This window comes from Schistocerca cancellata, chromosome 8 (assembly GCF_023864275.1).
Source record: "Schistocerca cancellata isolate TAMUIC-IGC-003103 chromosome 8, iqSchCanc2.1, whole genome shotgun sequence".
Taxonomy (NCBI): domain Eukaryota; kingdom Metazoa; phylum Arthropoda; class Insecta; order Orthoptera; family Acrididae; genus Schistocerca; species Schistocerca cancellata.
Window position 1 is genome coordinate 96,192,092 of NC_064633.1, and position 69,032 is coordinate 96,261,123.

The 69,032-nt window shown below is 43.3% G+C and overlaps 1 protein-coding gene across 1 annotated transcript; it reads left to right on the forward strand.

Annotated features, from left to right (window-relative positions):
* Positions 1–20,186: 20,186 nt before the first annotated feature.
* On the forward strand, positions 20,187–60,745 carry LOC126095394 (myogenesis-regulating glycosidase-like). The gene is made up of 5 exons (XM_049910196.1): positions 20,187–20,334; positions 36,773–37,761; positions 51,241–51,675; positions 53,783–53,939; positions 60,546–60,745. The coding sequence occupies exons 1-5, from the start codon at positions 20,187–20,189 to the stop codon at positions 60,743–60,745; spliced, it is 1,929 nt and encodes a 642-aa protein (XP_049766153.1).
* The last annotated feature ends 8,287 nt before the right edge of the window (positions 60,746–69,032 follow it).

Sequence of the window (69,032 nt, forward strand, 5' to 3'; positions counted from 1 at the left end):
CAAGGCCTCATAACAGTGTCGTTCTGACTCACCTCGGAAGATGTTCTCCGTAGTTGAGAACGAAACGTCAGGGAGAAGAAGCTCTACAGATCGACCACGGCAACTTAGCCCGGAAGAGTTTACTGATAAATCCATTGTAGTTCGGAAACATGAAGTCCATGAATGATTGAAAATGGTCACCGAGTAGCCGAACATAACCATGAACCAGTCCATTGCGAGTAAATACAGCACAGCACACACCATTATGAAGCCACCACTGGCTTGCACAGTACATCGTTGACAACTTCGGTCTATGGCTCGGTGAGGTGTGCGCCACACCCGAATCCTACCATCAGCTCTTACCAAACGAGAGTGGGACTCACCTGACCAGGTCACAGTTTCGCAGCCGTCTACGGTCCAACCGCTATTGCCACACTGTTCGTGTGGATGAATTGGGAAGCACACAGGACACTGTCACATTCTGCTCTTTACTGTCAGAGTACCAGTCTTTTCTCAAGATGGGGCTGTCGTACTCAGTATTACTACAACACGTACGAAGAGAGAAAGTAAATCCATTAGTCCACACCACTCTCAGTTGGAAGAGGAGGAATTTACGAAAACACCGAATGCGGCATGGGTCTTTGTTTTGAATTTCATATTATCAGCAACATAGATCATAAACGATACAATTTCTTAGTATTATTACATTATTTTTGGCGCACTGAAGGCATAATAATATTTACACCTGGCAGGAATTTCAGCATTCTGACAAACTCAGACAGTCTCGCAGATTTCCACCACTCAAATAGCTACGTAATAGTGATATATTTAACTTCATAATCGAAAAAAAGCCTTTCATATACACATGTGGTTCGAAGCACTGGTATCACCTTTGCAGTCTTATTATGAAGATATGAAGACTCTTTCCGATCAAAGCACAGTAGAACTCGTCGACAGCTTTAATTTGCCTTTTAGACAGGAATTACACTACAGAACGAGTTCCCTCCGCAGGTGCACAGAGCCAGTTTCAACTGCAATGGGAAAGAGTCTCGAGAACAGCTCAGGACCTGATGTAAGATTGGCAGGGCCCTCATACGTTTAAAGAACTATTCCTGTAATTCTTTCAGCTCCAGAGTGGACTGTTCAAAATTCGCTTCCACAAACGGTTTTCTTCTTTAAGTGCAACCACTTTCGTATTACTACGTCTTGCCGGTGACAGCCTGGAGTCAACTCTATTTACAATGCAAGGGTTGCAGTGCATTCCGTATTCTCTAACCTTCGTTCTTGCTTTCATTTTGCTTCATAAATTCAACAATTGTCGGGCTTAAATCGAAAACTCGCTCCAGGTAAGTTTGTCTTAACCAACATACTTAGCAATAATGTATAATTCCTCTAATCTCTTCATTCAATTTCGTCAGAAAATGTGCTGTTTTCACCACCAGATTCCATCACGTCTTCTGTACCTGCACGATTAACACAAATTACTTCTTGATGTTCAGAGCAATGAATGCCGACAAACAGTTTGTCGCATAAAAAGTTCTCGGTTTATTGACGCGTCAAATTTGGATAACATCCCAAGCTTTCGATGACTACCTCCGTCATCTTCGTCGAAGATGACGGAGGTAGTCATCGAAAGCTTGGGATGTTATCCAAATTTGACGCGGCAAGTAAACCGAGAACTTTTTATGCAAGGACTCCGTCGCGAAAGACTTCGTACTCAAACAGTTTGTCGATCGTTATAATTTTTAGCTCTTTCACCGTCAACTAAATCTTTAAATTCACTCTGTATGATGCTGTAATGCCGTTTCTTAGCATAATTATGATACCCGTCGATTATGAGACTACATAATAGATACTGACAGTTGTCATATTTTTCCTCTGTCATTCCCATTAATGTTCGAAGATTTTTTTTCGACGATAGGTTGCTAGACTGCCTCTATTGTTTCAACAGCCACTGTACCTGTGAGCCACCTTTATACTACTGACATATAGCGAATAAGAAAAAGCGCACGATTCTGTTGAACTGAAGGAAGTCGTGTCCATCAAAATGAGCCGCACCAAATGCTAAGAAAAATTGTCGCTTCGTACTTCTAAATGAAATGACCAAGCGAAGCCGAGACGTACCGATTGGTGCCGAGGCAGTCCGAGCCTCGGACCACACGAGACAGCACGTTGTGCACGTGGGAAGTTTATCACGCCATGCCAACCCCGCATTAAATAGGCCCAGCACAAAGAGAACATCTGTATGCAATTATCTTAAAAAGAGTCTTTTATAAATTTTCCAACCATCACATAATCGAGATGAGTTATCAAGAGAGAAATCGTAGTGAAGTTGGATCGATTTCGGGCTTTATATAGATTATCGCTTGATTACTTGCTGGCAATCATATCGTAAACGATGGGAAGTACTTTTTCACTTACTGGCGCAGCTGATGAGACGATAAGAACTCGTTATATAAAGGTTTGTCCAGGGCGGCCTGTAGAGACCTAGCAGTCACAAGGGAATCGTATTGCACAGCGTCCTCCAGAATGCTTAAAGGTGAGCAATTGTTTTAGATAAAGTGACTCCGGAATTTGCATCATTGCTTCTTCGATGTACAGATTGAACAGTAGGGGCGAATGACTACATTCCTGTCTTACACCCTTTTTCATCCGAGCACTTTGTTCTTGGTCATCCACTCTTATTGTTCCCTCTCGGATCTTGTACATATTGTATATTACCCAGCTCTCCCTATAGCTTACCACTACTTTTCTCAGAATTTCGAACATCTTGTACCGTTTTACACTGTCGAACGTTTTTTCCTGGTCGACAAATGTTTTGATTTTTCTTTATTGTTGCTTCCATTTTCATCCGCGAAGTCAGAATCGGCCTCTCTGGGGCCTTTACCTTTCCTAAAGCAAAACTGATCTTCATTTAATACCTACTCAATTATCTTTTCCATTCTTCTGTATAATATTCTTGTCAGCAACTTGGATATATGAGCTGTTAAGCTGATTGCGCGATAATTTTCGCACTATTCAGCTCTTGCAGGAAAAGTGTGGATGATAATTTTCCAAAAGTCAGATGTATAGTGCGAGACTCATACATTCTACACATTAACGTGAATAGTCGTTTTCTTGCCACTTAACCCAATGATTTTACAAATTCTGATGGAATGCTATTTATCCCTTCTGCCTTATTTGATCTTATGCCCTCCAAACCTCTGTAAAACGACACATTCCGCAGTCCGATTATAATTTCAGATTATTCTGAACAAGAGATGATTTAAAGCCATTAAATACTTTTCAAAAATCAGTATTTGACACATGTTGCCTTAATACATAACGATTCTTTATTATTTGTTCGAAACACGTGTTTCATTAAAGAAGTGGAATAGAGCTACTGCACAAAAGCATGAGTTTTCAAATTACAGTTTCAGCTGATTCCTTAGAGGCGAGCACCGGAGCCTTGAAGAATTCAAAGAAAATCAAAGGCTTTTAGTCGTAATAACTATTTTTCCTTCATTTAGCAACAGCAATCAGTTTAGTCATTGTCACTTACAACATAACAGCCAACTCAAATAGGATACAGAATACGAGTATATTCATCCAATCTAGCCGTAGCTTCGTAACAGGTAATCATAGACAGATGACCATTGAAAATTGCTTTCACGGATAAAAACATGTTTTTCTATTACAAATAAGTAATCTTGTCTGATGGCGTTAGTATTTCATAACTACGCAGTAGTTTGAAAGGATACGTGCTGTTCTGGTGTTATATCAGTTACCTTTCCATACTGTCCACTAGCAATTTGCAAGACTGAAATACAGGTTAAGCTAGTATACTGCGTACTGATGGATGCATGTTTTGGTGTATATAACATCTGAGGCAAATAAAAAGCCTTACACCTTCATATTCAGAGGCAGGCCTTAAGGAACCCTAATTATGTTCGTCGGTGTAGATCTCGACAATTATAAGTTAACAGAATTTTACAAGGTCAAACGTCTAATCGAATATAATTGATATGACATTGGACCATCACAAATCCTTCCTACAATGGCTATCCTATTCAAAATAGAAAGAAGCAATGGCAGAGTGTTAATGGTTTATTTTGTGATAACTATTCGAGTTGACAATCCAATTTTTACATACATAAAATGCACTGTGATCCCACGAACAGACCACGTATAGAATATGTTCTTCGTGTTCAAAGATTCTCGGATGCACGTAGTGGTGTGAATTACAGGACTAACGAGTTGAAAACCATTATCCACAATAATGTGCTAGTCAGCACGGTAGAAGCTAACAATTTCAGAATATACCTGACTGTAATTCATCCATGGAAAGCAACAAGAGAAAGGAATAGAACACAGTGGAATTATCGTCTACTGCCTCACCGAGCCATCTCGCCGTATACACCAGACTGTTATAGGGAACAAGGTATACGATGAATGCCGACAGTCTGTTATCGACTCTGTGAACCCATTTAAATCTTTCGACACAAAAGGGGCAACACAACATTGGAAATACTGTGCAGTTTTGCTTCACCTGTTGTCACGTTATAGCAGTAACACTTGTCACTAGTACATTCATCTACTACTTCTAGGTCCTGCACACTTTCCTTTCGACGTAAATTCCACAAGATTTTGTCTGTCGGCCAACCAAGAGCAATTTACAAATTCCCAACTGACTAATACCTTTTATTATTGGAACAAGTGTTGTCAAATGCATCTTCGCTTTATAAATTACTTTTAGCAGACATTCCCTGCTATGTCCCATATTTGCATTCTTGAGCACTCTGACTATAAAGCGAGTGCCAATAATTTGTTCATTCACAGTTCCTCCAGTGTATGCCAGTCACTATGGTATTTTACTGGAATTTTACACTGACCTCACGCACAATGTCATCAGAAAAATTCAGTATCGAGTGGAACGACGGCGACGGTAGAACAAGCCCTAGACATTTCGAAATAACATAAAATTATTAAAGTATATTTCTAGTCTGACAAAACAAAAACTACATCTGTTTATCAGAGTGGCACGTATTTCTAACTTTGTCCTCATTAACATAAGCAATAAAATAAAAATTAGTGACGTATGTTCTATGTGATATGCTATCAAGATATTTGTAATCGAACAGTCCCATATGGTTAATCAAAATTTGGTTGTTTCTCAAAATCAAGTGCACAGGGTAAATAAAACTTTTATTACTTAACAATATTCCCCAGCTGAACTAAGTAATCATTTGTTGCACTTCTCACTTTCATCACGAGACGTCAAAGAAGCGTACTGTAGATATTAACGCTTCGGTCATTTTCAGCCAAAGGCAGTGACAGACGGAATTCCATTTACGAATGAAGATATTTAGTCCATCGTTGTTATCAAATAACTCACTCAAACAATATCAACTGCAAGAATCATTGTTATTTTGAAAGGAATTGTAATACAACATGTTTCAGCGTTCAAACAGTCTTTATGTGTTTTTATACAGCAAATAATATTCGCAATTTATGTTAATATTTACTGCAGTCCTTCACTAAGCCTCTGAATCGTTATTGCCAACTCAGATTTTCACTTCTGCGTCTCGGTTCTTTGTGCTGACACAACTTTTACTTTTCAACTATCGGTTTCAAGTCCCTTATATGTGTTGGTTTTTTTCAGTTTGTGTAGACGAAAAACCAGGGCTCTTACCTTTTCTCATGACCGGTGTCCGGATTTCTCGCTGTACTGCTATCTGACAGCAATCATCTTTGGACTTCGATACGCTGTCAGCAGTAAGCTGAAAGTACCACGTTGTGTTTCAGTTTATCTGCTTTCCACAAAATTCCAGACCTTAAATTTCAGTGTTCCGAGATCTGTAAAATAGTTTGACGAAGTTACAATTTGGAATGCCAGCGAAAATTCTTCTTTATCTAAAAGAAAAACTGACGTATTGCATTTTTTGGGAGACTAGCACACACAGAAATTTTATAAATGTTATCTGCAAATTTATTTTGGAAAACTTAGTTCCACAACAATTAATACTTACACCAATTCTCCCTCATGGTCAAAATAAATAATATTTTATTGGTTTTGCAAAGAGTTTTAACAGGTACTGAGCTCCACTGAAGAAACTCACTAACGCGTATGGTGCTTTTCTCAATCAGTGGTCGAGATTCATGGGGCCTTTCAGTTTCAACTGTTCTATCATTCAGGTAAAGGCGCCAAATTTCGTACCGCAGTCTTTTTTGGCCTCTGAATACCATATCTTTAAATGATTTTTAGCTGTGGACAGCCCGTGTTCATGCCATTTATTCTTTGTCATCTTCTATTACGGTACTGTCGCCTGGCTTTCTTATTCCATTTACTGTCCTCACTAACTTCCTGCCTTACCTGCCTGTGAGTGGCAACAGCAGCGGTTATCGATAAATGCACTGTCGTACCATATCTGGAGCGACCGATAGTATTTCCGGGTCGTCGTGTGTCTGGAGTTCCGTTGGCAGCTCTGTCGGGACACAGCAGCAGTGAAGTCGGGGACGGAGCGCCGGTGAGGCGCGGACAGTCAGTACTCGCCCGACCACTGGCGATACACATGCATTGTCCAATGGAAGGAGATTTGAGCGGGGACGACCGTTGGTAGGTCGTTCGGCCGGTTGTCTCATCGGGTGACGTTTAACTGGTTCTCTGACCGCTTCTGGGTCACCTCGACAGATATGGGTCGGTTCCTTGCCTGTGCAGAGATGTCGCAGTGTTCCCACTGCATGGTTGGGTCCGAGCCAGTGTCTCCACTTCGTCGTGTGTCCGAGTTGCGAATGGACCTCAAGGAAGTCGGGCACGAAGCAGTCGGGGAAGGACCAGCAGGGCAGTCGGAGGCAGTCTGTCAGTCGGAGACGGACCAGCAGTCGGTCGATTGGGGCAGAGAAGCGAGGAAGTCTCCATGGCGCATAGTCGGGCCAGACCCACTTGCGGCGTACACACATCGTTGGAGTTGTGAGGCGCTTCTTGTGAGGGTTACGAAGTTCGTCGCCCACCGATCCTGGACACTAAAGTTGAGTGTTCACTTAACGTGCTATCAACCTTCAACCTCTATCACGTCTCTTCGTTTGATACTGGTTGTCGCTTTCTGGGAGATTCCCGTGAGCAACAACATGTGTGCATTGAAGTCGGCTAGAATTGCATCCGTCTTCCTGTGTCGTGTTTAATTTAATTCATTCCTTCATTAATGAAGTGTACCAGCGGTATCGTCTGCCTTGTGGCCGTTGACGTTCCGGTGACCCTCCCTGGTCGTTGACGTAGTTTTCGGCAGTGTATTTTCCTCGTCATGTGGATGCTGTCCAGCACGGCGTGTAGTTCGACAGCTGAGCTGTTGCTGGTAGTTCTGGGCCCTTATTCTGAGTTGGCTGGATTGGGCACCAGTATCGAGAACGTTGTGCTATTGACATCTTGTTGTCATTTTGCTGGTAGGGTGGAGCAGAACTGATCTTGTTGGTTGGTTCGTCGGCTGGTTTTCCTTTGGGTTGCCTTGCGATTAAGAGGTTGTCAGTCTGGTTCCCTGTCTCACCCAAACGTGCGTTAGTATTACTTTCCCAGGCCGATCCTTGGAACCTTCTGAGCGCCGCTCCTTGTGTTTACATAGCGATTTCCTTATAGCCTTAAGTACTCCATGTGGCCTTCAACCGAGTTTTCAGCCCTTTCAAATCAAAAGTTGAAAAATTTTGTCCAGGCCTTAAGCCGTAAGAAATATTTTCTAATTTCTATGTGGCCTTAAGCCGAGTTTTATGTGAAGCATTTTAGGATAAAGCCTTTAACCTATTTTAGTTAAAATTTAGAATCTCTTCCCTTTAGGCCTTAAGACATAAAACTGTTTTCTGCATGGTGTGTGGCCTTCAGATGAGTTTCAATCTCTCTTAAATTAAAAATTCAAAATCCTTGTCTTGGCCGTAAGTCATAAGATTGTTATTCTTTAGTATGAGGCCTTCAGTCAAGTTTTACACTAAATATTTTAATATAAGGCCTTCAGCCGTTTCAAATTGAAAGCTCTTCTTCTTAGGCCTTAAGCTGTTAAATTGTTTGTTGATATGCGGCCTTGAGCCTAGTTTTCAGCCTATTTAGATTAATCATTGAAAATCTTTGTCTCGGCCTTAAGTAGTAACACTCTTCTTCATTAATGTGAGGCCTTCAAGGGAGTTCTATGGGAAAAATTGAAGGTAAGGCTTTCAGCCTATTTATATTGAAGATAATTTTTTTTCTAAAGATGTGAAACCTCCAGAAGAACTTCTGTACCTCAATTCCTTGCTTAGACCTTGTGCCTTCGATTTTAGATGTAGCCTTCAGCCGATCTAAATTAAATCAAAGGATGTCTTTCGTTAAAACCTGGAGAGTTTTAATTCTTACTTGTGTGATTGTGTGTTTTGAGAAATAAGGTCTATATATTGAGTTCAACTGACAATAACTTATTTAAGCCGCTTTCCAAAACTATAACCGCATCCGCTCAATCCTGCTAGCCCACGGATTTCAGAATTATTACCAAAAAGTTTACATAACACCACCAGCTAAGCCTACACATTGTATTTAACTCACAATATATCAGAAACGATTTGTTATCTTTACAGAAAAAAAGTTTAAAAGCAATGTACTCTTACCAAACTTGGAAAAGCGGTCCTATTTTCGTCTCCTACTAATACTTCCCGTAGAAGAGGTATCAACAATTCAAAAAGAAGGTAATAATAATAATGAAGACATGTTACAATATTTATTTATATTAGGTACAGGTTTGCTCCTGAGCGCATTTCCTATTGCCGCACGGAGCATTGAGTGCAACGCACCCATTTTTACCCATGATTGTCCTGAGAAAAACGTTTTCAGCAAATGAGGCACCTCGCGTCGTCTTCATTATCCTCGCTTCCGCTTGAATCTTGGTATGGGACATCACAGTCGTCATCAGAGTCACTGGATATTTCTAGTGTTGTTTTCTATTTTAACGGTTTCTTTACCTTTCTTGGAAATGTTTTCGGAATTAGATCTAACAGTTTTCTCACATTACGATTGGTTTTCTCTTGGAATTTTTGTCATTTCATCTTGTAAGGTGAGCCTTTAATAAGAGAAGCCCTGCCTCGTCGCTTAGATGAAGATGAACGGATAACAGGCATTCTTACGATATCTCTCAGGCTAACTGCTTTTAACTGTGGCATCTGCGTGCTGCTTGAAGATTGAGCGACTGGAAAGTCCTGCTGTATAGAAGTGCTTGTTGAATGATTTTTTGCATATGGGGCAGGAGCTGAGGAGGCGTCGTCAATCACTGAAAAGTCTTTTGGGCCAAACACATTCGGGTTGTAAGGCAGAATCCCAGTTTTCTTAAAACCAATCACGGCTGTTTCCACAGCCTTGCTGTGCCATCTGAAGGTGACCAATAATCCTGCCAGGATGGATAGACAGCCAATTTTCTAATGCCTGTGCATAAAATGTTTTAAAAGGAAACATAAGCGACACATCGAGAGGCTGCAGTTTTTAAAGTGGAGGGAGGAGGCAAGCAGACTACGGCAACACCATTATCACGAGGAATGTTAATAATATTCACATTGCGAGAATGTGAATAGTGTCCGTCCAATATCAACACAATAGTACCTTCCTTTGACGGCTTTCCAACTGAAATGAGATGACGAAACCATTTTTCAAAGAGACCATTTGTGATCCAACCACACTCATTCGCTTCTCCTATTGGCCCAAGTGAAACTCTAGCCATGAGTTCGTTCTTCATCAGCTTTCTGGGAAAAATCACTGGAGGAGGCACAAATGTACCTGATGCCGACATGCACAAAACAACCGTCACTAACGCACCTCTCTCTGCAGACGACAGTTTGCGCACCCTTTCATAGCAACAATCTTTCTTACTTTGTGTTGTGTCACTGTGATGCCGGTTTCATCTACGTTGCACACTTTAAGTGGATTAAATCGTATTTTCTCCAACTCGGGCTTCAAAATAGAGACAATGAGCTTAACACTTTCTTCGTTGAAACCTTGTACCCTAGCTGCTGACAAGAACTGCGGCGTTCGTGTAGAAAGTGCCAGATGCCTCTGAAGAAACAGACGCAACCACTTCCGTCCAGCTGCTTTTTGCCCGACTGAAAATGGGTGAGCAAAATTATTGCCTATAGCAAGCTGGAAGGCCATCCGCCTAAGATCATTCAGAGTAAGGCCATAGATATTTTTCTCCATGTCCTTGCAATAAGACTCTAACTAAGCCTCTAACTCACATGAAAAAAATTGGTTTTCTAGGGACACTAAATGTCTTATTCGCAGCTTTATATCCAATTTCCTTGTTTCTCACCGCAGTTATTGCCGATTTCATCGCCTCCCTGTCCTACTTCTTCCTAGGTGGCATCTGAAACAAAATAAAAAAGTATGTTCTAAATTTCGTCCCCTGAATGTGGGAACAGATGGGAGGAAGATAATAGGAACATTCTACTGGCCAATATGGTGGCTTCCTACACTACGTGAAGTAAACCAACACAGCAAAACGCTCAGATCACACAGTTTATGGCTTACCCTAAATAGATATGTCAAATAACACATTATAATAATTCGGAAAGGGCATTTACAAAGTATTTCGACAACCTTTTGCCAAATTAGAATACGTCTTCTCAAACGGCAACGCAGAGGTCTGGACGTATGAATATTCACAACTAACTTATCGCCATGAGCACAACTAACTAAAAATATCACCGATGGAACCCCTACCAGCAGAACAGAGAACCGTCGGGAGACGAAATTAGGCTCGGAGACGAAATTTGGCGCCTTTACCTTACTGATCCCACACATAAAAAAAAAATCCTTCTTTTAGCTCATCAGTTTCTGACTTCAACTGTCTCTCCCTCACTTCGGAGTCTCAGATAATAGACGTAATAAACTGGTTTCTTTGGGCATGTCTCATTCATATCTATAAAGAGAAATTGTACATTTCGTATGAAACAATTGAGCTGTAAATGTAATTACTTGAAAATTAGACGAATTTCACCACAATGTGTGACGATATCGCCTGCCTTGTATGGAAAACAGCCATGTACACGCCACCTGATCTTGCGAAACTATACATCACAAACACAGGTTAATTACGTTCTGTTTATTGTGAACATATTCATTTGAAAATCTTTTTTTAATTACAATAATGAGCAAGCAACGTTGGTAACGGTACATGAGATACCATAGCCATGTGGCAATTATTCTGCTCGTTAATTTTCAAAATTTTGCCTACATGATGATCTGGATTCAGGATGGACTACAATTTTTTTCGTCCCCTGAACATGACTACCCATTACGATATGTCGGTGCGCAATACAGATGACGTTCTCATGTCCTCAGCAAGTTCCCGGCGGAAGATGTGAGGAGATCAGACTTTTAGCATACAATTTTAGTAATGAATCTTAAAATACTCTGAATTTTAGTGGACAGAATATGTCCACATTCTTAAGAATGCAGATGGTTATGTTATATTTTCAGTGTTATGGTCGCTACGACCACACATTTCACAAATTGATTAAATAATAGTCCATATTTACTAGTCTATAAACAAGGAGAAAGCATTATTTGGCATCAGAATATGGATGAGATAGCAGTTTATGCATCCATGCATATCTTCTCTGGGACGATGAAATGCCACGAAAAGCAAAAGCGACCATGTCAGACGCCTACTTCGTACGAACACTATGGTTTATAAATATGTACGCTGCTAAACAAAGACTTCAGCAGAATTCAAGCAACAGAATTGAGATTCATTAGAACTACGAGCCAAACAACTAGAAAGGACATAATCGGAAAACAGGTTCCTGACATGGGCACATAATGAGAATGAACAGAGAAAGACCTGCCAAAACGTATTTCAGCCTGTACCTCATAGGAAGAACATCACGAGGAAGACGAAGAAAACGCTGGATACAGACTGCAGATGTGGAGGAGGACGGGTACAAATGGGAAGTTGTCCTGAAATAGAAGATGTATGAAGACAGAGGGAAAAGACGAGTGTTTGTACACCGCACCCGTGACACTGAAGATGGAGGAGGATGATGATGATGATGAATCCCAATCGCTCAAGATCCGTTTTCACTCACAATTACTCTTCACTTGCCGCGATTGCGGTTTGCCGTCAGCGCCTATGGAGCGATTCACATCACAGCCTGGCTGTCCTCGACGCAGTCCTTCAGCGAAAAATAGCCTATTGAGGTAACACTGTGGCTACGCACTATATTAGAGTTCGTATCGTGTGGCATTCTGAACCCTGTCCCATGTACATTTTAGCTTTTCACTGTTTCTCCAATCTTCAGTTATTTGCAGATGCTGTCTTTTATCGTCTTGTTAAGTCATAAGATGATCAAAACCAATTGCAACATGATATAGACAGTACATCAGTGTGGTGCGGAAAGTGGCAATTCACTCCAAATAATGAAAAGTGTGAAGTCATCCAAATAATTAATAAAAGCAATTCGTGAAATTTTGTCATGCTATAAATCACACATATGTAAAGGCTGTCAATTCAACTAGATACTTATGGATTGCAATTACGAATAAAAGAGATCTATTACATATATAATGTTGTGGGGGAAGCTAACCAAAGGCTCCACTTTATCGGCAGAACACTCAGAAAATGCAAGAGGTTACATTATGCTTGTTCACTCTGTTTTGGAGGGTGTGCGGCGTGGAATCAGCTTCAGATAGGATTGGTAATCCTTAAAACAAAGGCGTTTTTCGCTGCGGTAGTATCTTCTCACGAAATTTAAATCATCTGCTTTCTCATCAGAGTGTGAAAATACTTTGTTGGAGCCCACCTACATAGGGAAAAAATCTGAAATGCCTGCGCTAGCAGGGCCAGAGTGGATTAGGTTGTGGAAAGGGGCCAAAATGAGTTCCTGTCAGCTGCACTTAACATACAAACTTTATTTATCAACACACAGTATTACAACAAGGTTGCAAAACACTCAAAACTTTAATCGACCTCCCTTGATTAACTTTAGATCGGCTGAAGGCCACATTCAAAATCCAAGACATAAGGCTTAATCAAAAGTGAAATACAAGGTTCTTCTGGAGGTTTCACCTAAGAATATTTTCTAAATCTTCATTCTAATCCGCTGAAGGTCTTAGCAATTTAACTTTAATGGAACTAGGCTGAAGGTTGCATATTAAGCAATAAGAGGAGTTTCAATCTAAAGGGCAGAAGGCCTTATCTTAAAACCTCTCCAGTAAAATTCGGCTGACGACCCCATATAAAAATATAACAATCTCATGCCTTAAGGACAAGACAAGAACATTAATTTAAGAGATATTGATACTCGGCTGAAAGCCATACAACAACCAAATAACTAAAATCCAAACAGGGAAATTACTACATAACACACAAGGAAGGGCACTCAGAAGTTTCCTAGTGTCGCCCTGGCATTGTAACACTAACGCCCGTCCAACGACTTCTTAATCTGGAGGCAACCCAACCAACAGACAGCCGACCGACCAGTCAACCAAATCAGTTCCGCTCCACGCAACCAGCAAAACGACCACAAGATTTCAATACACTACACACAGAATATTGGCGCCCACAACGACCAACAACACTTCAGCTGTCGAACTACACGCTCCACTGGACAGCAACTACACGACGAGGAAAATACACTACATAAAATTACGTCAACCGACCAGGGAAGGTAACCGGACCGTCTACGGCCACAAGGTAGAAGATACCGCTGGGAAATTCCATAACAGGGAATAAATTAATTTCACAGGAAGACGGCTGGAATCTTAGCCTTCTTAAATACACACACGTTGTTACTCGCGGGAATGTCCGAAAAGCAACAACCAGGATGAAAGGAAGTAATGTAAACAGTTGAGAATCGATAGTAAGTTAAGTGAGAACTCAGCTTTCATGTCCAAGATCGGTGGGCGACGAACTTCGCAGCACTCGCAAGCAGCGCCTCACACTCCAGCAACCGCGCGCGTACGCCGCCGGCGGCTCCAGCCCGACTCCGCGCGATGGGGGCTTGCTTGCTTCTCCACACCAACCGACCGACTGGACTGCTGGTCCGTCCGCGACTGCTGCTCCGTCGCGACTGCACGGCTGGTGCGTCTCTTTCTTCATACGGACGACGTCCCGGAGACACCGGCTCGAACCCAACCATGCGGAGGGAACACAACCGACATCTCTGCACAGCAAGGAACCTACCCAAATACACGATGTCGATGAGACGACCCACAGAACGACCAACCGACGGTCGTCCCCGCTGGTACTGGCTGCGCGGACCTCACTGGTGCTCCGTCCCCGACTGCACTTTTGCCGCGTTCCAACCCCAACTACCTTCCATACACACGACGACCCAGAAATACTGTCGGTTGCCCAGAGATATTACAACAGTGCACTTATCGATACAGACTGCTGCTGCCGCTCACGGGTAGACAAGACATCAATTCAGTGACACCAGTAATGAAATTAAAATGACGAGGTGGCCGTACGGTAAAAACAAGATGTTAAATAAGGATGGCACGAATATGAGCCACGCACGTCTCTAAGTCCCTCATAACAAAATAAAAGAAATCAGAGCTTACTCGGAAAGATGTAAGACTTCGTTTCTTTCCGCGCGCTGTTCGAAAGTGGAAAGGTGAAGAAATGGCTTGAAGGTGCTTAGTTGAGCCTTCTGCCAGGCACCTAATAATTGCGAGTTGAAGAGTAAACATGTGTCCTCTTCTTCTGTCCTACAACGTGCCGCACAAGAACCTTCTGCTAATTGCTCAATCTAAGGCTCATTTAATGATAAGAAAACTATGGTGATCTATTTTTAAGCTTTGTCGTGCATGAAACTCCATGCAGTTTTTATTCGAGTGTACTGCAAATGTTTGTCAAAAAAGTGCTCTCATTGCCAAAACTTACTTGTTCCTGGAAAGTTTACGTTACTCACTTGGTATTTATGTAGAACATAAAGACTGAAGTTCTTAATGTATGTACTGCAGACGTGAGCCACAGAATCGTCGTTAAGAAATCGTTAAATACAAATCTTCAGTTTATGATTATTGCTGGAAGTAAATATCTCCTTGAAGGGAGTTACTTCACGATCTGTATATGTAACTTCAACGACCCACTGGTCACACTGGCGGCCGGAGTGGCCGAGCGGTTCTAGGCGCTACAGTTGGACCCCCGCGACCTCTACAGACGCAGGTTCGAATCCTTCCTCGGGCATGGATGTGTGTGATGTCCTTAGTTTAGTTAGGTTTAAGTAGTTCTAAGTTCCAGGGGATTGATGACCTCCGCTGTTAAGTCCCATAGTGCTCAGAGCCATTTGAACCATTTTTGAACTTGTCACACTACGAAGTGTAACGGATGGGACGAAGTGATATACTATAATAATTTACCCCGTTCTGTTGCAGTCGTTTATGGCTCCCAGGGAGACAAATTGTTGATACCTCCCCGCGTGCATCCGAACTTTACTAATGTTAGCCAAGTTTTACGTGGCAGGCGAACAGATAAAAGGACATGGGTTATGGTGGGAAATGAATGGTGTGAGAGATATCGCGTCGCATTCATTTGGATCAAGCAATGCCAGTATAATAACGACGTGAACGGTGACGCAGTTACGATGAATGATGAAGGCATTTACATCTTCAAGGTGATGTATCAAGAATAAGTGTGGAAGCACACAGTGGTATGTACAAGGTGATCACTGCATTACACCACATATACCAAGTCAACTACTTGTAACAACGATCATTATGCTTACACAAATTACCTTCCTACGAGCACTGTGAAAATTTGTATGACTCGTCCGACGATTTGAGACGGAGCTCACCTTTACCTTGTAATGTGGACGCTATTAAGTACGCTTTAGTATGCAATTTTCAATAATGTTCCTGTTTTCTACATTATTATAAAACAAAATTATTATAAAACAAAATTTACTTAGCATCTGTTTCCATGTCACTGTGTGAACAACTGCCTGACACATTCAAGAATGTTACATATATTGCTGCGTCAAGTGATATTACATGAAAGCGACTAGTACCAAGAAAACTTCGCGTAGGGCATGGACACCTCGTCAAAACAAGGACAGTCTTTTACGGCGACTTTTGGTAGCATCAGTTGCGACCAGTGACGTTAAGCGCATTAAGACAAAGCGACCCCTAAATTGTCAATAATATTGGCCAATAGCATGGTGAAACATACACTCCTGGAAATGGAAAAAAGAACACATTGACACCGGTGTGTCAGACCCACCATACTTGCTCCGGACACTGCGAGAGGGCTGTACAAGCAATGATCACACGCACGGCACAGCGAACACACCAGGAACCACAGTGTTGGCCGTCGAATGGCGCTAGCTGCGCAGCATTTGTGCACCGCCGCCGTCAGTGTCAGCCAGTTTGCCGTGGCATACGGAGCTCCATCGCAGTCTTTAACACTGGTAGCATGCCGCGACAGCGTGGACGTGAACCGTATGTGCAGTTGACGGACTTTGAGCGAGGGCGTATAGTGGGCATGCGGGAGGCCGGGTGGACGTACCGCCGAATTGCTCAACACGTGGGGCGTGAGGTCTCCACAGTACATCGATGTTGTCGCCAGTGGTCGGCGGAAGGTGCACGTGCCCGTCGACCTGGGACCGGACCGCAGCGACGCACGGATGCACGCCAAGACCGTAGGATCCTACGCAGTGCCGTAGGGGACCGCACCGCCACTTCCCAGCAAATTAGGGACACTGTTGCTCCTGGGGTATCGGCGAGGACCATTCGCAACCGTCTCCATGAAGCTGGGCTACGGTCCCGCACACCGTTAGGCCGTCTTCCGCTCACGCCCCAACATCGTGCAGCCCGCCTCCAGTGGTGTCGCGACAGGCGTGAATGGAGGGACGAATGGAGACGTGTCGTCTTCAGCGATGAGAGTCGCTTCTGCCTTGGTGCCAATGATGGTCGTATGCGTGTTTGGCGCCGTGCAGGTGAGCGCCACAATCAGGACTGCATACGACCGAGGCACACAGGGCCAACACCCGGCATCATGGTGTGGGGAGCGATCTCCTACACTGGCCGTACACCACTGGTGATCGTCGAGGGGACACTGAATAGTGCACGGTACATCCAAACCGTCATCGAACCCATCGTTCTACCATTCCTAGACCGGCAAGGGAACTTGCTGTTCCAACAGGACAATGCACGTCCGCATGTATCCCGTGCCACCCATCGTGCTCTAGAAGGTGTAAGTCAACTACCCTGGCCAGCAAGATCACCGGATCTGTCCCCATTGAGCATGTTTGGGACTGGATGAAGCGTCGTCTCACGCGGTCTGCACGTCCAGCACGAACGCTGGTCCAACTGAGGCGCCAGGTGGAAATGGCATGGCAAGCCGTTCCACAGGACTACATCCAGCATCTCTACGATCGTCTCCATGGGAGAATAGCAGCCTGCATTGCTGCGAAACGTGGATATACACTGTACTAGTGTCGACATTGTGCATGCTCTGTTGCCTGTGTCTATGTGCCTGTGGTTCTGTCAGTGTGATCATGTGATGTATCTGACCCCAGGAATGTGTCAATAAAGTTTCCCCTTCCTGGGACAATGAATTCACGGTGTTCTTATTTCAATTTCCAGGAGTGTATCTTTGGGATCCCTACTTGTTGGGAAATTGATGACTTCTTTTTCAGAATATCAAAACGCGCAATACAGCGCGATCCTATGAATGATTGTTGTTGGCTGCTTGCACGGACGTAACGTCTTATTTGACTATTGCCAATATAAAATGACACAGAGCCGCAGCAATAACTTACATAGTTCCTATTTTACTTATGTTATTTAACTTCAGAGTCATTTTAATTTATTTGCAAAGGTTATTTATAGTTCTCATTACATTCTTGTGGTTGCCGCGTAACGGTTATCTTTAATCTCAGCTACGAAAATTCTCAGAAATTATTTTACTCCGAAATGATCAGTGATAAACATGCCATATAATAATATTTCTCTACGCGAACGAAGTACAAACTTCGATGAAATTGCAATGCAAAAAAAAAAAAAAAAAAAAACTGAGATGTTTTATGAACAGACGATCTAGTACGGTGTTTCACACGGCTCTTTACGTGTTTCATATTGCGGGCGTTAAACGTTCAAATAATATTTCCATAAAATAAAACTGTGTAATTTGGCCGTGATAAGTTGTGTTGACACTTTCATGTGAGTTGCATCATTTGATGTGTAACTATACGTATATGTGCCTACAAATCATACAGTTTAATGAACTGCATATCTACACAATTAAACCTTACTACTTGACGTGCAGAACGGAATACAACATAAATATTAAAAACAACATAAGTTCCACCACATTACGAGGATGCTGCTGTAGGCGTTCCAACATGTTCTAAAATGTCCCACAGATTTCCGATGGGTTTCAAATCAGGTAACTTTGCAGACCAGTCGATATGTAGCTAGGTAGAGGAGTTTTCAAGAAACCACTCAAATATTCTTCCAGCCAGATGAACTTTGCCGTTGTCGTCCTTGCTTGCCTCTGTAAGCAATGGCCTCTTGCGAGGTGTCAAACTCACAATGTTCACTGCACGCAGTTCCCAACGGAATGTTCTCTCCCCGAAAGGTTGGATGGACCTTATACCTTCATTCACCGCCGACGGCAATTACGGTCGGGTTTGAAAGCGGTTTTGATTTACAAGCCTTAAAACGGTCCTCCAGTCCTTCTCAGTACCTTTTTCCGACCACAGTTCTGCCGTTGCATTTCGTGGCCAAATGTGTCACACCACTGCTTGTACACTAGTCAAAAAGTTTGCAGCGAAATGCCAACAAATCCAGCAACTGCACACACCATATGGCAACAGTTACGGTCAAATGTGATTGGCCCTTCTTGCCATTCTGTCACGACCTTGCATTTAACCACGTTCAAGTACGATGACAGCTTGAAATATAAATGTCTCACCGATCGCTACCGCCTTATGCTGCCGAAGAGGCATTGCGCTCGCTGTTGATCACGTGACTCGATCTGTGCTACGTTTACAAAGTGCGCGTGCGCGCTGGAGTAACTGTTTTTTAGGCCGGCTGAGCCTATATTCGTTTCATTTGACACACCACAAAGCTAGGAAATCACTAACTGCTTTCGGTAACTCTCAAATTAACGTCCGTTCCGCTGATTTCGAAGCCCTTTCCACATCACAACACAACAAATGCAGACCAAACGGAGATGACAAACATACACAATACTAGCCGGACACTATACGATCCAATCAGTTAGAAAATGGTTCAAATGACTCTGAGCACTATGGGACTTAACATCTAAGGTCATCAGTCCCCTAGAACTTAGAACTACGTAAACCTAACTAACGTAAGGACAACACACACATCCATGCCCGAGGCAGAATTCGAACCTGCGACCGTAGCAGTCGCGCGGTTCCGGACTGAAGCACCTAGAACCGCAAAGCTACCGCCGCCGGCCAAGCAGTTAGGCAATAAACTCTAAATTTAAATCCCTCAACATATCGCACAACCTTCAACCTCATCAACAGAAAGTCAATAATGAGATTTTGACTCATCAGCGTTGATAAGAAACTCCCTGGCAGATTAAAATTGTATGCCGTACCGAGACTCAAACTCGTGACCTATTGCCTTTCGCCGGCAAGTGCTCTACCAGCTGAGCTACCCAAGCACGACTCACGTCCCCTCCTCACAGCTTTACTTCTGCCAGTACCTCGTCTCCTATCTGCCAGGAATTTTCATATCAGCGCACACTCCACTGCAGAGTGAAAATCTCATTCTGGAAACATCCCCCAGGCTGTGGCTAAGTCATGTCTCCGCAATATCCTTTGTTTCAGGAGTGCTAGTTCTGCAAGGTTCGCAGGAGAGCTTCTGAAACGTTTGGAAGGTAGGAGACGAGGTACTGGCAGAAGTAAAGCTGTAAGGACGGCACCTGAGTCGTGCTTGGGTGGCTCTGTTGGTAGTGCGCTTGCCCGCGAAAGGCAAAGGTCCCGAGTTCGAGTATCGGTCCGACATACAGTTTTAATCTGCCAGGAAGTTTCAGAAAGTCAATAATATTGCGCAATGTGAAATATTGCGCAAATCATTATTGCACAATGTTACATATTGTGCAATACCGTGAACGGCGTCGGGACCACTTTATCTAGCTGCGAAAAGAAACGTGGATGCCTTCTACTCTTCTACGGGAACTGCAACACTTTTGTCGCCACCAGCTGGAACTGGTGACTTTAAGCACACTACGTAGCTCCAAAGTGAAACGAGGATGACCTGTGTTCTGTCTGCTTCTGTCGTAGCTGCACAAGAGGCGCTGCTGCTACTGCTGCTGCTGGTGCTGACCGCGAGCGCCGCGGCCCAGCTGAAGACGCGCTACGACCAGCACAGTGGGCGAGTCTCCATCTCCACCAGCAGAGGTGAGCGTCCCACCCCACGCCCTCACCCGTCCACAAGTCACTGCCACAAGTGTGCCGACTCTTCCATGTTGACAACTACAACGTTCGGAAAGTATGCTCACACAAGCGAACCATGTACCGCATTTTACGGACTGCACGACACTATGGACTATAGGAGGCACCTTCTTTTTAAGCAAATTTGTTTACAAACTCTTGTACCAGTTTTATTATTAGATTACAAAGCCAGACTAAAAATAATTCTTAGTCTATAAAGCCTAACTGGCTTAAAATCCTTGAAAATCGTCATCCTCTAATTTTGGCCATTTTGCATTCAGTCCCCTATTTGCACAATGAGTGTCCCACATCTTTTTCAGTTCTTCTTCACTAGCCTGCCAATCTCCAATGGTTTTTTCTGTTGGTGGAGGGCACAAATGCAGCTCAGCCGCTCTGTTTCCTTGTTCTTCTTCACTTGCTATTACTTTCAATTTATACACCGAATTACATGAATATCTATTTTTTTCATTACGAAAATAGCTACTAACAAAAAATATTGTATTGTTAGTGATAACACAAGTCACTTTCAATTCAAGTTCACTGGCACCATAGACTACAGCGACGTATCATAGGTTAAAAGTGTTCTGGTTTTGCAACAGCGGGGCGGAAGGGACACAGTGTTAGCAAACTTGTGAATTCCCACAACTTATGTTCGTCGTATCGGTGCACTGTTGCTTCCAGTGGAATCCAGTGTTGCAAGTTTCCCGCGGCATCGAATACATGACCATTTTTAAGACTCGCGGGAATTTTAGTTCAGGCACTGGATATTCCTGTACTAGTTTCTAGTATAAGACGCACCTGAACTTTGGAGGCAATTAATCGAGGAAAAATTTTCGTCTTATAATCCGTAAAATATTGTAATGCAATAAGAGTCCAAACGCAGCAGAAGCTCCTAGTTCCCTTCAAGAGTTCTGAAAATGGTTAAACTCAATGCAGGACAATTGTTAGATAAAAATACAGGCGGATTTCCCCTTAACCATATTGCGCTGATATTGGAATATAGTCACTTGTGAAGCCACTATGGGGTGTTGACGTCTGGCTTACTGTGGCCTCGGCTATGTAAGCTCCCTTTATTTGTGGCGCAACCCATTCCCACTAGTAGCCATAAATTCGACTCTGAAGTAACATTCTAAGGTAATATTTCTCGCCGGCCGGTGTGGCCCAGCGGTTCGAGGCGCCTCAGTCTAGAACCGCGCGACCGCTACGGTCGCAGGTTCGAATCCTACCTCGGGCATGGATGTCTGTGATGTCCTTAGGCTACTTAGGTTTAAGTAGTTCTAAGTTCTAAGGGACTGATGACCTCAGATGTTAGGTCCCATAGTGCTCAAAGCCATATTTTTGTAATATTTCTCCTCCCCTTCTCCCACGTTCACGTGTTCTCACAAAGAGGGGAAATACGAGCGCATCTGTGTCGGTAGGCAAACACTTTTTAACCTGGTTCACAAAAGTGGAGGTGTTTCAGTCCACATACTGATGTTCAGCCTCGGTGACTCTGGCCGAGTTCTGGTGGTGGCTGGCACACAGTAGAGAGTTAAGGCCTTGGTATAATGGGATTTGTTGCCAATATATAGGCAGAATGGTTTTAAATTGCTTATAATATAATTTATTCATTAATGGCATTCAATAATATACGAGGGTTGTCAAATAACTAATGCTCCATGGAAGTCCGAAGGTGCCATGTCTGATTTGTAGGCTGGACGAGGCAATGATGTCCAACCCAGTTTGGCGATGTGTTGCCATGTTCTCAGACCTGTGTGTGTGCGTGTATTATCGTGTTGGAGTGTGGTGTCACCGCCAGACACCACACTTGCTAGGTGGTAGCTTTTAAATCGGCCGCGGTCCGCTAGTATACGACGGACCCGCGTGTCGCCACTGTCAGTGATTGCAGACCGAGCGCCGCCACACGACAGGTCTAGAGACACGTCCTAGCACTCGCCCCAGTTGTACAGCCGACTTAGCCAGAGCTGGATCACTGACAACTATGCTCTCATTTGCCGAGACGATAGTTAGCATAGCCTTCAGCTACGTCATTTGCTACGACCTAGCAAGGCGCCATAGCATTTGATATTGAGATTATAACATGTACCGTCAAGAGCGATGTACACCAATTGTGGATTAAAGTTAAGTATTATAATAACTACGTACTTTATTTGCTACTAGTAATTCCCTTAACTGTTCCAGACCTCACACCAGTCGGCGTGTAATTAAACGCGTGCATTTCGGCCTCCTCTAGCAACACAGTTTTGGCTCTTCTGCCAACACTTCATGGAGCAAGATCTATGCTGGATTACTGTCCAATCGAACACGTCGTAAAAGTTATTGAGTTTATTCAGAGTCTTTACGTATGCCTCTGAATTTGTGGTTGACCCTCTTGGCATCACATCCATAAGAATGATACAATCACAGTCCTAGAAGAGTATGACCATGACTTTTCCGGCAGACGGGATTGTCTTGAATTTCTTCTTTTGTGGTGAATGAGGATGATGCCATTCCATGGAATGCGTTTTTGTTTCTGGCACAGAATTGTGCACGCAACTTTCATCCCCCATGATGATCCATGACAGAAGTGCCTCTCAGTCGGTCTCAAAACGCTCCAACAATTCAGATGAAATGGCCTCTCTCTGAATATTGTGTGCTCTTGTGAGCATACATGACTGAGCACACATGGAACCCATCGTCTACGCCACTTAGAATATTCGAGATTCTCTGTCATTACAGACGCACTTCCAAAGCTGACCGTCAACTGCAGAGCCAATTGTCGAGTTGTGATGCAGGAACTAATTGAATCCGATGCGCAACTCACAGATGTATCTGATGAAAATGTATCGAAGAAACTGTACTAGTAATCAGGTGATTATCAAATGCAAGTCTGAATCTGGACTTTAAAGTGGAATAAGTGAAACACATTGTGTATTCCCCACAGGCTAATTGGTGCTGGCTCGGTCACACCATGTTTTCTGCTGAGATCCCGAAGCATGAGATGGTTGCAAGCTATGAAGTACGAGTGTGGTTTGAAAAGTTCTCGGAACGGAATAGGAGAAAAGGACTTACATCACTGAAACTTCTTTTATTTTTCAAAAAATGCTTCAAATGGCTCTGAGCACAATGGGACTTAATTTCTGAGGTCATCAGTCCCCTAAAACTTAGAACTACTTAAACCTAACTAACCTAAGGACATCACACACATTCGTGCCCGAGGCAGGATTCGAACCTGCGACCGTAGCGGTCGCGCGGTTCCGGGCTGTAGTGCCTAGAACCGCTTGCCACTCCAGCAGGCTTATATTTTTCAATTTAGTCTCCTTGTAGATCAGTGCATTTGGTAGAACGATGTTCCAGTGCCTTGATCGCATCTCGAAAATGAGTTTCCTCTGGGCTTTGCAAAATAGTTGTCAACTCCGGCTATCAATTCTACGTTTGAAGTTAATCTTTTTCCACTAAGAAAAATTTTCAGGTTTGGGAAGAGATGGAAGTCTGACGGAGCCATATCAGGTGAATAAGGCGGATGTGGCAACAATTCTCACCTTTGTTGGTGTAATTTTGCCATGGCGACAGCACATGTGTGCGGTCGAGCGTTAAGTGTCGCGGCACCCATCTTGCAGATAATTTTTTCATTCCTAATTCTTCAGTTAAAATGACATCTGGCAAGCGTGAGCAATTTCAATCACTTTCAATCGGCGACCCTCCATGACCATTTTGTGCACTTTTGCAATGATTTCTGGAGTAGTGACACAACTTGGCCGACCACTCCGTGGATCATCATCTAAGCACTCAAGACAAAATTTAAATTCATTTGTCCACTTGACAGCAGTTGAATACGGAGGAGCAGAGTCCCCCAGTGCATTCTGGAAATCGACATGAATGTCCGTTGCTTTCATACTTTTCTTTACGAAGTACTTAATCACTACTCGACTCTCGATTCTTTTCCATCTTCGTAAATCACTACAGGGAACAACAACAGAGCAACGTCACCGCCACAGCTCTCTTCCAAGAGCACTGACGTGGCACGTGTTTACAGGCAACAGTCCAATGAATATCACGTGGAGAACTCGTTGCGCTAGTGCTGACCTCTCGTGGTGATTCTGAGAACTCTTCAAACCACCCTCGTATTACGTCACATGGAGTGAACTTATTATCTTTAGAGGACTATACTGGATCACGGCAGTTTGCTGCTACGGCAGGTGTCGCAGAGTGGCGTATCCCTAACGAGACAGACGCAACGGTTTTAGTCGATGTCAGCAACAACAGTGTTTTCTGAAGTTATGAGATTTACCTTTTCGGTTCAGTTTATGGGTCCGAGCAGCCTCTCAGGTGGGGCGGACTTCAGCGCATCGGAATTGTTGTTACTTTTATAAGCTTCTCCTTCCTATACCTTAGTTTATGGTGGTTAACCACTAGTTTTTCAGGGACCAGAAATTCTCCACTTCCATCTCGCCGTCTCAAGCCGGCGGTGGGGTTCGTTTGAGGTTATAACGTTTACTTTCCTCTCTACCACCAGCCCTCTTCGTTAAAACTATTTCCTGCCTCCCTTCGATTATAACTATTGCTTTCTGCTCGATAGTTTGTTGCGGTTAACGAATGGGAAGCTTCCATTCCAAGCAGAAATGATAGCATGTATGTACGAACTTTAATAGTGGCAACTATTTATTTACAGCTCGTACAAAATGGATACGTGTTTCAAAGTTTTACCGACCTTCAGAGTAGTCACGAGCATTGTGTAGAACCCGCTGCCAGCGATGTGGAAGGCATAGTACACCGTTAGCAGAGCCTGCTCTGTTGATGGTGCGAATGGATCGGTCTACTGCCTGTCGAATGTCTGGAACAGTTCTGAAGCGAATGCCACGATATGGTTCCTTTATCTTCGGAATCAAATCTAAATCACAAGGATTTAAGTCCGGGGAGTATGGTGGATGGTACAGTACTTCCCAGTCCCATCGACCGAGCAGAGCAGCCACAGCTTGCGCTGTATGCGCCCGCGCATTGTCGTGCAAAATGATGGGTGGATTGAGCAGAAAGTGTCGCCGCTTCTTTCGCAAAGCTGGCCGCAGGCGGTGCTCCAAAAACGAACAGTAATACCGTGCATTAACGGTGGCATTGGCTTCAAAACTGTTCCAGAGATTCGACAGGCAGTAGACCGCTCCATTCGCACCATCAACAAAACAGGCTCTGCTAACGGTGTACTACGCCTTCCACATCGCTGGCAACGGGTTCTACACAACGCTGGTGACTTCTTTGAAGGGCAGTAACAGATGCAAACATGTAACTCTTTTGTATCGGTTGTTAATAAATAGTTGCCATTGATTAAGTTCTAACCCTCGTAGTAGCCACTATTAAAGTTCCAACCCTCATATTGCCGCTGCCGGTGGCCATTTTGAATACAAACTGTGATGGTCAGCTTGTCAGAATCCACATATGTAGTGTATTCACTTGTGTTGTTCTTTAGTGTGTGTTACCACAGATATTGTACAAGTGTCGGTGTGGGAACTTGTCAAAATACGATATCTCATAAACGACTTGCACTAGACCCGTGCAACAAACACCAGAAACATTCTAGTTCATCCTACTCTTAGTTTGTTAATGTCAATAGGCATTGTTTCAGTTAAAAAAGAGTACGTTGGCACAGAATATACACTTTCTAAGTATTATTACCATCTGTTTATTGGCTAACAATACGAATTCCTTACTGCCAATCCATGCTGTGAAAACTGCACGGCAATGCGAATTACTAGACGTTAAATATGAAAAGGATAAGGCAGATATCCTCGTCTAACTGAAATCAGTGCTCCATGTACAAGAACTTGTCGCCGATGGGTCGTTAAGCCCCAAGCTCCTCCCTTATGCTTTCATTTCTGACCTTCCTACTCTCCTGATAAAGTTCAGATGATGCTCTTATCTTAAACCATAATCATCCTTATGTTTCACTTCTGAACTTCCTACTAACTCAAGCCAAATTGGTAGTAAAATTGGAAATTTGTGGTAAATTGTACGGGACCAAACCGCTGAGGTCATCGGTCCCTAGGCTTACACACTACTTAATCTAAGTTAAACTAACGTACGCTAAGAACAACACACACACACACACACACACACACACACACACACACACCCGTACCCGAGGGAGGACTCGAACCTCCGAGGGTGAGGGAGGGGGAAGGGGGGTGGGAGATCTGCGCAAGCCATGGCAAGGCGCCTTTGAGCTCACGGCTACCACGTGCAGCAAATTGGTAATATAACAGTACAGGAAAGTATACAATGCCTTGCTTCTCACTGGTTGTTAGTTAACATTTTCATCAAATCAAATCAAGTGTTTCTCTCAAAATCTTTCTCTCTCAGGCAATTTGGTAATTAATTGCCATTTCTATATTTTGTATTTTCGTTCCCTAGCTGGGCGCTCGCCATAGTGCTATACCCATTTTCAAACCATGCTCGTTCGTTAGTTTTATTAACATCCAATTTTATTTACATTTTGTCATATGTTGTACAGCAAAGGAAGACAAGTCACCAGTTATTTGTTTTCTGTGTCTCATGTGTCTCCTTTCTTGTGAAGCACATTAATTACGGAATTGTTCTTGTTCTGGGCATTATCTTCCTCCGTAAATATTCAGTACTTTGCTGCAGCAGTAGTCATTGCTATTAGAGGACCATTACATGTCAGTGCCTTCGCTTTATCGTGCATCCGATATACGCCTAATGTGGTATTATTTGAAAACGTCATTTGAAAATGTCAATTAGAACACCTGAACAGTATACACGGCCACATCAAGTTTACGATGAAAGTCGAGACAGATGTTGCATTGGCCCTTCCTTGAGCTCTTTGTTCGACGAAAAACCAATGGGCACCTCAGCCACAGTGTCTACAGGAAAGCGAAACACACAGATCGGTATCTGCACGCTCTCAGCCACCACCATCCGGCACAAAAACGTGGCGTTCTGAATACCCTCCTCCATCGTGCTAAGGTCGTCTCAGACGCTGAAAGTCTTCCACTAGAAATGAGCGACCTCCGAAAAGTCTTCCGGTAAAACGGGTACAGCGACGGACAGGTGTCACAGGCTGTATCTGGTGTGACACGCAAGAAACACACCTACAGAGAACAGAACATCACCGAGGAAGAAAGCAAGAAACTTGTGCTTTTGCCTTTCTGTGGTACAGCATCGGGAAAGATTAGCCGGCCCCTGAGGAGATACAACACCTCATTGGTGTTCAGGCCCCCAGCAAAAATTCGTCAGCTCATGACGCCTGTGAAGGACGATCTAGGGCTTAACGCCTGGAGTGTACAAGATACCATGTCAGTGTGGCAGTTACTACGTTGTCTAAACAGTACGCGCTGTGGAGCAACGCCGGACGGAACACGAGAGGTACTTACAACCTACGCTATCCAGACAAATTAGCCGTGGCAGAACACACCTTAGAAAATGGACACCGAATTGTATTCCACGAAACATCTGTCGTTATGAGGACAAAGGGATTTTGGGATAGCGTTATTAAAGAAGCTATTGAAATAAAAGCCTCTGGAAACACCATCAACAAGGACGGTGGTTTGCAGCTCAGCACAGCCTGGGACCCGGCCATCGCGAGGTTAAAACGGGCGCGACGGATGCGGGATAAAAACTTTTACCATATATGGCGAGGAAGAGAGTACTAGTGACGTCACAGTCAGCAGTGCGGCTACGTAACGACGCGGCCACGGCGTCACAGCAGTCAGTCTTACCACATGGCAAGCTCGTGGGATTTTAACCGCCTGAATTCATATCGCCACGCATTCATACACGTCATTTTTTTCATTATCTCTCTGAATGTACAATACGTTCCTTGAACTGTTTTTATTTAACTAACTTGATCACCAAGCCTTGAGATAGTGTTTTATACTGGAGCAGAGTAATGCACATGCAAAGCGTTTTGTTCTACATTTTGCCTAAATGATTATAATACAGACAATAATTGTGATACAAACACCAACAATAACGGTAGTAATAGAAGTGGTGAAGTAATTTGAAGAAAGGACAGCATATGTCTCATGCCATTTACAATAATAGAACTGTCTCGAAACTAATAGTAACAATGATGCCAACACTACTATTACTACTACTACTACTACTACTGCTAATACCATCACTACAACTAATAATAATAATAATAATAGTGATAGTGAATAGCGAATAGTGATGGTGGAAAACGGAGTCCATGCACGGGTCAACAGATGTTAGATATTATTACATAATGCGTTCTAGCAGCGAAACTTACATAAGACTTTTAGAAATGAGAAAAGTCTGATAGGAAAGTATACAAATCTTTAAACATGTAAAGTTTGTTAAGGACTCTTTCCTTCTTAAAAAAGATCGGACTATTGCCCGGTCAAAACACACAAACAGAGTCACTCCAGTCTTCCAACACCTCTTTCCTCACTCGATATGTAGTTCAGGATCATCTGGGGAATTTTATGACCAGACTTTCTCGTGTCTTCTATTTCCACGATACACTTGAACTTTTTCCTCCATGTTCAAAATATTTAATTCTAATACGAGTATCTTCATATTTCTAATCATGTTTCTTCTTGTGCAGTTCTTCTTCCTCCTGGTGAACCTAATTTCTGCTGTTTGTTCATAATGGCTCAATGTCTGTTAATCGTACGACAGACACCTTGTGTATGTTTTATTTTCAGTAACGAAACTTATCGAAACTTACATAACAGCCTAAATAAGAAATTCAGGAGATCTGTTCTAAAACGGAATCATGTAAGTTTTTGATCTATTGACTGGTAGTGAAGCAGCCTTTTCTTGGAGTCTGTACTGATAAAGTTTTGTTATACAGTACAGTAAAAAGAGTAACTACATTCCAGTTTTCACTACCTGTATTAAATGATAAGGGTATTCACGTTCTGATATCAGTTTCCATAGGCTATGACAATAAGCACGGTCAAGAGCCTTCTGAAGATCCGTGACAGCCATATGCGTCTCTAGATTAAATTCTGTGTCTCTTTCTTTAATGTCCTTCATTACAAACACTTGCCCGTGCATGAGTGACCTGATGTAAATTCATTTCGTCCTGGGAAATAAGAGCTTCTCTGATATTCTTCACGCGGTTATTCACTATCTTTGAGTACAATTTGTATCCATTGTTTAAAAGACTGATGCCACGAAAATTTTTACATTTCTTGCGTTTCCCTTTGTTGAACAGAGAGAGTACTTTTGTTTTACACTACGTGTAAGAGATATTGCAGTTCCTCCAGCAATAATTTATTAGTTGCATAACCCTTTCATCTAATGATAAGTCTCCATATTTTAATTCTTCAGCATTTACTCCCTACTATCCTGCTCTTTACACCTTTGAAAGCGTCTTGCAGCTCCTCCATAATAACTGAAGCTACTGTTTTGTTGTACACTATGTCATCCAGCATTATCTTCGGCTTTCTGTGTACACCATAAGTTTGAATAATTATTTATCCATTGCTCACTGGGTGTGACGTTGAGTGAGGCAATCTTCATGTTCAGGGGTTTGATGACTTTGCATGTGCATTGATATCTACCGTGTACGTCGTTTTCTAAAATACTAATTAACTTGTCCCATGGCTCTTGATGTGACTTGTGCACTGTTTGCAGCGTTCCTTTCTATTTTGTACGTTTCCCAACTCTCATCAGATGATTTCCCTGTAGAAATTTTGCTCTACCCAGCCCCCGCCCCCGCCCCTTCTCCACTCAGGACACACAGCGTTATTGAAGGCACTTTCAGTGCAGGATGTGAGCGTTATTGCACTCTTCCAAGAAATCGAGGCTGTGCCGGCAGTAGCATGGCTCGGAACTGTCCTAGAAGTAACCTACTTCAGACAATTAGTTGTGTCACTGTGGTGCCAACTGCAGCTCATATTGCCCCTGGAGATATAGTACGATGCACGAAGGCCATACTGTGAACACGATGGTCCTCCCACTCGGAGGTGCCACGTGGGTGCCCGGAACCCGGTCTTCCTGTGACCACCGCCGCCAACAATCACGTAAATTCAGAACGAACATCCAGCCTCTCACAGGCCTATTACACGGCCTCTTTCTAAGTGAGGTACTGATAATGGCGTCTTTGTTGCCTTAAAGGAAGTCTTGATTAACATCATCTCACCACGTCCAGTCTCAAAGGTAACTAACGCTCACTACCGTACCAGAGTATATTTAAAGTAAACCTCATTTGTATCCTCATACTGATGCTACTAGTGCCACCCTTATGCTGTTAGCGCTGAATTGCAATAATCATCTTTCAGATGTAGGAAAAGACAACAAACTTTCGTTTATTTCGCACAACTTCTTCTTGGTGTTGCGGTATTTTTTTCTGTCAGTGTATACATGCAGACTAAAGCGACGAATGAAAATTTGTACGAATTTCGGGACTCAAACGCGGGTCTCCTACTCACTAGGCAGAGACGCTAACCACTGCGCCACTCTGGCGCTGTAGCTTTCAGAACTGCTAGGACAGCAATAGCACACCTCCTATTCAATCCAAACTCCCATTCACGTCTCAGTCCACTTGGTATTCCCCCTAAACTCACACAGTATGGCAGAGGTTCTCCTACCGAATTGGTATAGCACTTCAGCATCGAAAGAAACGGGATATCCTGCCTAAACCCAGACCCAGTACAAGTTCTATAATCAAACAATATGGTTCCAGAGCCTTTTTGAAGTCTCATACATTTCTGTTGTGTGTGAGCTGAGGCGTGAATCGGAGTTTGAATTGAGAAGGAAGGCGTATTACGGTAACCCGTGCAGTTGTACAAAGCTGCTGTGCTAGGGTGGTGTTGTGATTATTATCCACCTAGTAAGCAGAAGACCCGGTTTTGGATCTCGGCTTTGGTACAAATTTTCATTCCTCGCTTCAATCTGCACATATACAAAAAGTTGGAAAGTCAGCCAGGCAGTTGCAAATAAAGATTTATTAGCTCTTGGCCTAGGTTTCGATATTTGTAAAAATATCTTCTTGAGAAGTAGTGGTCCTTGTTACATCACATGCTGTAAAAACTACTTCTGTAAATCATAATGGGCGGCTACGTATTGCAAACCTAACGACAGGGGCAATAGAGGTGCAGGCCCAAGTGCTTCGGAGTACGCCTTTCAGCTCACATGGTTGAACATGGGGCCCCATAGCAGTTGACGTGCTGTCATGGTGATCCGATATTGTTGCAAGGTACAGGATCATCGAGACTGGACCGTGGATCAGTGGAAACGTGTGACTGTTCAACTGAGTGATATTTCTTGTTATACCATCTCGATGGTTGAATCTGTACATACCGTCATACAGGCGTACAGATGCTCGAAAGGTGCGCCGTGCCATCAAGACAGGTCAGTGTGGACACTAAGCTGGGCCTCCATGGCACCCGTAGTGGTAATCGAAGCGCAATGTCAGCTGTGGACGTTATTGCGGACCGCTGCATCACTTCAAGCTTGAATCCTCGACAAGGATGGCATCTTCATACAAGACAACTGTCCACGCCACAAGATCAGAATCGCGCTGTAATGGCATGATGACCTTGATAGTTAACTCACGTTAACGTCTTGGTCAAAAATTCGCATGATCTGATCCAGATCGAACACATCTGTGATGCTGTCGGACGCTAGGTTCGAGCCTACAAACCATCGGTCAGTAATTTGCGGGAACTGTGGGATTTTTAAGTAGACATCCCCGGCCACATATCACTAGAAACCTTTAGGACTTTTTGAATCGATGTCATGCAGAACGGCCTCCACAGGTAGACAGTAGTAGTAGTAATTCGAGGAGAAGAGGGGGGGGGGAGAGTTGTTTGGGGGAGGAGACCACACAGTGAGGTCATCGGTCTTATCGGATTAGGTAAGGACAGGGAAGGAAGTCGGCCGTGCTCTTTCAAAGTAATGATCCCAGCCTTTGCTTGGAGCGATGTAGGGAAATCACGAAAACAAATCAGGATGGCCGGACGCGGGATTGAGCCTCGCTCGGTTCAAAGGTAGACCAACAAGCTATTAATCTGCTAGTCATAATGTTTCTGCAAAGAAAAGAACAGAACAATAAGGCAATTTGTGAACAATTTAATATGCCCTACATGTAAAATAACTAGAAAAGTAAAGAATAAATGGAAGATGCCCACATGAGTGTGAAACGTCCCCTTATGAAAAATTATACATGACTGTGCTTAAACTAACACACAATATTTTTAGCGCAACGCAATCTGACTTTCAGAAATCCCTACAAAAGAATGGCCCTGACTAACATTAACCTATGCATTTCACAAATCGCTTACCTCACAAAAATCTTGGTTACTCGAACTACTGCGATACAGCGAGCGCCACTACTGCCAGCTAAATAAAAGATTCAAACTACGGAAGGCACTAACTACTGATAAGCATAGTTAGCAAATGAAAGATTTTGATAGAGAACAAACAATGTATTTACCTTAATTGTGTTGAAAAATCATAATATACATAGCAGTTCATAATATCCAGTGTTACAAATTTCAAAACTCCGCCATCTCTCTCCCCACATCCACCACTGCTGGCGGCTCACCTCCAACTGCGCAACGCTACGCGCTGTTCACGTCCAGCTGCCCAACACTACAATGGCAGAGAACAATGCAAACTAGCCACAGACTGCACACAGCACAGCCAATGATATTCATACAGTGCGCTACGTGGTGTTACCAATAAGAAAACTAAACAGCCTACTTACAAGTGACTTAGAAGTAGATGTTCTCGGAGAAGTGAAGCAAATTAAATCACTTAATAAAAACAAGTCTTCCGGTCAGCACTGTATACCAATTACTTTCCTTTCCAAGTATGGTGATGCAGTAGTTCCATACTTAACGATCATATACAACCGCTTGCCCTCGACGAAAGATCCGTATCCAGCTGGAAAGCTACAAAAATCACACCAATATTGAAGAAAAGTAGTAGGAGTAATCCACTATATTATAGGCCCATATCATTAACGTCGGTGTCGGTATGCAGCAAAAATTTTGAAGCATGTATTGTGTTAGAACATGATGAATTAACTTGAAGAGAACAGTCTATTGACGCATAGTCAATATGGATTTAGGAAACATCGTACTTGTGAAACACAACTAGCTGTTTACACACGCTAATTGTGGAGTGCTATTGGCAAGGGATGTAAAATTGATTCCGTATTTCTAGTTTTCCAGAAGGCTTTTGGCAATTTACGACGTAAGCGACTTGTAGTGAAACTGCTTGCTTGTTGGATGTCCTCTCAGTTATTTGATGGGATTCGTGATTTCCTGTTAGAGAGGCCACAGTTCGTAGTAATTGACGGAAAGTCAGTAAGTAAAACAGAAGTTATTTCTCGTGTTTCCCAAGGCAGTGTTATAGGCGCTCTGTTGTTCCTTATATATATAAATGATTTCAGAGACAATCTGAGCAACCGTCTTAGGTTGTTTGCAGATGATGCTGTCCTTTATCGTCTAGTAAAGTAATCATAAGATCAAAATAAACTGCAAAGTTATTTAGAAAAGATATCTGTATGGTGCGAAAATTGTTACTTGACCGTAAATAATGGGAAGTGTGAGGTCATCTACGTGAGTGCTGAAAGGAATCCGTTAAACTTCGATTAAACGATAAATCAGTCAAATTTAAAGCCCGTAAATTCTCCTAAATACCTAGGAATTACAGTTGCGAACAACTTAAATTGGAAAGAACACGTAGAAATTGTTGCGGGCAAAAGTAAACCAAAGACTGCGTTTTATTGGCAGGACATTTACGAAATGCAGCATATCTACTAAAGAGGCAGCCTACACTACGCTTGTCCGTCCTCTTTCGGAGTTCTGCTGCGGGATCTAGGATCGTTAACATATAGAATTTATGGAGTACATCGAGGGAGGTCAAAGAAGAGCAGAACGTTATATATTACCGCGAAATAGGGGAAAGGGTGTCATTAACATGGTATAGGATTTGGGGTGGACATCATTAAAACAAGGGCGTTTTTCGTAGTGGGAGAATCTTCTCACGCAATATCAATCACCTAGCCGGCTGGAGTGACCGAGCGGTTCTAGGCGCTACAGTCTGGAGCCGCGCGAACGCTACGGTCGCAGGTTCGAATCCTGCCTCGGGCATGGATGTGTGTGATGTCCTTAGGTTAGTTAGGTTTAAGTAGTTCTAAGTTCTAGGGGACTGATGACCTCGGTAGTTAAGTCCCATAGTGCTCAGAGCCATTTGAATCATCAATCACCAACTTTCTACTCCGAGTGCCAAAATATTTTGTTGACACCGACCTCGTAGGGAGAAACGATCATCATAGTAAAATAAGGAAAATCAGAGCCCACACGAAAGGATACAGGTGTTCGTTTTCTTTCCGCGCACAGTTCGAGATTGGAATAATAGAGAGTAATGTGAAGGTTCGATGTAACCCCTGCCAGGCACTTATGTGTTAATGACACCCTTTCCCAGATTTCGCGGTAATATATAACGTTCTGCTCTTCTTTGACCTCCCTCGATGTACTCCATGAAGATATGGATGGAAATCTCTGGAGCTAGATCTCTTACACTACTAAAAGTGGAGTGGCCGAGCGGTTCTAGGCGCTACAGTCTGGAACCGCGTGATCACTACAGTCGCAGGTTCGAATCCTGCCTCGGCCATGGATGTGTGTGATGTCCTTAGGTTGGTTAGGTTTAAGTAGTTCTAAGTTCTAGGGGAGTGATTTCCTCAGAAGTTAAGTCCCATAGTGCTCAGAGCCATTTGAACTACTAAAAGTAATGTAGCTCTCTCATATGAGGCTAAGAACACTGATATACCTTAAGAAGTTACATTACACAATAGACACATACTCGCAAAGATATAATCAGAAATATTCGACTAAGCACGTCCATTGTCACGATAAAAAATTATTTGCTGGCTTATACGTGTACCCTCATTGGTGAAGAAAAGGTATTGGTAAAAGAGTTGCACTGTCTCCTTCCATAATTATTTTCGTTATTAACTGAATTCTCCGACAGTGACTACAAAAAGTTATTTAATGTGTTCTTGCAGAAAATAATGCAAGTCTATTGCTGATTTTCGTTTTTTCGATAAATATTTCTTCGAGAAGGGTGGTCTTTTATTGCGAAATTACTTAGTGGAGACAGTAGGCACCGTCTCTATTAATGGTTTAGCTGTCAAAAAAAAAAACGAAAATAAAGCTGTACACTAGGAAAGGTACGCTATCACTAGTGGCATAACTGGCATAAAACGTAAATGAGTTTCACCATAAAATTAAATGTAGTGGAGCAATTTAGAAAAAAAGAGATGCATACAACTTGACAATAACTCGGAAGACTGTGAAACACAAAGGAAGTCTAACTTAAGTCATGTTTTATAGATCCTACCCAGAAAGGGGACATACCGAGACGTAGCTCGAAATGGTTCAAATGGCTCTGAGCACTATGGGACTTAACTGCTGTGGTCATCAGTCCCCTAGACCTCAGAACTACTTAAGCCTAACTAACCTAAGGACATCACACAAACACATGCCCGAGGCAGGATTCGAACATGCGACCGTACCGGTCGCGCGGTTCCCCACTGTTGCGCGTAGAACCGCTCGGCCACACCGGCCGGCAGACGTAGCTCGAGACAAGTATGCTAAGGAAAGGGTTCCGACTATGAATGTGCAAACAAATCGTCCACAGGGACCTAAAATTGTTTGTATTTGTTTTACGGTGAGCTGAAAGTAGCACTTCCATTGCAACAAACTGAATTAGGAAACGAATCTGGAATCTAAAACGAGTCGCTTGTAACGGTAGGTATAGCACTCATTTTGTAATAAAAATAAAAAAGCAGTATGAAGTAAACGGAAGATTCCGTAATGTATATCAAGACTAAATATCCATGATGTGGTATAGCTTTTAAGTCACAAAAAACAAACCATATGTCTCACTATTCATTAGTATCAGTAGGAGACACATTTTTCATAGCGTTGCACAGAAGCATGAGAGACTTTGATTTCAGAGCTGAGCGAAAATGTGTGATTTCGACATGACAAATAGATCTGTTACGTATGTACTGAGAGTAAAAAAAAGTCCTTTGATCAAATAATTTATTTTTATGTAATGACAGAAGTTCAGTTATGATGGAGGAAGTTCGTAATTGCTGCCGACAGCTATCAAAATTGTTATCTCAGATAATGTGTGTGTCATCTTCTCAGCCCACTGTTTTTTCTAGATGGGTTGGCTTCCATGCTCTAGCTTGTGCTGTATATCTACGAATGCTATTAGAGCATGTGTCACTTGATAGACAACACAACCTAGAATATTTTCCAACTATTTGCTGTACTTCGGCATGTGATACGCCTTTCTCTATAATTTCGTTCACAGAGTAACATCATTAATTGTTTTAAAATTTTTGGTATGACCTGTACTTTTGCGTGTTATACGCGGTCCTGATTCTATACTTGTAAATAAAATGACTAACTACATGTTGCAGATGGCCGTGAGGTTGAGCTGGGCTACATTCTGACACCCAGCGACGAAGGCCTTCCTACGGCGTGTTCTGAGAGTGACTCTGACGAAGACTGCTTCCACTTCAGCAGGACTAAAATAACCGTCCGTAGGAACGAGAGAGTCAGCCAGTGTGCTACCTTCAGGCAGTGGGTCAACTCTTCAACGGCAGTCCTCACCAGTTGCCAGAACCACTCGGGCAGTCACATCTTTGGTGGGCTCGAGCAGTACCGACAGTACTGGCCCATAGAGAACAACGTTTACAGCCAGTATTCGTACGTGACCAAACAGTCAGATCACGTCGGAGTTGCTGTGCGTTACTGGTTGTTCTCTGACGGTAGATTCGTCCATATTCCAGCTCACGTCCCTCTTTTCATCGACCAGAATACCAACGATTCGGTCGACGCTTTATGCTTCATTGCGAAGAACCAGGATCCGTACCCGTCGGAAAGACCGCTCACCGTCTTGGAGTGGGACCTGTGCGTGTTCGACGATGCGAGGCAGGCCCACGAGTACGCCGTGCAGAACTACCTGGGCACGCCGACGGGGATCCCAGACGAGCGTATGACCACACACCCCATCTGGTCCACGTGGGCGCGCTACAAGGAAGACGTCGACGAGATGAAGGTCAGGCAGATGGCCGCCGAGGTCCTCGCCTATGGCTTCAACAACAGCCAGATTGAAATAGACGACAACTGGGAAACCTGCTACGGAAGCTTCACATTTAATACAACTAAGTTCCCTGACATAAAAACACTCACGAATGACCTACATGCTTTAGGATTCCGTGTAACCCTCTGGATACATCCGTTTGTGAATCGCGGATGCGAGCCCTACCTCTCGGAGGGAATGGCGAACGGCTACTTCGTAAATGACACTAACGGTAGTTCCAGTACTAATTGGTGGAATGGAGTCGGCCATATCATCGACTTCACTAATCCTGAAGCAGCAGCGTGGTGGGCGAATCGACTCTGGGTAAGTACCATCATTTCAGGTTCCTAGTTTCTTTGACGCATCTGCACTCATAAGCAATAGTGTTAGAGGCAGCTTCCCTGTAGGACCTCCTATTGCCGCTATGTCGGCAGCGGCGTGTCGCAGCGAGGACTCTGCGAGAAACCATATCCCTTGGGCAGTAGGCTGATCTGTGGCCGATCAAATGCCGCCAGTTACTCATGGATATTGCTCTCGATAGCGTAGTAGAAGTCTGCAATGTTGCAGAGATCAGAATATATGGGTGGACGGAGGGGACTCTGTTCGGAATCAATAAGGTGGTGCGCTGCCTTGCTGAAAAATCGCCTTTGGGCTACTGTTAACCAACAAACGGACATATATGATCGAATCGAAGGTTCTGTATTATCGACCTTATACAGACGACAAATGGTAAATTTTCCACAAGTATTCGCCAGGAAAATCCTAGGTCACCGGTAGGTGGTAAATGACTGCCGCGAAGACGATGTCCTTGTCCTTATATACTCTTTAGAGACAGATTATTTTACAACAATCCGTTCTATGCCCACCGCGTCCACTTCACACCACTATTGCAGGATCCCAAATTTCACCTTCAAACTCCAGCTTTAATACGCTGTTGCAGAAATCACGGTCCGTATAATGGCAGAGCCGTCGTACAGTGAGCGTTGTCTGAAGGCCTAATGATAACAGTACTCAAAAGTATGGTACAGCCCCTGCGCATAAACAGTTTTGGATCCCAAATTTACCATGAAAGCCCACATGAGTTGTCATTATTTTACTGAGACGGTAAAGACACATTTAACACTGCATCGGGTCAGAGTCCGACAGTACTTTTGCTCAGCTCTACATCTACAACACCCACATACATGCATAGTGTACTATCTTGTGCACGACAAAGGGTTATTTTCACTATTGTAAGTTATTTGGCGTTGTGAAGAGAGACGTCAACGAATAATTATGGTACGCAAGAAGAGATCGTGTCAACAATCCCAGAACACAAAAGGTCTAGAGGAGACGATTGGGAAGGTCCGTCTGGCAGGTAGGAGATGCCCAGTCGTTGCTTTAGTGCGAAACCAATGTCATCGCTTTGACTATCATCGTTTGCCCCCCGGTCAATCTGGTTTTAACTTTAAGATGCCGCGGTGTGTCTGTTGAAGTCGGTGGAAACGTTCATATTCTCCATGAGAGAACTGGATTCTGCGTTGTCTACGGCACATGACGCATCACCTGCTAGCGATAGGATATATTACAGTAAATTGTCGCATTTCACAGGGAGGAGGGAAGAAAGACTTTTCGCTTTTTCTTAAATTTCGTTTGTTTCCAGCCTGCAGAAATGAAGTAATTTAAATATCCCTCTTTAAACTTCGGTATGATCATACATTTCTAATTTGTTAACGTGGTGTAGGCCTTTCCAGCCGTATAGGAAAAACCTTGGTTCAAAAGGTTAATAATCACCTTGTATGGACAGCTCGTAGTCGTTTTCAGTGTGGTCTTAGTGGGAGTGAACCCACTTTATTTGATGCTGCAATCCTGCCTGAAGTGACCAGACAACAGGTATTCCTGATCAGGCTTCACTTGACGGGTGTATTTTTTGACATCAAGCCAAACAGGAGTCATACAATGACTGGTGTCCACGGGAACGTATTTGCAAATTCTAGAAGGCTTTTTCTGTTGGGCACCAGACCCATTCGGCTGTGAAAGGAAGAGTGACTGGCAGAGGTGTTCAGTGAGCTGTGGTCGCTGAAACCGACTACCCGGCTGTGTCGTGTCTCATTACATGCCACATTTCGACTGAGTGTGATAATTCGACGGAAGTGCAGAAACAGGTTTAAGTAGGGACATGTACTCTCTTCTAACTGTCGATGGGAGCAGAAGTGTTGGAGCTGTGAACTAAGCTTTTAGGGTGGAGGCTTTAAGGTGGTGAATAGTGGCTATATCATTCTTGTTCAGTCCATTAATATACCAGCCTCACTTATTTGTTGTATTATTTTAGATATGTCCATTGATTACCATTTAAAGTTTCAGTAATTATGGTAAATATGATTTTTATGATTGGTGGGCTCCGTGTGGTTCCCAACTGGTTGCTGCTTATTTGGTAGCTTTATGAATATGATTTTAGCATGTGCGTGTAAACTTTCTCGGCGTATACTACTGAAGGAATCTTCTCGGACTTGCAGACAGGTGGCTGCGTTGAAATCCCGCAGTGTGTCACCATATTCTGGCGAAGCTACCGGTATATAAGCCCAAGAAGATTTCGTCATCAATTTGCATTCCTATACGTTTGAATTACTACACTCATACTCATAAATTAAGGATAATGCTGATACATGGTGAAACAACGCTCTGGTGGACGGTTTTCGGGTTTAAATCACCTCGGACTATGACCATGCGGTGCATTTCAACTGCGGTCGCCACACTGTGGTGCTGGCAGTAGCCCACATACGCAGGGGTGTGTTGGTGCATGTCAGAGTACGGTGCAGCGAGTAAGTGTACAGACGTTTTCAGAAGTGCTAATGGTGACTGTGTGTTAAAAATGGCTCAAAGAACACATATTGATGACGTTATGAGCGGTAGAATACCAGGGCGACTGGAGGCTAGTCAAATACAGTAGGTCGTAGCACGGGCCCTCCGTGTGCCACAACTTGTGATTTCAAGAGTATGGCAACGATTCCAACAGACAGGAAATGTGTCCAGGCGTTACAGTACGGGACGTCCACAGTGTACAACACCACAAGAAGACCTATAGCTCACCATCATTGCCCGCAGACGGCCACGGAGTACTGCAGGTAGCCTTGCTCGGGACCTTACCGCAGCCACTGGAACAGTTGTCTCCAGACACACTGTCTACAGACGACTGAACAGACATGGTTTATTCGCCCAGCGACCTGCAAGGTGCATTCCACTGACTCCTGGTCACAGGAGAGCCTGTAAACCCTGGTGTTAAGATCACAGTACATGGCCATTGAAACAGTGGTCCCTGGTTATGTGTACAGACGAGTCCAGGTATAGTCTGAACAGCGATTCTCGCCGGGTTTTCACCTGGTGTGAACCAGGAATCAGATACCAACCCCTTAATATCCTTGAAAGGGACCTGTATGGAGATCGTGGTTTGATGGTGTGCTGTGGGATTGTGATTGATGCACGTGCACCCCTGCATGTCTTTGACAGAGGAACTGTAACAGGTCAGGTGTATCGGGATGTCATTTTGCACCAGTATGTCCGCCTTTTCAGGGGTGCAGTGGGTCCCATCTTCCTCCTGATCGATGATAACGCACGGCTCCTCCATCGTGGAGGAGTACCTTATAACAGAAGATATCAGGCGAATGGAGTGGCCTGCCTGTTCTCCAGACCTAAACCCCATGCTCTCGGTCGACGTATCGCTGCACTTCTTCAAACCCCTAGGACACTTCAGGAGCTCCGACAGGCACTGGTGCAAGAATGGGAGGCTATACCCCAGCAACTGCTCGACCACCTGATCCAGAGTACGCTAGCCCATTGTTTGGCCTGTGTACGTGTGCATGATGATCATATCCCACATTGATGTCAGGGTACATGCCTGGAAAACAGTGGCGTTTTGTAGCACATGTCTTTTGGGTCGGTTTTCTCAACTTATCACCAATACCGTGAACTTACAGATCTCTGTCGTGTGTTCCCTATGTACCTATGCTGTTAGCGCCAGTTTCGTGTAGTGCCACATTGTGTGGCACCACATTTTTCAGTTATCCTTAATTTATGAGCATGAGTGTAGATGCGTGAGTGTCCATGATAGGTATGCAATACCGGGTCAAATAATATGTACCTTTTGAAACAGCAGAAAAAGACCGTCAACAATGCGCTACAGGAAAGTAAAATTATAGTGGTCTCCTTTGCACTGTGTCTGCATTTAGTAGTTCTTCGTAGTGATCTGCAGTGCTCTGTTGTCGAGGTAAAGCGTTATTCTGGTGATTCGGTTAATATTTGGACAAAATACGAGAGACATAGATTGCAAAAGGAGGTAGCGTCTCCCTGTCAGGAAGAGATAGGTGATCTATAATTGCCCAGTGACAAATTTTAGTGGAACTTTTCAGCGTGAAGTCCATTGGGCTCTTTGTGAGACTTGGAGGAACCCTGGTTCAATAAGATTAAACGGCACTTCTCGAACCAAAATATCATTCCTCTCAAGTTGGATTCTCCATTACCCCATTCACTATGAACTAACATCGTTATGACGAAGAAACATCGTAATGGACTATGGTAAAAAGTGATAAATAAGACGACTGAAATGCTTCAGATGTGACGTTAAAAAAGAAAGTTAAAAAACAAATAGACTGATAATATTGTTACTGAGCATATTATCCACAGAATCTAGAAGGAAATGCATATGCGGATTAAACAAAATTGAAGACTAACTGAAAAGCTGCAAAAATATTCAGTTCGCGATAAGATTTCAAAAAGATGAAAAGACTAACAATTTTCTCCAGTGTTTTAGAAACGTAAAACTTCAAACTTCACAAAACGGAGAAAAGGTAGTATTAATGAGTCACAGTTAGAATCGGTCAACACGTACGTGTACCTGAGTATAACAGTTTATGGGATTGTGAAATGGAATGACCCCATAGTCTCAGTCACAAGTAAAGCAGGTGGCAGACTGCGTTTCATTGGTGTAATACTAGGGAAATGCTGTCAGTTTACGAAGGAGACTGTGCAAATCATTCGTGCGACCCATATTGCTAAGTGTGTGAGACCTGTACCAAATAGGACTAACAGAGGACATTGAATGGTTACAGAGAAGGAAGGCTCGAATGGCCACAGATTTGTTTGACCCATGTGAGAGGGTCACAAAGATACTGAAAAAAATGAAGTGACCGACGCTTGAATATGGGCGAAAACACCCCGTGAAAATTAGAAATTTTCTGAAATCGTCTTAAACTGACGAATGTAGAAGAACGTTACAAGGCCCTACTTATCTCTGCCATAGCGACTGTGAAGACAAGACTGGACAAATTGCAGCACGCACAGAACCATTTAGGCAATCGTTCTGCCCACGCTCCATACGCGCATTGAAAATCAAAACGCCCTAATAATTAGTACAACAGGGTGTATCCTCTGCAGCGCACTTAAATCTGGTTTGCAGAGTTTAGATGCATATGTAGCTTTAGATGGCGGACGGCTGGAGATAGACACAAACTATATCGTGAAAGCCTATTTAGAAAGTTTCGAGAATAGGCAGTTACTGATGAGTCCAGGAATGTACTAAAACGCTTACGTATCGCTCCCATAGGGATAGAGAGGTCATCATTAGATCAATTACAGTGCCAATAAAGGCGCCATTCTTCCCACACTCCGCATGTGATTGGAGCAGGAAGAAACCCCAATAACTGCTACCATAGGAAGAACCCCTTGCCATGGATTTGATAGCGGTTTAGCAGAGTGCGGCTGTTGATGTAGAAGATATATGTTACTAGCTTAGTGGTAGTAGGGGGATCCTTGTATGGCATCAGTTTTATGGGAGAGACTACTCTGAGGAGAAGACAATATGGTCTGCCTTAAATCATTTAAAAGACTGACTAAATCCCGCCCCCCTCCCTCGCTCCTGAAAGATATGTTAGAACAAAGATGGCGTTAATATAGCGTCTGAGTGTTGGGGGCAGTAAAGCCTTCACGTACAGTGCGGCGTGATGCTTTGCAGTCTGGCGTCTGGGAGCACTATTGCAACCGCATGCAGTTTCTGACCCTGATCCCACTGCACTATTTTCTGGCTGGGACCATAGTGTGTCGCAGCATGCCTCCTTTTTTCTCAAACGTTTCATCCTGAAATGGAATCAGTAAGTACAATTCCTAAATCACGAGGGGCATTCAATAGGTAATGCAACACATTTTTTTTTTCTCTGCCAATTTCGGTTGAAAAAATACGGAATTTGCTGTCGGACATAGTGGAAGATTCCCGCTTCAGCCCTTATAGTTTCATGAAGTTCCGATAGGTGGAGGCCTGGCAGTGAACAAAAGCACGGTGAGTCGTTGGGCGAGGCATCTGTCATCATTGCAGCAAGATCACGCAAACCTTTCCAATCTCCCACGTGCCGGCCGGCCACACACAGCTGTAACGCCTGCTATGTTGGAACGTACGGACACTCTGATTCTAGGTGATCGATGGGTCAGAATCGAATACCTCGCTGCTCAACTGGATGTCTGTGTTGGTAGTGCTGGCACACTCGTCCACTAGCAGGGGTACTGAAAGATGTGTGCACACTGTATTCCTCGCCGCATAACAGAATACCATAAACAGCAACGAAGGACCAACTGTGCAGAATTACTTGCGTGTTACATCTACATCTACATCTATACTCCGCGAGCCACCTTACGGTGTGTGGCGGAGGGTACTTACTGTACCACTATCTGATCCCCCCTTCCCTGTTCCATTCACGAATTGTGCGTGGGAAGAACGACTGCTTGTAAGTCTCCGTATTTGCTCTAATTTCTCGGATCTTTTCGTTGTGATCATTACGCGAGATATATGTGGGCGGTAGTAATATGTTGCCCATCTCTTCCCGGAATGTGCTCTCTCGTAATTTCGATAATAAACCTCTCCGTATTGCGTAACGCCTTTCTTGAAGTGTCCGCCACTGGAGCTTGTTCAGCATCTCCGTAACGCTCTCGCGCTGACTAAATGTCCCCATGACGAATCGCGCTGCTTTTCGCTGGATCATGTGTATCTCTTCTATTAATCCAACCTGGTAAGGGTCCCATACTGATGAGCAATACTCAAGAATCGGACGAACAAGCGTTTTGTAAGCTACTTCTTTCGTCGATGAGTCACATTTTCTTAGAATTCTTCCTATGAATCTCAACCTGGCGCCTGCTTTTCCCACTATTTGTTTTATGTGATCATTCCACTTCAGATCGCTCCGGATAGTAACTCCTAAGTATTTTACGGTCGTTACCGCTTCCAATGATTTACCACCTATGGCATAATCGTACTGGAATGGATTTCTGCCCCTATGTATGCGCATTATATTACATTTATCTACGTTTAGGGAAAGCTGCCAGCTGTCGCACCATGCATTAATCCTCTGCAGGTCTTCCTGGAGTACGTACGAGTCTTCTGATGTTGCTACTTTCTTGTAGACAACCGTGTCATCTGCAAATAGCCTCACGGAGCTACCGATGTTGTCAACTAAGTCATTTATGTATATTGTAAACAATAAAGGTCCTATCACGCTTCCTTGCGGTACTCCCGAAATTACCTCTACATCTGCAGATTTTGAACCGTTAAGAATGACATGTTGTGTTCTTTCTTCTAGGAAATCCTGAATCCAATCACAAACCTGGTCCGATATTCCGTAAGCTCGTATTTTTTTCACTAAACGTAAGTGCGGAACCGTATCAAATGCCTTCCTGAAGTCCAGGAATACGGCATCAATCTGCTCGCCAGTGTCTACGGCACTGTGAATTTTTCGGCAAATAGGGCGAGCTGAGTTTCACATGATATCTGTTTGCGGAATCCATGTTGGTTATGATGAAGGAGATTTGTATTATCTAAGAACGTCATAATACGAGAACACAAAACATGTTCCATTATTCTACAACAGATTGACGTAAGCGAAATAGGCCTATAATTATTCGCATCTGATTTATGACCCTTCTTGAAAATGGGAACGACCTGCGCTTTCTTCCAGTCGCTAGGTACTTTACGTTCTTCCAGCGATCTACGATAAATTGCTGATAGAAAGGGGGCAAGTTCTTTAGCATAATCACTGTAGAATCTTAAGGGTATCTCGTCTGGTCCGGATGCTTTTCCGCTACTAAGTGATAGCAGTTGTTTTTCAATTCCGATATCGTTTATTTCAATATTTTCCATTTTGGCGTCCGTGCGACGGCTGAAGTCAGGGACCGTGTTACGATTTTCCGCAGTGAAACAGTTTCGGAACACTGAATTCAGTATTTCTGCCTTTCTTCGGTCGTCCTCTGTTTCGGTGCCATCGTGGTCAACGAGTGACTGAATAGGGGATTTAGATCCGCTTACCGATTTTACATATGACCAAAACTTTTTAGGGTTCTTGTTTAGATTTTTTGCCAATGTTTTATGTTCGAATTCGTTGAATGCTTCTCTCATTGCTCTCTTTACGCTCTTTTTCGCTTCGTTCAGCTTTTCCTTATCAGCTATGATTCGACTACTCTTAAACCTATGATGAAGCTTTCTTTGTTTCCGTAGTACCTTTCGTACATGATTGTTATACCACGGTGGATCTTTCCCCTCGCTTTGGACCTTAGTCGGTACGAACTTATCTAAGGCGTACTGGACGATGTTTCTGAATTACGAAGGTGATCGTGAGAATGTTCTTTCGAACAGCCTCAAAGGCGATAATAAATGGACTTGTCAGTTCATAGCGATTGTCTTTTGAGACTGGTTATTCTGTTTGATTTCCTTCATACGGTGCAACGACCAACTCTGAAGTGTATTGTGTTACCTTCAGGGAATGAAAAAAAAAACAGCTTCAGTGTGTTCGTCGGTACAAACACACGAACAAACTTCTCCTTCTTCATGGCAACGCAAGGTTTCACACAATTCTAGGCACCTGAGAGGAACTCACTAAATTTAATTGGACTGTTCTTCTTCGTCCACCCTATAGCCCGGATCTCACGCCTTACGATTTCCACTTAATTGGCCTAAAGGATGATGCACAACGCGGAGAGAGTACGTGGATGACGGTGAAGTTACTGATGCAGCAAGACGCTGGCTCCGAGTCGAGCAGTAGAGTGGTACCATGTGGGCATACAAGCACTTCCAGAAAGGTGGCGTAAGGCCGTCGTACTGAACAGAGATTATGTGCAAAGTGACTTTGTCTTTCAGCGACTCCCTGTGCGGTGATAGTGACGGTGTGGGTAACAGAAGTGAGTGGATGACTGAGTACCTGCTCTGCGGTCAATACACCGGACTGGGCCACGCCCAGTGGTGCTGGACACGCAAGTCTCTCGTCGATATCTTGGCAGGGGCGAGGATGGGTGGAACCGTCGCAGTCCCGACTAGACGGCACGGAGCGCACAGAGGCTGGGAACCTAGTATTGGTAAACTAGCACGTCTCTGAAGTGGCTCTGCCCGTCACAGACTGGGCGCACATGATGGCAACAGCTACTGCAAGGTGACGGGCTGGTTTCGTTGAGTATAAATACCCTTGCTGTTCGCCGAATTGCTGGTAGTAGTAGTTCTTGTATGGCACGCCGAACCATCTAGAACAGAGGCAACGACCGACTGTTGTTATCTGCAGCGGATCCGGCTGTTGAGACTTGAGTAAGACTGGTCCGGCCCCAGATCTGTCGACACAGGAGCGGTTGCTGCACCTGATGACACAGTACAGTGACCAGTGGCGGAAGGATGTGGTTGTTGTATGATAATAGTTCTGGGCTCTGTCTTGTGCTTCAAGCTGTGCTGTAGTTTTATAGGCCGGCCAGTGTGGCCACGCGGTTAAAGGCGCTTCAGTCTGGAACCGCGCGACCACTACCGTCGCAGGTTCGAATCCTGCCTCGGGCATGGATGTGTGTGATGTCCTTAGGTTAGTTAGGTTTAAGTAGTTCTAAGTTCTAGGGGACTGATGACCTCAGATGTCCCATAATGCTCAGAGCCATTTGAACCATTTTTTGTAGTTTTATATTCCTTACAAGAACAACCATGGAAACTTAGCCTTGGTAAGGCACATTGTTCGTTCAGATGGACTGAAAGAGCCGTAAGGAAGAGTAAATCAACACGAAACAGATCGCTTAAAAATTCATCTGATCAGTTTTTGACTATTGTTGGTCGGTTTCGTACCTTTATGTTGGATTAATCTTCGTGAGAAGAATATTTATTGACGAACTGTACCACTCGTCACGGTCTTATTTTGTCAGCGTAAAAGTATCACTAAATACTGTAAAAATTGCTCTGTGCGAGATTTGTTTCGTAAGAACGCGCAGCGATGTCACCCCTGCAGTAAGCATTATTTAAACTGCAAGGAGCAACCTTACAAGCACGGCGATGTCTGTGCCAGTTTGTGCTGCAACTTGAAATTAAATAAATAATTTACTTGTTAACATGTTGACTCCAGTCATTGGTGACAATGCCCGATTTTACCTGGTGCCCACACTGTAACCTGACGAAAACGTTGCACTTCCAGGTGAAATACATCAGTTCTTAAATGTGCGACCGAAAGACTTGATAAAATTGGGAGATTACAAGTGTGAGAAGGTACAAAAAGCGATTGTGCACCGCGGAACAGGTTTCTCACGAATTTGCGAGAGCCCACATTGCAAACACGTCCAGAAACACACTGCTTCCGTCAGCATTCATCATGCATGGAGATCACAACGCTGAAATTAGGGGAACTCGGCGTCCTGAAAGTAAATTCATGTCACATCCATTTGCGAATGAATAGCAAGTGCGCATAGCGGTAAGCGGATATGATGTTAACATAGATACAATCGCGCTTCCCCAGTGATCAATTTGAATTTCGTGCAACATATCGACATTTATCACTGTACGAACAGTTTTACTAATTCAGTTATATTCTCTGTTCCTGCACCACCTGTAGTCTTACTCAAAAGAATGCTTCTACCAGTTATATAATGGGTTTTTCAAGGTAATTTTAGTGCAGCTTCCATGTTATGATATTGTGCAATTTTTTTGTACTACCGACCTACTGGTTTTATTAAAAAATTGGAAATAAATTTCCTAACTCAGTCTGCGATCATTGTGGATATTTATGAATAAAGCTGTCTAGATCGCTTAGTATATATGTATATCTTTATGAATCTCAAAGTTGTTCTACGAGTTCTAAGTTTTGCTGAGTGAACATTCTAAACTTTTTCAGTTTTTTAATTTTTCGTATTTTGTAGCTTGATAATGTGCAACAAACACCTCTCATTCTTATGCGCCTTTGATTTTAATTACAGAGTTCATAATGGCAATAGTGGAAACGATGTTGTAAATACAGAGGTGTATTAAGCAATCTAAACCAGTTTGTCAAACTTTTTTGGCTATTATCGAATACTGACATTGTGGGGTGACACCTCGGGCTGCATACTAGGGGAGAGGGGGGAGGGGGGGACGGGGTGGCGTAAAAATGGGAATGATGAGGAAAATTCAACTTTATTATTGTTAGAAGCTTACGGTTGCACATTTTGAATCTATATATTAAAAGGTTTCACACCAAATATTGTTACAAATACATACGTCCTTCTGAAGTCTTACATAGTGACCAGTCTTCCGTGCATAAGAGGGAACTGTGGCCAATGCCATGGGAATAGGGTTCCGTGTTTGTTTTTATGGTTTGCAGGCACATTTTGTAGGCATCTTTACACCCCAATACTTTAAAGAATACTAGTAGGCTGCAGTAAACCTTTCTCAATCGAGCTATTGTGTTAGGCTAAATATAACAGAACCGTGACGGCTTTAAATAGTTACTTACCGTTAATTCAAAATTTTAACAGAGGGGAAGAATAGCGGACGATAACTTTGTGTAGGAAGGAATTAGAAGTCAGTTTTATCTGTTGTATTATACGTGTTTTTTGGAAGTAAGTAACTCTTATTGGGGCGAACACCTTGGCCATGTCGACATCAATGATCCCTAGATGTCACTGTCAGACAGAAATAAATAACAAGGAACTACATTTGGGGGCCAAAAGATTGTTTGAACAATGATACTGTAAAAAATTATAGCTCTCGATATAAATGAGGGAACAACAATATTATATATATGACTTATCTTACATGAGGCGACTAAAAAAGACGTTTTTACTGAAAATTAACGGAACTAGCTTCGTCTGTCAAACTCCCTGACTTCAACTGGTAGGGTCTTTAATGCTGAATCCTGCCTGAATGTCAGAGGTGGGGTGTCCAGGAAACCTGCTTCTCGGATGATGTAAACAAGAAGTAATCTGACGACTTGTCGGCAGGCAGCAGCAATGTTCAAGCACTAAATATGCAACAGTCGGTTTTCACGTCCAGGCCACTTTACCATACATTTCTCTATCAATATTAGTATAACTTGGGAAACAACATAAGTTAGTATATTATATTATTAAATAACAGTGACTGTAGTATGACATACGATCAAAACTACTCGTATTTGATAAATGTTTTGAATGTCATTTTTCTTCGGCTCATTGGATTTTATTAAAAATAAACTTAATTTGATTTTATATTAGTTGCTACGAGCATGTAGTACATTTAGAGATGGTAGTCTCTGTAAGGCGCATTCACGAATCCACGTTACACCCGTCTGACATTTATACCGCAACAGCTGCTAGGTTTTAGTTGGGCACACTCGTGAGTTATCACCATTGGAAAAGAAACAATAAAAAATGTCCCTTGTAACGTCTATTAATCGCGCAGCTGACGCGCTACATACCACTTTGGCCTTGACGTAAACTCTAAACTTGCCTTAGTTCCCTGCCGAATTTACGAACATCAGTTAATATACAGAGTGTTACAAAAAGGTACTGCCAAACTTTCAGGAAACATTCCTCTCACACAAAGAAAGAAAATATGTGGACAAATGTCCGGAAATGCTTACTTTCCATATTAGAGCTCATTTTATTACTTCTCTTCAAATCACATCAATCATGGAATGGAAACACACAGCAACAGAACGTACCAGCGTGACTTCAAATACTTTGTTATAGGAAATGTTCAAAATGTCCTTCGTTAGCGAGGACACACGCATCCACCCTCCGTCGCATGGAATCCCTGATGCGCTATGAACCCCTTGAGAATGGCGTATTGTATCACAGCCATCCACAGTACGAGCACGAAGAGTCTCTACATTTGGTACCGGGGCTGCGTAGACAAGAGCTTTCAAATCCCCCCATAAATGAAAGTCAAGAGGGTTGAGGTCAGGAGAGCGTGGAGGCCATGGAATTACTCCGCCTCTACCAATCCATCGGTCACCGAATCTGTTGTTGAGAAGCGTACGAACACTTCGACTGAAATGTGCAGGAGCTCCATCGTGCATGAACCACATGTTGTGTCGTACTTGTAAAGGCACATGTTCTAGCAGCACAGGTAGAGTATCCCGTATGAAATCATGGCGGTGAATCGAGGAAGTACAGTACATACTGACGAAACTAAAATGAGCTCTAACATGGAAATTAAGCGTTTCGGGACACGTGTTCACATAACATCTTTTCTTTATTTGTGTGTCAGGAATGTTTCCTGAAAGTTTGGCCGTACCGTTTTGTAACACCCTGTATAGCGCATCTTGTAATGTTACTGTCTCTGTAAGTATTTTTGTTTGATACTGATCAAGAAAATTACATTCTTAAGTCGGTCTTAACGTTAGTTGACGTTTTTGGATTTGCGCTGTTAGCTGCTAGAAGCGTACCATTGTAAAATACGTCTGACAACCGCGAGCCGCACAGATACTTTTTCGGGCCGTAGTTTGGCGACCACCGATCTAGACGATTTCATTCACACAATACCGACATATTCCATTTTTCCCCGCATCGATTTGCGGTGTGGTGCGAAAATCATTTCAGGTACTCCGCAATGAGACCGGGATCGACTCGTTCAAGTTCGACGCTGGCGAGACGAGTTTCCTGCCGCAGTTGCCCGACATGGACCCCGTGGAGCTGAACCCTGTCAAGTTCACGGAGGACTACGTGAACACCGCCGCCCAGTTCGGGCCCATGATCGAGGTGAGGGCCAGCGTTCGCAGCCAGCACGTGCCCGTCTACTTCCGGATGATCGACAAGGACAGCGCGTGGTCCATCGACAACGGACTCAAGTCGCTGGTGACGACGCTGCTGCAGATGAACATGGTCGGGCACAACTTCGTGCTGCCAGACATGGTGGGCGGGAACGGCTACAAAGGAGCCGTCCCCACCAAGGACTTGTTCATACGCTGGCTGCAGGCCAACGTCTTCATGCCCACCATACAATTCTCCTACGTTCCCTGGGACTTCGACCAAGAGGTAAGCTGACGCACTTTGCGGCAAACGTTAATATATGTGTAAACACTGTAGCGCCAAGAAAGCTTTCTGTGAACACAGCGAAAGCTATACCACAGGTATGTTTTGTTTTGAACATTTCGTGAATGTCGAGGAAGTCCATTTTGTGAAGTGTAATACTTACACCCCGTAGAAGGTTGAGCTCTGCGACTCCCGGACACTCAATTTCTGTCGCCCTCCTGATGCACGTGGTGAGTCATTAACAGCTAATATTTTTCCTCTCATAATTATTCAAACGACACTGTTAAATGAACGTTACGAAAGACTGAACTTGCGACTTCGCAATCAAGGGCTTCCTTGTCAGTGTATGTGAAACAAATTTTGAATAATATTCAGTTCTTGTCATTGTGGTTAATGTTGTGCTACGATGATACACTGAAGAGCCAAAAGAAACTGGTACACCTGCCTAATACGGTGTAGTGCCCCGGCGAGCACGCAGAAGTGCAAGACGAAGTGGAATAGATTCGACTAATGTCCGAAGTAGTGCTGGAGGAAACTGACACCATGAATCTTGCAGGGCTGTCCATAAATCCGTAAGAGAACGAGGGGGTGGAGATCTCTTCTGAAGAACACGTTGCAAGTGATTCCAGATATGCTCAATAATGTTCATGTCTGGCGATTTTGGTAGCCTGAATAAGTGTATAAACTCAGAAGAGTGTTCCTGGAGCCACTCTGTAGCAGTTCTAGACGTGTGTGATGTTGCATTGTGCTGCTGGAATTGCCTAAGTCCGTCGGAACTATTTGAAAGGAGACTGCTACGACCAGGCTACATGTTTCCAGTCATAAGCAGTCCAATGTCGGTGCTGACGAGCTCAAGCGAGGTGTAAAGCTTTGTGTCCTGCAGTCATCAAGGTTACACGAGTGGGCCTTCGGTTCCGAAAGCCCACATCGATGATGTTTCATTGATTGCTTCGCACGCTGACACTTGTTGCTGGCGTAGCATTGAAATGTGCAACAATTTGCGGAAGGGTTGCACTTCTGTTACGTTGAACGATTCTCTTCAGTCGTCGTTGGTCCCGTTTTTGCATGACCATTTTCCGGCCAAAGCGAAGTCGAAATTTGATGCTATACCGGATTCCTGATAATCTCGGTACACTCGAGAAACGGTCGAAGGGAAAAACCCCTCTTCAACGCCACCTCGGAGATGCTGTGTCCCATCGCCCGTGCGCCGACTATAGCACAACGTTAAAAGTCACTTAAATCTTGATAACCTGCCACTGTAGCAGAAGTAATTGTTCCAGCAATTGTGCCAGACACATGTTGTCTTATACAGGCGTTACCGACAGCAGCGCCGTATTCTGTCTGTTTAGATATCTCTGTATTTTAATACGCATGCCTATACCAGTTTCTTTAGCGCTTCAGTGTATATATACAGGATATAACAGCTGTAAGTGCACACATTTTTATTGGTGACTAAGGACGGCGTACTGAACAATATTACAGCAGTATTCACTTCATTTGTAAGCAAATAATTATAGCTATTAGGAATAGTATGTTCGTAGGTTGATTAGTACCTCTTAGTACAAGTGCCAAAATCAAGTGACTAATACTTATTTTCCCGTCGGTAGTAGGTCCGGCGTTGAAGTGTGGAAGCGTGGACGCGAAACGGGCAGTCTATACTGACATGCTTAGTGGCGTAGTTACGATCATGTGGAAAACATCAGATAGTAAATTATGTGACGAGTTTGTGGGAGATTGCTAGACGCAGAAGTAAAAAAATAAAATAAAAATAAAAAAAATCCTGAAATAAGCATACATTACAGTACCAATGATCGCACTTAAACCTCTAACACACTGTACAGACAGTTTTTCTGTCCAAAGTTAGAAGTCTCTGCCGTAAATACAAGGACTTCACAAGTACGCTGCCTATCTGATATAGCGTCTCACACAGTCACATGTTGAGACATAAATCTTACACCTTGTTTGTTTCTTGTACTTTGTCTCTTTTCACAGCACTGAAATTATCAGATTTAATCAGAGAGTCGCTTTGTATACAAAGCACAGAACATTTACTTTTTGAGAACTGGGAGCGCCCCCGCTAGCCAGTAACTGAGAGCGGCCCGTGTTGCAGACGGTGACGATCAGCCGCAGCATGGCGGCGCTGCACGCCCAGTACGCGCCGCGCATCGTCGAGCTGATGAGGAAGGCGGTGCGGGACGGCAGCCCCGTCAACCCACCCATCTGGTGGCTGGACCCCACCGACGAGACGGCCCTCGCCACCGACTCAGGTACGATGACCATGAAACGTCCCCTTAGAACAATTATACACGACTATGCTTAAACTGACACACAATATTTTTTTTTAGCGCAACGCAATCTGACTTTCAGAAATCCCTACAAAGGAATGGCCCTGACTAACATTAACCTGTACCTTTCACAAATCACTTACCTCACAAAAATCTTCGTTACTCAAGCTACTGCAATACAGCGAGCGCCACTACTGCCAGCTAAATAAAAGATTCAAACTACAGAAGGCACTAACTACTGATAGGCATAGTTAGCAAATGAAAGGTTTTAATAGAGAACAAACAATGTATTTACCTTAATAGTGTTGAAAAAGCATAATATACATAGCAGTTCATAATATCCATTCTGTACTCAAAAATCCGCCATCTGATTTCCCACATCCACCAGTGCTGGCGGCTCGCCTCCAACTGCCAACGCTACGCGCTGTTCACATCCAGCTCCCGCTGCCCAACACTACAATGGCAGACAACAATGCAAACTAGCCACAGACTGCACACAGCACAGCCAGTGATTTTCATACAGAGAGCTACGTAACGTTGCCAGTAAGAAAACATAAACAGCCTACTTACATAGCCCCCATGCTCCCCACAAAAAATTTTACAAATTGTTTTGGGCACTGGGCAATACATATTTGTTAGAATTTTTCATAATCGTAGTTACAATAACAAAGAAATCAAATGCACACACTTGTTGATACAATGTTGGTCAAAAGCTAAAATTTTCTCACAGTCCATAAAGATAGTCCTGATCATTCATCATAATAGTAATTACAGTTTTTTTTCACAAAGTCTCGTTAGTGAAAGAAATTGCACACAGAAGTAGTGGATTTCCATGCAGTCTTAAAGAAGTAGTGTTGTCCTTCCAACGGAAAGACAGTGCTGACTCTTGACATGCAGACAGGTAATGGGCCACAACAGAGCAAACCCACAGCAGAGTCAGTGATTTTCATACAGAGCGCTACGTGGCGGCGGCGTTACCAATATAAGAACCTAAACAGCCTACTTACAACCAGCGTTCACTGTCTTATTTCTTGTTCTTACCACAGAACGATACTCCAACAGTCAAAACATGCGAAAAGACAGAACCAAGTTTCCATAATTCAAGGATACAACGTTCCCTCCGCTAAACGAAAATAGTACTTGCTATTACCAGGGCCATCAGGAGACAGAACCAAATGTCATATCTGGAATGTGACAATACTTCTAGAGTTCGCCATAGAATGACAATGTAACAAAGCCAGAACCTTTATTCTTTATTTTCGTTCCCTTTAACTGGTAAGTGTCATTGTAGTATTACACACTACCAGTTTCAGCTGTAAGTTTTCGTAGGTCTGCAGAATTCAGAAAATCTATGAGATACACTCCTGGAAATTGAAATAAGAACACCGTGAATTCATTGTCCCAGGAAGGGGAAACTTTATTGACACATTCCTGGGGTCAGATACATCACATGATCACACTGACAGAACCACAGGCACATAGACACAGGCAACAGAGCATGCACAATGTCGGCACTAGTACAGTGTATATCCACCTTTCGCAGCAATGCAGGCTGCTATTCTCCCATGGAGACGATCGTAGAGATGCTGGATGTAGTCCTGTGGAACGGCTTGCCATGCCATTTCCACCTGGCGCCTCAGTTGGACCAGCGTTCGTGCTGGACGTGCAGACCGCGTGAGACGACGCTTCATCCAGTCCCAAACATGCTCAATGGGGGACAGATCCGGAGATCTTGCTGGCCAGGGTAGTTGACTTACACCTTCTAGAGCACGTTGGGTGGCACGGGATACATGAGGACGTGCATTGTCCTGTTGGAACAGCAAGTTCCCTTGCCGGTCTAGGAATGGTAGAACGCTGGGTTCGATGACGGTTTGGATGTACCGTGCACTATTCAGTGTCCCCTCGACGATCACCAGTGGTGTACGGCCAGTGTAGGAGATCGCTCCCCACACCATGATGCCGGGTGTTGGCCCTGTGTGCCTCGGTCGTATGCAGTCCTGATTGTGGCGCTCACCTGCACGGCGCCAAACACGCATACGACCATCATTGGCACCAAGGCAGAAGCGACTCTCATCGCTGAAGACGACACGTCTCCATTCGTCCCTCCATTCACGCCTGTCACGACACCCCTGGAGGCGGGCTGCACGATGTTGGGGCGTGAGCGGAAGACGGCCTAACGGTGTGCGGGACCGTAGCCAAGCTTCATGGAGACCGTTGCGAATGGTCCTCGCCGATACCCCAGGAGCAAGTGTCCCTAATTTGCTGGGAAGTGGCGGTGCGGTCCCCTACGGCACTGCGTAGGATCCTACGGTCTTGGCGTGCATCCGTGCGTCGCTGCGGTCCGGTCCCAGGTCGACGGGCACGTGCACCTTCCGCCGACCACTGGCGACAACATCGATGTACTGTGGAGACCTCACGCCCCACGTGTTGAGCAATTCGGCGGTACGTCCACCCGGCCTCCCGCATGCCCACTATACGCCCTCGCTCAAAGTCCGTCAACTGCACATACGGTTCACGTCCACGCTGTCGCGGCATGCTACCAGTGTTAAAGACTGCGATGGAGCTCCGTATGCCACGGCAAACTGGCTGACACTGACGGCGGCGGTGCACAAATGCTGCGCAGCTAGCGCCATTCGACGGCCAACACCGCGGTTCCTGGTGTGTCCGCTGTGCCGTGCATGTGATCATTCCTTGTACAGCCCTCTCGCAGTGTCCGGAGCAAGTATGGTGGGTCTGACACACCGGTGTCAATGTGTTCTTTTTTCCATTTCCAGGAGTGTAGTTTTGCAGTTGACTGAAATATGCAGCGACACCAATGTGGAGGCGATGCCACATTGGGAAATCATACTTCGGTTGGATTCTAGTGGGTTTAACGACATTCAATGGAACTGCGCGTCCCTTTGAGTTACAGTCGCATACATCTTTCCTACATCTCATCATGCCCAGTGCGGTACAAGACAAATTCTATAAGTACTCAGAAAAGACATGCCAGATACGCACAGTGTGATATCCTAGTGTTGTTGTTGTTGTTGCTGTCTTCAGTCCTGAGACTGGTTTGATGCATCTCTCCATGCTGCTCAATCCTGTGCAAGCTTCTTCATCTCCCAGTACTTACTGCAACCTACATCCTTCTGAATCTGCTTAGTGTATTCATCTCTTGGTCTCCCTCTACGATTTTACCCTCCACGCTGCCCTCCAATGCTAAATTTGTGATCCCTTGACGCCTCAGAACATGTCCTACCAACCGGTCCCTTCTTCTTGTCAAGTTGTGCCACAAACTCCTCTTCTCCCCAATTCTATTCAATACCTCCTCATTAGTTATGTGATCTACCCATCTAATCTTCAGCATTCTTCTGCAGCACCACATTTCGAAAGCTTCTATTCCCTTCCTGTCCAAACTATTTATCGTCTATGTCTCACTTCCATACAGGGCTACACTCCATAAAAATACTTTCAGACACGACTTCCTGACACTTCTTTCTATACTCGATGATAACAAATTTCTCTTCTTCAGAAACGATTTCCTTGCCATTGCCAGTCTACATTTTATATCCTCTCTACTTCGAACATCATCAGTTATTTTGCTCCCCAAATAGAAAAACTCCTTTACTACTTTAAGTGTCTCATTTCCTAATCTAATTCCCTCAGCATCACTCGACTTAATTCGACTACATTCCATTATCCTCGTTTTGCTTTTGTTGATGTTCATCTTATATCCTCCTTTCAAGACACTGTCCATTCCGTTCAACTGCTCTTCCAAGTCCTTTGCTGTCTTGATATCCTAGTAATAATCAAGATTTGCACTTACAAACGCCCTCCCTACCCTCCATAAACACTGTGTTGCATGCCATGCAACTGTACGGCGCCGAATGTCACAAACAACAACTGTTGCATAAATCAGGGAACTAAGGCTAGTGGCTACGTGACATAGCTTTTCCCTAACCGCAATAATCGCTCCATTCTGTAGTACTGCTCAAGTATATTGACCCATAACAATCAGCACTAACAGAGGATACTGAAGTTATACAAAGAACTGTAGAACGAAAGATCGCGTAACTGTTCGACCGATGTGAAAGCCTCATGTAGATGACCTGACGCGTGAAGACAGGTTTCAAAGGTTCTGTGAAGGCCTGTTTATGTACAGCGAAGAATCAAGAGTAAGTGACGAACCTAGAAAAGTACAACTGTATCCCCATCTTGTTGATCACGGAAGGATCGCCGAGACAAAATTAGCCTAATTATGCATGCACAGTGGCATATGAGGAATCATTTCTCCTGCGATCTACGTGTGAATGGAACAGGGAGGAAACCATGTACTTCGCATTAGTTTGTAGACATATTTACATTGCTCGTATGCAATATGGAACCAATGACAGGAATTGGTACAGGCAGAAGGATAATAAGGTAGTGCCATGTGATGTCAGCAGTCAGAGGGACACAAGAAAGAGTAACGTGCACCGTCAGCATGCACAACATGAGTAGTGGAGTGCTAGCTGCAGACACTGGCCGTAGTAAGTGGGCAGATGTTGGTAGTCCAGGCTGCAGCGTTGGAGATATCTCACATGCGTCAAGCTGCTGCCACTACTCCTGATGCGGGAACAGCAGGAATGAAACACAGAATGACAGTGAGAGTCCGTTAATGAAGTAAAATGGAATGCTCAGTCCATCAACAAATTGCTGGCGAGGAGGTTCTTCTCCTAAAACCCACGACCAAAGACCAGAACAGTCGATGGTCCCTGCATTGCAGCTACTGTTTCGTTAAACCCATATTCCCCTAAAAGAGTTCCTCAATAGTTTGAATCTACATTTTTAGAACTCAAATTACTTGTTACTATCACGATTGAGAAAACAATATCTTCATTAACTTTCGGCATACTGTAATATATAATTTCGAAATGATAGTTAACTCAGTTTTACAGTATCACCAAGCAGTATATAGTTATATTTTATTCATTTGACTCATTCCTCTCTGTTAGACTTACGGGTGCAGCGTACACTTACAGAGATTTATAGAATAAAATAAATGGTCAGAGTTCTAAGCCTTCCTTTGTTTATCCCCATGCCCGTTTTCATCCATGAAATAATATCTGATAGTCGTAAATTAAATTTGCGACAGCTAAATAGCCACAGAAGTGTAGCGATAGGGCGTGGAAGTTTGCACACAAGTGGCCGATGGGACGGAGCTGGATGCTGGAGGGGGGGGGGGGGTGCGTTGAGGGCAGTGGGTGATGCTACTGAGTACCCCTGCTGCCGGGGTCTGCGTACAGCAACAGTAAATACTACAGTGTTTATAGAAAATTATGTATTAGTAATAACAAAAATGACAGCCTACATTTCAACCCATATGACAGTAGGTAGTTAATGACCAAAAAGCAAAAAATATTGGGAACAACACAATCATCAGGCCTTATGGAAATAGGTATAGTGATCGTAAAATACTTATTTAGGTACGAAGAAAGAAGCGAATGGCTGCGAAATAATTTCTTGCTAAGGAATAGTATGTCTTTCATTCTATACTTCTGTATCACCACATTGTACCTAGCGTAATGTGAACCATTATAAAACAGGAGAAAATGAAACTGGTTATTGAGATTTATTTGAAACTACACTGGGGTTATACGAAATGAGGAGTTCTGGAGAGAAAAGGCGTTATTGAGATTTATGTGAAACTACACCGTGGTTATACCCAATGAGGAGTTCTGTAGAGAAAAGGTAAGATCAGATGTCCGTGGAAAACATTTATGTGAAAAAGTACAGGTTAGTGAGAGATGTAGCAAGTCAGTTGTAGATGTTTAGGACGGAAATGAAAGAAGAGAGAGAATGCATTGCATAGAACATTTTATGACATTTCTTCTACGTACGAAATATGCCGAAATGAAAAACATTAGCACAAGATATAAATGAACTGACAGAAGCATTAACACACTGAACGACCGATTACAGAGAAAAGGCTTTCCCATTTTAGTATCGCTCAGGCCTTATTCATGTAAATCTCTTACGATGGGGCTACGAGGCAAAATTGTGGGGCTTTCATGTTCTCTGTCTGTGTGTTTCACAACAGACAAGCAAGAACTTGAATGTGTGGCTTTTTTCCTAGTAAAGTAGAAGGTGTTATCATAAAGTTTTAATCATTGCCCTAAAAAGTAAAGTTAGGTCAATTTTTTTCCTTTTTTCCAGTCTTATATTTGATGTACTAGTACACTCAACGTCTCAGCACCATAGCATGCTACTAGATGTGAGAAAAAAGAAAAAAAAGATAATGGAGCAGGACACTGATGAAATGGGACTAGACTGTGTCATCTTGTTTTGAGTCCATAGCAGCGTACTGCGGTGCGAGAACTGCAGACACAATGTAAATTGCGTAGGTTCATTTTTTTGAAGAGTTGGTTAAATCTTTGTGACTGTACTTACTGAGATTTATGTGAAACTACACTGGGGTTATACGAAATGAGGAGTTCTGGAGAGAAAAGGCGTTATTGAGATTTATGTGAAACTACACTGGGGTTATACCCAATGAGGAGTTCTGGAGAGAAAAGGCAAGTTCAGATGTACTGTAGCAGTGACACGGCGTGTGCTTTGCGTGTGCAGAGTTCCTCCTGGGAGAGGACGTGTTGGTGGCGCCGGTGCTGTACCACGACGACGTGGAGCGCGACATCTACCTGCCCAGGGGCAGCTGGAGGGACGAGGCGGACCCGGACCACCCCGTCATACAGGGCCCCACCTGGCTCTACAGCTACCCGGCGCCCGCCAACACGCTGCCGTACTTCACCAGGGTCTCCGCCACTTAGTGCTGCAGAAACGTGCACAACCTCTGTACATATAAATTAAAATGCCTTCCTAGTTCATTACAATCCTTACAATACTCGTACGCTGTTTACTTATCGGTATGCTCTCTCCAATCCTCGAAATCTGTTGTAAATTCACATCTACAAGTGTACCACAACTATTTCTCCTAATGTCGGTAGTAACTTGTACGTTACAACTTTTGTTCTTACAAGACATCCTAGGGGAATGTCGAAAAGGTTTAATTTCCTTTAATGACGGTTATGTAACACTACTAGCCTGAACGAAGAGTACTCAAGGAAGGATGGGACATACAACAAAAATCGACAGTATGCATCATTAAGAGGGAACAATGGCAGCAGTCTAGCCTCGTTGAATACAGCAACTCTCATCACATCACCGAAGATTAGTGACGTCGAGCACGAGCAGTACTTGAATGGGTAACCGCATGGGTACGCCACCTGCTGTTGGCTGCTGTCATTTTGACCTTATGTCAGACGGGAAGTGGTGTGGTAGTGCAGCATTCATGGTCACCGGACGTTGCGTCTGTGTACTACATCATATTTCAGATCTCCGCACAGTATCTAATAAAGTGAGGTCACGTGACACTCTTTATGGCCATCTTGACCCATTATATCCCAGTGTCCTATTTAGAGGACAGTACATATTTTTGTTTATAAATCTATGATTAAATACGATTTACGTACTCTTACTGATCTGTGTCAGTTATTGGTGTTTTTTAAAACAAATTGATGTTTACTGAAGATGAAAATAGTAGATTATGTCATTAATTGCTTGTTGAATACTGAGCCACACTTTTCGATTTTACAGGTATTTACGTTATTGATAATATATGCAAATTAAAAAAGGTGGCAATGACCTTATTGTGAGTATTTGTAACCAGCAATCTGACTTCTGAACTCCTTGCAGTGTTAGCTGGATACCAGTCATGTTCATTACTGTGTATTGTAGCAAATTAAGATGTGCTCTAAAAAGGACACTGGGACTTGGCGTCATCATTTCAGTTATTCAGTCATACATGTTGGTGTCTGTTAGTATACCAAGCGATTTTTTGAAACATTCAGTATATTATTTTCGTGCGTACTACTTGTGCCAGAAAGATTTATTTACTGTATGCATGTCTGAAGGACATTGCAGAGTACATTGAACCAGCTCACACACTGCAATATAGTATTTCGTGCCTAAAAACAAGGCCACGTCTTTCGTCATTCATCTGTCCGTCTAAGGGTTGACAGTGTGGGTATAGGATGCAGGAAAAACAGTGACGTATGAAATTTGTGATTTGTTCGGGGTACGTGATAAGGATGCAGAAGGGTTCAAGACGACCACTCACGTAAAGCGGGAAATCGGCCTTCAAGTCCCGGTGCCGGCCGGTGTGGCCGTGCGGTTAAAGGCGTTTCAGTCTGGAACCGCGTGACCGCTACGGTCGCAGGTTCGAATCCTGCCTCGGGCATGGATGTGTGTGATGTCCTTAGGTTAGTTAGGTTTAAGTAGTTCTAAGTTCTAGGGGACTTATGACCACAGATGTTGAGTCCCGTAGTGCTCAGAGCCATTTGAACCATTTTTGAGCCAAGTCCCGGTGTGGCACAAATTTTCACTGCCACCAACAAACTGTGCAGCTGGATTTTCACCATATTCGCAAATATGATTACAATTCTTGTATCATCTGATTTATCTCAGACACCTGCGCTACCGTGCGATTGAGACAGAGAGAATCGAGGTGGCGATTGTCCACTTCAGAGCCGCAAGGAACTGCGCAGGACAGCTCAACATGAATATGACTCTCAGTTCGATAGCAATAGTGAAGTCTTATTTGTTAGATGGTATGACAGTAAGTGAGTTAGAACTGGTACAAATGTTTACAATGTTGAATCTTCAGTAGCAACTACCAGATACAGTAGACAAGCAAATAAGGAGACACAAGTGCAACAACCTGTAATTTGGAAGTCACGTAATGCGTACATGATAGGACGTTATCACTATGACTGGTTTGTGGGAAAATATGCGACAGGAATCAGATGGAAAAAAATTTTATTGGGTCCTACTTATAGTTATGCTGGAAGTGGCGCTCATAAATGACTGGCTTCTCTACAGACTAGTGCTTGGAAAAAATGCACTGGCGTGCATACACCATACACATTGGTTTCAGACATGCTGTTAAAGTTGCATATCTGAATCTAAATACATCCATTGGAGTGATACTGCACATTAAGTTTGATGGAACTGATCATACAACCGATCAAAGAAACACAGAAAGAAGACATGTAACAGCTGAATACAAAGAGAAACTAAAACCGTATTGCGTTAAATGCCGTGTGACGATGTGTATGAAGTATTTTGTGCCGTATCATTAAGAAATAAACCAAACGTGAATCTATTTCAGTATGCTACACCGATACTTATAGATCCCAGTGTCCCATTTAGAGGACAGCCATTTTGTCAGTACGTACAAATACCCTTATACCATTATCGTACTTATAGTGATTCATAAGAAATAAGGAACAAAAACATATATTTTCGAAATTAGATAATTTGGGACTTGGTAGGTTGAGCCCTGCCGCCCCAGTTGTGCTATTTGAGATCAGGTACAGGTTTCATCCTGTCCGTTCTCCAATTTTCATCCAACAAAAGCATGATAGCACACACCATACACATTTTAAAGTCGCTACACTTTTCAGATGCACTTAAACTCACAACTCTCACACTTAACGAAAGCAAGGTGCCATTGTACGCGAAGGTCTGAAGAACATTTCCAGTTAGCTGGCTGAACCTGTCTTGCACAACTCCCAGCCAACAATGCCATACCATTCTACTTTCTGGAAGGGACATTGTGATACATACTTATGCGTTATTGTCAATTATAATTATTTGAGCTGTGTGTGCATATCGCCACACTAATATTGAGAGATAAAGATGTTATTTTGTAACAGGACAGAGATTTATAACATGCTTGATGATGCGCGACGTAGTGACAACCATCCTGAGCGATGAATTAGGCTGTTTTGTTACAAAGGTCATTAGACCTCTCTCTACTATATACCTATTTGTAATGTTGCTCAAAACGCTCATGAAACATGTATTGTTTGTTCATGTATGAAAATGTCTGCGAAGATTTTTATGTAGACAGCAACCGTGGTCAGGTACACAGTCTTTGTCTGCATGATCAGCAAAATTGACTGTAGTTAGCGACTGAGTTGTAATTCTCAGCGCGGAAAAGAAAACTATATCTTAATTTACAGTCACGTACAGCGTTTCCTTTCCTCATAATTTCGTATGGAAGAAGCCGTGAAAGCATTGAAAACAGAGTAGTTTTTTTCTATATGGGACGGACGAGCGGCTGTTCGTAAATATTCGTTTCTTCCCGGTACACGTTATGTACTGAATGGTGTAAACCTTCCATGATGGCTGAGGACAGGCGTAGGGAAATATTCCTGAGCTTTTCCTCTAAACTTAGTTATCCAGAATGAATGAGTGCGCCGCTATGAAACACCTCCTGACATTGGGTCACTCCGAACAGTTTAGCTTCTCTAAGTGCAATTCCCCTACTTTCCAAACTTGAGAGCTGGTGTTTCATTTCTGGGATTGCAATCCTGGATTAAAAAGTACTACGAAGAGTTATTATTGCTACAGCTTCAGGGAGTATTCCTAAAATGCATGCTTCACTTAGCAGCCGAATACGTGTACTTTTGTGAACCTTACAGCTCGAGCTGTAGAGACCGCCTTTAGAAGTCTAGGGTCTTGTCAATTACTACACAGCTCGTCATATATCATTAGTGCAATGTTAACGCAGCGTTGTTTATGTACAAGTGACTTCTTGAGGCTGACGGAAACTTTCGTTTACTGTCTGAAAACTGTCGTTTGTAGATTCCAAAACTGGTGCATTAACTTGCTTCCTCTTCCAGTTATTTCTGGACGTTATTACGGCTACATAGATGTTTCTCGAAATGCTTATGTTGTTTACATATTTACGTTTCTTGGAGCATGCTTCTTGTTAGTTAAGTGTCTTTCTGCATTAACAATGACACAGAGAAGGATTTTTTGACTCCCACATTGATACAGAGTACAGGCTCACGAATTTGGCTCAGTTTTTTTTTAAACGTGGTAGAAATTTAGTAAATTCACTGCGTACAGTCTTATAGTGACTAGATTATACAGCTAATGTCGATCGTCACCACCACTAGCGTATCACATTTCATTGCAAACTGATGTCAGTCACAGAGGTGGACACACACATGGGTCTGCTGGTGAGTACGATTACTGTCGGCCGGCGCCTTCTGCTGGTCACTGGTCTTATGGTCCGATGGTCTCTACTGTATCAACTGTACAAGATACCAAGTCATTACATCTGGCCACCTGTAACCAAGGAAATGTTTCTTCTGCCGATTGCAATGACTTCTGCGTCTTGGTTATACATACCAAAGAAAAAGGTTTTGTTCAGGCGAGGATAACTGACGCAGTAGCACTTGCTGTCCTACAGTTTAAACTTTTTTGGCAGTTTTGGTCCGAGTGATGACACCCACATAGGGAAAACTTTTGTAACTTTCATTAAAGATAGAATCGAAGAAACATACCCTCGATTTAAAAATAGCCAGTAAACATCCTTTTCACTCACTTCTTTTGCAAAAACAAGTTGCACACATAGAAATCTAGCAGAACAGATACAAAGGAGAATCGACACTGGCAGGGCCCACAAAGTCTTCAGATATAGAACCGATAGAATACATTTGCTGCTGATTGAGCTGCGTCAGGAATATAGTAGAGAGACTTTTTGGGAAAATGTTTCTTCCATACGCGAAAGCGCTGGCCGACTTCATCAAATTTGTTTATGTTTAGTCTTGTACATTCAATGAACAGTCAACGAAGAGTTAGAGAGTGCAGATTTTGGACCACGTATTAAAAATAAAAGAAGCGTAGCACCTTCTACATCATTCAACCCACAACAGTTCTGTGAAATAACAAATCACATTTCTTAATATAAAATAACGTGACTTGGGTCAGAAAAGACTCAATAGATCGGTTCATATGAGGTGTTGCCCTCGTATGCAACGGCCGACGTGAAGCGCGAGGGAGCTGGTCGAAAACACGACAGCTACATTAAAGCTCGTATTATGAGCGGGTCGTCAGGTGTGTGATCACTCCAATAAATTGTGTCATTACTTGCATTACAGTGTATTATATCCATATTAATAATGATTTTACAAAAGCATTAATATAGCATTGTAAACGTCAGTACATCATGAATGTTGCTCGTTTTAACACATAATTCATAATAATTCTGTTCACAAAATCTTACAGTTGTAATAGAAATATAAACACGTACGTTTAGGGGCAAAAACGAATATCAGCACTGCTGCCAACTACGAACACGGCATCCCATCAACCTTCATTAGGCGATGAAACCTACATGATAAGTCAAAGCCACCAAGCCTGTACTACAAGTGAATTTCACCCCGTCTCCCTGGAAAGTGAGACTCTTTAGTGGATGTCGCCAACTGCTAGGTCAGCAATTCTTAAGAAACGCCAGTCAATCACAGGTTGGTCACCTTCTCCCCACTGTGTCTACTTTTGCTATTATTTTTATTATTTTCTTCTATTAATTTATAGTTTTCTTGTCTCGTTGGGATTTGTCTCTATCAATGTTAGTTGATGTCTGTATCTGAATGTTAGTTTAATGATAGGTATAGTATTCCAATTATCTCTGTTCTGTGAGTCACTGAGACAGTTAGCCGTCCTCGTTATTAGCGGAAAGCTGCCTGCGCCAACATTCTGTCTTTGTGTGCGGTTCTTTCTTAGTACCTGCTGTATCTCTGACCCTGAAAAGGCAGCGCAAGTTGCTGGTGATATTCTCTCTGGCAAGCATGGAAGCCAAGTTCCTAGTTTCTTTAATGAATTTTGACGGGATGTTACGTCATGTAGATAACCTAAAAATTTATTTCCAGTTTTTCATTTTCCTATCCCTTTACAAGCGGTGCACTTGCGACACCATTCGCTGCATAGTGTCTTTCAAAACAACGAGCGTAAAAACGGTATTTTTCCGTGGCATATATCTCGGGTTCTATTGGCGATGGAAAGAGAGAGTCATGTGTTTTGGATTGCGCTTGAGCTAGAGACCATTTGTTCACGCAACAGAAGGAGCGTCTTACCGTAACTGTCCTGTACTACAGGATCAAAGTTTGGATATTACACGCTTCCTCCAGATTAGCAAATGAAGCAAATCGATCGGTCCTTTTTCCTTTATGTATTGTCTTCCGTGCACCTTAAGGGAGCTAAGGAAGCACTATTTAGTTCATGAGCAGTTCCTGCGAAGACTCGAAAAACCTGTTTTTTTTTAGCAAAATCGAACAACAGAGCAAATGTCTAAGCACAGAAAATGGTTTCGAATTAGCTTGATAATTTTCGTGATATCTTAATCGGTTTCGGAGGTACAGAGATTCAAAGTTACCATACTTGTACACGAAACTAAGCAGGTAAAATCCGGTGTGTGGCAATAATATAGTTTATAAAGTGACGTAACAAGGAGAAATTGGTGTAAAGTGTTCATGGAATCACATGTTGTAGTACGGAAGCACATTCAAAATTTTTGTGCACATAAATTTCGGTCGGAAGTGTAAAATTAGTTCTGTGTTATTTTAAATTCTCGTAAGTAAACTATCAAACTATGAATGACCCATAAAGTTCTTTCCATATTAGTAATCTGCACCGCTGTAGCAGGGGAAAAGAAGGGAACCAGCCCAAAAATGCTCTTATCGGTGCACCAAACTGTTTAATATGATCCTGTTTTGAAAGAATCTGACTGGAAAGTGGAGTACCAGCTGCCTAAGTCTACCTTCTGTAGCACCTTTAAGGGGAGTTGGAATGCCCTATCTCGCCAATGTTAAATTTGCTAACTTTGTGTACCTTTTTCTTTGGAACTATTATCTTCAGAACTTTGAAATTCTGGCAGAGGTTTTCAGCATATATTGTGAGCCCACTGAACTAGAACCAATGTTTTCTTTTTGTTGGTATAGTATTTATGAATTTTTTACCATTAAGCCATTTTTTATTGGAAAAAGTATAACATAAACTTCCCTAGTTCAGAGAATAAGCCAGTTCTTGTCATGATTCTAGTTCAGTGGCCTCTTTGAACTGTTTTGCAGCATTTCTGAAAATTTGAATGTTGTTGGTTGAGTGGTTTATGAGATAAAGGTACATGTAACACTAAAAATGTCAAATGCCAGAAAATGCGATTAAAGTAATTTATTATGAAAATTCACAAATACCTTTTATTCTATTATCAAAAGTGTCCAGCAGAGTAATCAGGGTCATCTTCTAGTTCTTCTTCTTCACCTAGAAGCTTTCTTCTCCTTGCTGCCCTTGCTTTTTTTGTATTAAATTCAGCTGCATACTGAGCCTTCCTTACTCGCACGCTGTCCAGAAGCTGAAGACCTCTGATGGTGTTGATACCAGGAGCAATGCCGAGCCTTGCCATGACCTTTAGCCTACCCATATGACCATCATTGAATGAAATAACAGCATCACTGACTCCCCATTTCAATGTTTTTATCCCAACAAATACATTCTTAGGTACACGAGTCCAAATGAGGTTGTTGAACGACTCGTTTTGATTCTGGGTACAACCATGAAGACATTTTCGCAGAAGATCAGGATGCCCCAAGTCTCTATATATTGGTTTAATTACTTCCATAACAGCCAATGGAATATAATTTTTATGGTGATAAGGATCCCCAGTAGCTTGAGATTTTCTATAATTGCACCATGACTGAGGACCATCTGGACAAGCAAAATGTTGAGGATTATCATCAGTTGATGATCGATGTAAATATGTGGCCCATACAGCTTGTCTCATTTCCTGCAAATTATTTGCATTATTTCTTATTGCCATACCATAGTATTGTTGTAATTCATTTATAATTTTATCTGACAGGCGACCTCTAATGGTTTTACCATCTGACAAAATTTTGTCCTTCAGATTCTGTTTCAGTTTCCTTAGACGAGTGCCCATTCGTTTCTGAACATGACCGACACATTCTAGTTTAGTTATTGTCTTATTGACATATGGCATGGATTCTGTAACACTTTTGTATGCCTTGGAGTCCCCATCTCCAAGGAATTTTGTGTAAAATACTCCCCGTTCTTTTTCTGATCTGCTAAACATTTTCACAGCAGCGGCAGCCTCCATGCCTCCACTCGTACCTTCATAATTCTTGCTACATATGTGAGCTGCTTCTATCTTACCAGATGCACAATGGTAACAATGTTTAGTGAGCACTT

What these genes read in the sequence shown, in the direction of transcription:
- LOC126095394 (XM_049910196.1), top strand. Translation starts at nt 20,187, where the DNA reads ATGACCTGTGTTCTGTCTGCTTCTGTCGTAGCTGCACAAGAGGCGCTG. An exon ending in GGTGGGCGAATCGACTCTGG is followed by an intron (nt 37,762 to 51,240) that starts GTAAGTACCATC and finishes AAATCATTTCAG; the next exon opens with GTACTCCGCAATGAGACCGG. An exon ending in CCTGGGACTTCGACCAAGAG is followed by an intron (nt 51,676 to 53,782) that starts GTAAGCTGACGC and finishes CCCGTGTTGCAG; the next exon opens with ACGGTGACGATCAGCCGCAG.